The sequence below is a fragment of the Ranitomeya variabilis genome, chromosome 4 (genome assembly GCF_051348905.1).
Source record: "Ranitomeya variabilis isolate aRanVar5 chromosome 4, aRanVar5.hap1, whole genome shotgun sequence".
NCBI lineage: Eukaryota > Metazoa > Chordata > Amphibia > Anura > Dendrobatidae > Ranitomeya > Ranitomeya variabilis.
Genome location: NC_135235.1, coordinates 193,804,564 through 193,866,014, shown reverse-complemented (window position 1 = coordinate 193,866,014; position 61,451 = coordinate 193,804,564). Strand labels below are relative to the sequence as shown.

The following is a 61,451-nucleotide window of genomic DNA, read 5'->3' as shown; positions in this document are numbered from 1 at the left end:
CATCACCCCACCTCTGCCGACACCATGCCTCCTGTGACCCTGCTCTGCCACCGCCAGCCTTCAGGTAAGATACTGTAAATTCGGACAATAATTTTTTCTGCAATTTTCACCCCAAATTTGGGGTGCGCCTTATGGTCCGGTGCGTCTTATAGTCCGCGAAATACGGTAAATCTATTTCCTGAAACACCAATTTTTCTCCATGTTCATGGAAATACCTTGGTATTTTAACAAAATTTACCAGTTTTGTCTATCACAAAAATCGATGCAAAAAATTAAGTGTAACACACCTTAGGGCTCATTCCTACGTCAGTTTTTTGCGTATGAGTGCTACCTGTATATTTCACAAATGGCACTCGTACTTCGATACCTTATGGATCTGTTAAGATGTTTGAGACTTTTTGTGCTTCATGCAAAATTTCTGAGAGATTTCCGATGTTGATCTGAGTGTCAGATCAAAGTTACATTAAAACCAAACACACCATTGTTTTTCTTGTGAAATTCTCAATAACTTTGTGTCACATGACCCTCTTCCCATTGGAAAAATAAAGTTGGGTCCAAAATGGCCGCCATGGTCACCACCCATCTTGAAAAGTTTTCCCCCTCCCATAAACTAATGTGCCACAAATAGCAAGTTGATATCACCAACCATTCCTATTTTATTTAGGTGTATCCATATAAATGGCCCACCCTGCACATATATTATATAGTAACACAATATGCACACTACATACATCCCTGTTACATAGATAACACATAGTAAACGCATACAGACCCAGAAAATCCTGTACACAAAAGCACATACTGTACAAATACACATTGTATTCAGAGACCCTATACAAATACACTGTACACAGACACTATGTACAATCATACACTGTACATACATGCACTGTATATACTGTAGAACACTACACACTATATACAATGATACACTGTACATACAATTATACACTACACAATGATGCACTGTATACAGGCAGACTACACACACTGAATACAAAGTTGCACCATACACAGATACTCTGTACATATTCAGATATATACTCTATACAGACACACTTTAACAGGCACACTGTATACAGACACACTTTATAACAAGTACACTACACAGTGTACACACAGACACACTTTGTGTCATGAATACTGTGCAGACCAGTGTAGGGATGAGGAGCCATGCGTACCAGGATGGGGAGGAGGAGACCATGCAGACCAGGATGGGGATGAGTAGTCATGCATGTCAGGACAGCGATGAGGGGGCCATGCATACAAGGATAGGGATTAGGGGGACATGTAGACCAGGATATGTATAAGGAGCCTTGCAGACCAGCATGGGGATGAGGAGCCATGCATGTCAGGATAGGGATGAGGAGGACATGCATACAAGGATAGGGATGAGGAGCCTTGCAGACCAGGATAGGGATGAGGAGTCATGCATGTCAGGGTAGGGATGAGGGGGCCATGTAGACCAGGATGGGGATGAAGAGCCATGCATACCAGGTTAGGGATAAGGAGGACATGCATACAAGGATAGAGATGAGGAGCCATGTAGACCAGCATGGGGATGAGGAGCCATGCATACCAGGATGGGGATGAGGAGGCCATGCATACCAGGATGGGATGAGGAGTCATTCATACCAGGGTAGGGACGAAGAAGCCATTCAGATGAGGATGAGGAAGCCATGCAGACCAGGATGGGGATGAGGAGCCATGGGGAAAAAGATGAGGAGGCCATGCAGACCTGGATAGGGATGAGGAGGACATGCATACAAGGATAGAGATGAGGAGCCATGTAGACCAGCATGGGGATGAGGAGCTATGCGGACCAAGTAGGGGATGAAGAGGCCATGCATACATGAATGGGGATGAGGAGTCATGCATGTCAGGATACGGATGAGGAGCCTTGCAGACCAGGATAGGAATGAGGAGGACATGCATACAAGAATGGGGATGAGGAGTCATGCATGTCAGGATACGGATGAGGAGCCTTGCAGACCAGGATGGGGATGAGGAGGCCATGCATACCAGGATAGGGATAAAGAGCCATGTAGACCAGGATAGGGATGAGGGGACAATGCAGACCAGGATAGGGATGAGGGGACAATGCATACCCGGCTTATACTGGCATCAATAAGTTTTCCCAGTATTTTGTGGTAACATTAGGTGCCTCGGCTCATACTCAAGTATATACGGTAGTTTCTTTTTTATTTAAGTGAAAAAAATTCAGAAACTTGTTAAAATTTGTTTTTGCTTTGGTTGCCATTTTCCGAGACCTTTTTAGGGTTCAAATTTTTTCAGGATCTGGGGTTGGGTGACGGCTTATTTTTTGCACCACAAGTCGACTTTTATTGATATCATTTTGGGTAGATACAATGTTTCAATAGCCTTTTATTGCATTGTTGCAGCGATAAAAAAAAGCGTAATTCTGGCGTTCTCTTTACGCCATTTACTGATCAGATAAATTTATTTTAAGTATTGATAGATTGGACATTTCCTGCAACAGCGATACCAAATAGGTGTATTATTTTTTTAAAGAATTGTTTTGTTTTTAATGAAGAAAAAGAGGGGAGATTTGAACTACGTATAGCAGAAATCACGATCTCCTATGAACACCGGCAAAGGGTGACCACATGACTGGCGCGTCGATGGACGGGATCAATGATGCGCTTACTGTCTGCGCGTAGTAAATGGCTGATCAAGATGGGTTACACCTGACAGCTGGGGGAGCAAGTGACAGAAGGCAGGCACCGAGTGGCAGGCACTTTGGATTGATTTTCAGGGGGGTAAGGTATCATAATTCATGATTGACTTGATTTGCATATTGCTTATTTATCACATAAATAAAAAAGATGTTGGAAAGCATGGAGTGAGCCTTTCAATGTTTTATATGTTTCTTTACTTTATTATTAGAGGTGTAAAATTTGAGGTACAGTCCACACTGTAGAAGACATTACATCTTTTATTACCAACAGTAAAGCAAGTCACTTAAAATCACACTTGTACTCGCCATAAAAGCGTTGCCCACCCACCTACCAGACACCTCATCTGACGGGATTTTATATGTGTGACTAGATGGTAGCCCGATTCTAATGCATCGGGTATTCTAGAATATGTATGTAGTTTATGAAGATTTTATAATAATACATTGAATACTGTACACAGGATTCGGCCGGCCGCGACCAATTAGTGAAGCGTGGTTCAAATCCTGCGCCAATTCACGGCCGGACTGCGCCTGTCGCTGATTGTTCGCGGCCGGCCACATAGTATATAGCACAGCCACGTAGTATAAACCAGCCCACGTAGTAAATAGCCACGTAGTATATAGCACAGCCCATGGAGTATATAGCACAGCCATGTAGTGTATAACAGCCCACATAGCATATAACAGCCACGTAGTATATAACAGCCCACGCACGCAGTATATAAGACAGGCCACGTAGTGTATAAGACAGGCCACGTAGTGTATAACATAGCTCACGTAGTATATAGCACAGCCATGTAGTATATAGCACAGCCATGTAGTATATTGCACAGCCCACGTAGTATATTGCACAGCCCATGTAGTATATTGCCCAGCCCACGTAGTATATAGCAATGTTGGCATCATATCCCTGATAAAAAAAGAATTAAAATAAAAAATAGTTATATACTCACCTTCCGTTGGCCCCCGGATCCAGGCGAAGCGGTTACCGACGCTCCTCGCGCATTCTGGTCTCAAGAGTGCATTGCGGTCTCGCGAGATGATGACGTAACAATCTCGCGAGACCGCTACGTCATCATCTCGCGAGATCGCAATGCATGGAGCTGTCACCGGAGCGTCACGAGGAGCGGGAAAGGCCTGTTTTGGATGCGGGGGCCGACGGACGGTGAGTATATAACGATTTTTAATTTTTTTTATTATTTTTAACATTAGATTTTTTACTATTGATGCTGCATAGGCAGCATCAATAGTAAAAAGTTGGTCACACAGGGTTAATAGCGTTAACGGAGTGCGAAACACCGCGGCCCGTTACCGCTGCCATTAACCCTGTGTGAGCACTGACTGGAGGGGAGTATGGAGCGGGCGCCGGGCGCTGACTGCGGGGAGTAAGGAGCGGCCATTTTGCCGCCGGACTGTGCCCGTCGCTGATTGGTCGTGGCAAAACAGCCACGACCAATCAGCGACTTGGATTTCCATGACAGACAGAGGCCACGACCAATGAATATCCGTGACAGACAGACAGAAGGACAGAAAGACGGAAGTGACCCTTAGACAATTATATAGTAGATGTCTATAAACTCCAGTCCAAGATTCCATCGGAGCTACAGATGCTTCTCACAAATCATCAAAAAGTTAATTTATTTCAGTTCTTCCTTACAAAAAGTGAAACTCATATATTAGATAGATCACTCTGTTTGTAATTACTCTATTTCACGTGTTTATTTCTGTTAATGTTGATGATTATGGCTTACAGCCAATGAAAAGCCAAAAGTCATTATCTCAGTAAATTAGAATAATTAGCAAAAAACATCGGCAAATGCTTTCTAAGCGTTTAAAAGGTCCCTTAGTCTGTTTCAGTATCTCCACAATCACGGGGAAGACTGCGGACTTGACACACTCCACAAGGAGGGTAAGCCACAAAAGGTTATTGCTAAAGAAGCTGGCTGTTCACAGAGTGCTGCATCCAAGCATATTAATGGATAGTTGAGTGGAAGGGTGTGGTAGAAAAAGGTGCACAAGCAACTGGGATAGCGGCAGCCTTGATAGGATTGTTAAGAAAAGGCCATTCAAAAATTGGGGGGAGATTCACAAGGAGTGGTCTGCTGCTGGAGTCATTGCTTCAAGAGCTATCACACACAGGACATGGGCTACAAGTGTCACATTCCTTGTTTCAAGCCACTCATGACCAAAAGACAACGGCAGAAGCGTCTTACCTGGGCCAAGGAGAAAAAGAACTGGACTGTTGCTCTTTGGTCCAAGGTGTTGTTTTCAGATGAAAGTAAATTTTGCATCAAGGTCCCAGAGTCTGGAGGAAGAGTGGAGAGGCCACAATCCAAGCTGCGGGAGGTCTAGTGTGAAGTTTCCACAATCAGTGATGGTTTGGGGAGTCATGTCATCTGCTGGCGTAGGTCCACTGTGTTTAAACCAAGAAGACCAAAGTCAGTGCAGCCGTCTACCAGGAAATTTTAGAGCCCTTCATGCTTCCCTCTGCCGACAAGCTTTTTGGAGATGGAAATTTCATTCTCCAGCAGGACTTGGCCCTGTCCACACTGCCAAAAGTACCAATACCTGGTTTATAGACAACAGTATCACTGTGCTTGATTGGCCAGCAAACTCGCCTGACCTTAACCCCATAGACAATCTATGGGGTATTGTCAAGAGGAAGATGAGACACCAGACACAACAATGCAGACGAGCTGAAGGCTGCTATCAAAGCAACCTGGGCTTCCATAACACCTCAGCAGTGCCACAGGCTGATCGCCTCCATGCCACGCCGCATTGATGCAGTAATTGATGCAAAAGGAGCCCCGACCAAGTATTGAGAGCATTTACTGAACAGTGAACATACATTTCGGTAGCCAACATTTCGGATTTTAAAATCATTTTTCAAGCTGGTGTTATAAAGTATTCTAATTTACTGAGAAAATGACTTGAGTTTCACTTTTTGTATTGAAGAACTGAAATAAATTAACTTTTTGATGATATTCTAATTTTGTGAGCAGCACCTGTAGCTCTGGTTGTTACTGTGACACAGCTGACATCCGCCTAGTATGGCACGGGCTCAGCTCCTGAGTTTTCCCCATAGAAGGAATACTCAAAGTAGGATGTACAATTACAAGGGGTGCAAGGGGTGTCATGTATACTTCCTTACACACAAAGCTTTGCAGTGATCCATTGAAAGTAACTTCCGTTCTGCTCCCTAATTAGTTTCTAAGCCCCAATCTCTCATTACTTGCTAAATCTTATTCTGTACTACTCCATAAATCCAGGGAATCTTCACTTGCATATTGGAGGAAGAAGCAGGAGGAGAATCTGGGACAGTTCACGGAGGCGGAGATGGCTGGATCCATAACTTCGTATCGTACATAGAGTATATACCACTACAACACCCATTCTGGCTATATTGCACCCTGATTTGTTAGATAAATACCCTAAATGTCATTATTATGCAAAAATTGGTTATTCCCAAAACTTGGCTTTCCAACTATGTTCCTACTTTAACAAACTGGTTAGATTTTGTCTTCTCTTTGCTTCCTTAGTGCCCGGGATGAAGCTGCACCTACTATATAAAGAACACCTCGGCACAGATGATGACAACTCTGGAACAGGCTACAAACATGTTTTCTCCAGCGGTGCTCCAGGTGCACCGAATATTTATGGAGAAAATCCAATCTGGCTGAAGATTTCATCTGTTATAAGTTTATGCTTAAAACGTACAACTGTGATCTTCACCTATCCAAACAAACCTACTTCAACACCCTCAGCACCTCACTATCCAACAATCTTAAACAACTCTTTGACACTTTTAATTCTCTACTGAATCCAAGAGCACAGCCCTCAACCACGGATCTCAGCGCTGACAATCTGGCCACCATATTCACCATATCCGACAGGAAATTTTCTCCCCATCCCCTAATATCATGCATTGTCCTCCCCCTGCACTGCATCTAGCTCCCTTTCTGTGTTCGAACCAGTCACAGAAGAAGTAGTTAACAGGCTCCTTGCATCTTTTCGCCCTACTACCAGTAGAAGTGACCCTATTCCCTCACATCTTCTCCAGTCCCTTTTCCCCGGGTGTCACCGCTTTCCTAACTAAAATATTTAATCTCTCTCTCATCTGGTATCTTTCCCTCCTCATTTAAACATGCCATCATACCTCCATTTCTTAAAAACCATCCCTCAAGCAGAACTGCGCTGATAACTATAGACCTGTCTCTAATCTTCCCTTCATCTCTAAATAACTGTAAAGTTGGTCCACTTCAATCTAATCTGTCTGATCACTCTCTTCTTGACCCTTTAAGATCTCGCTTCTGCTCCTTACACTCTACTGAAACTGCCCTCACTAAAGTCTCTATCTACTAACAGCTAAATCTAATGGTCCTTGCCCGATGCTAATTCTCTTGGATCTCTCTGTAGCATTCAACACTGTGGATCACCAGCTCCTCCTCAGTGTGCTCCCCTCCATCGGCCTCAAAGATACCGTTCTCTCTTGGTTCACTTCCTACCTCTCTGACCGCTCCTTCACTGTGTCTTTTGCACGCTTCTCTCCTCTACCCCTCAGTGTCGGTGTTCCTCAAGGATCAGTCCTAGGCCCTTTCCTCTTCTCCTTATATACTGCCCCACTGGACAAACAAAAAGTAGATTAAGTTTTTGGTAGCATATATATGCTGATGATACCCAACTATACACATCATCTCCTGACATCATGCCTGTATTACTACAAAATACCAGTGATTGTCTTACTGCTGTCTCTAACATCAAGGCCTCCCTCTATCTGAAAATGAATCTGTTAAAAACTGATCTCTTGTGTTTCCTCCTTCCACTAACCTACCTATGCCCGATATTGACACTTCCGTGTGTGGTTCCACCATACCATACCAAGCAACATGCTCTATGTCTTGGGGTCATGCTTGATTCACATCTTTCCTTCACTCCCCACATCTGATCACTGGCTCACTCTTATCATCTACACCTCAAAAACCTCTCTAGAATTCAACCTTTTCTTTCCGTTGACTTTTCAAAGGCACTTATTGTTGCTCTGATTCATTCTCATCTGGACTACTGCAACTTTCTACTCATCGGTCTCCCTCTAACTAAACTCTAAATTAGCTCACCCCTCCCCAATCCATCCTAAATGCAGCAGCCAGGATCATATTCCTTTCCAACCACTACACTGATGCCTCTACCCTGTGCCAGTCATTGCATTGGTTACCCCTCCAATATAGAGTGCAATATAAACTTATCACTCACAAAGCTCTCCTTGTTCAGCACCACCCTAATCTCCTCCCTCCACTCTGTCTACCACCCTATGCATGCCCTCTATTTTGCTAATGACCTAAGACTAAAATCCCCAATAATTCAAACCTCCCACTCACGTCTCCAAGACTTCTTGCATGCTGCACCAATTCTTTGGAATGCACTAACCCAGTCAATTCCATTACCAATAACCACAGTTTTAACCCCTTTATGACATTGGACGTATCGGTACATACAAAGTTGTCTATCTCAGTTTGATGCAGGCTCCGGCGATGACCCCACATCTTTCCCACCACATAAAAGCTGATTTTATTGAAAAAATAAAAAGTTATGTCTCTGGTAAAGAAAGCGAGCAAACAACGAAAACGCAAAAATGGAAAATCGCAAGGTTGTGAAGGGTTTAATCTCCTTGTCCTAAAAATGCATTTTTCTAGACTGGCCTATCCGCTCATCTCACTTATCTAACTATCACTTTTTTGCCAATACAAATTTTCTTCCAAGTCAGGACCCTCGTGCCATCTGTTCACACACCGTCCATGTACTTAATAGCCCTCTGTGTCTGTACTTACACAGATACTGGCTGTTGACCAACATTATTTGACCACCATATTTATTATATTGATGGATGGACCATACAATACAAGCACTTTTCATTCTCTTTCCTCTGCTAGCCCACCTCGGCCTATGTCTTATGATAGCCCCCTTCACGTATGAGTCTAAATTCCCCCGGCATACATATTTCTAGTATCTACTTAACAATTTGGCTCCAGGATCAGTAAGGATAATGGACTTCTAGATTATGCAGACAATCTGTAACCAATACACACAGATGGCACATGGAAACTTTTTGGATTCTAAAATTTGATTTATCACTTCTGTTTTATCCCAGTATATTTGACATGATGGAATCGCTCCAGGATTGTTTTGGATTAGAATGTATTCGCTGTGAAGTATTGCTTAAATGGAAAATACTCATATGTAACAGTTTGTCAATGGAAGCTGAAATGTGGATAATTATTTTCACCAAAACAAATTTATTGTTTTTGTTACTGGCTATGTAGTTGATGAATGTTGAATATTCTTGTGATATCCTCAATAAAACAAATGGTTTGGTAAAATTTTAAAAATTGCAAAGTTCATGAGCTTTTCAATAGCATATTTGGCAGCTCTTAATAGGTCTTCAATGGGCAGACTTTGTATAACCCTCTCCAATTTGCAGATCCCTGAGGTACTCTGGCCTTAAGTCGTTACATCCTTACAACAGGGACCCCGGGGTTGTGTCTGTGGAGTAGCTGCTGGCTAATGGAGTGGGTTTATAGAGGATGGTCAATTAGCCGGGTCAAAAGCAAAGAGGGCAAGTATCAGACCTAAGAGGGCAAGTATCATTCAAAATCAGAAGTAAGAGATACAGTCAGGTAATAGCCAAGGATCATCTGGTGGTCAAGGCTAAATCAATCCAAGGTCCGCAACAGCAATCAAGCAAGTGCAGTGACCCAGAGTCCTGGTCGTTGCAGTAATGTCATTCTTCCACCAGGGGGAGTGATATTACGTCTGATGGCAATAAAGGAGATCTCCTGTTCAGGTATCACAACCACACCACACACTTCACACTCCAGTCCACCAGGGGGAGCTAAGGGTTCTATCTATTAGGCCACTCCTCACAGTTAGGTAAAACTGGTGGGTTGGTTAGGAAGTAGGGAGAAGCTAGCTGGATTTGATCCAGTGAGCACCAGACGAAGTTCCTGGCTGGAGACAGAGAGGAAGGTCTCCAGGCCGAGCTGGCTGGAATGATTTCTAGTCAGATCCAGACTATTGTCTGAGGAGGACGAGGGTCCACGGAGCTGCGCCTGCCCCACGTGCGGCAGCATCCAAAGAAAGAGACATTGAAAGAAAGCGTGTTGTAGTGAGTGAGAAACGAAGGCATAACAACAAGTGGATACCAGAGAGGATAGTAGACGTGAGGAGCTGCATCCTTCTGGTGCGCGTTCCGGTAGCCAGAATACCGAGGGAGTAAAGTGCTCTACGCCGTTGCTTCAGAGACTGGCAGGACAGTCAATTTCAAGTTTGCTGCCCGACCTAAAATACCTAAGAAGACACGGTGGCAACTTGTAGGGGGTCGGGGCGTCTCTAAAGTCCCTATAAATAAGCCTCAGGCCATCAGTCATACGGGTTTTGTTCTATCCGACCACGGGGAACAGAGAGAAGAGTAACAGCAGTGAGGACCTTATTAGAGCTTAAGCAAGTGAGGACCTACTGTGTTACTGTGCTCATAGGAAGGCTATTGCATTCCACCTGAATAAGGAGACTCTGGATTTGCCTTCAGACCGGCCGAACTCTGCCTACCCTGTGATCCGGTGCCCTGGACTGCGGACACTGAAGCCTTCAGTAAAAGGTAAAGAGACTGCAACTTTGTGCCTTCGTTATTTCCTGCGCCTTACAACTTCCACCATCACCATCTACACTTCTGGGAAGCCCTGGGGATACACTTCACCTGTGGGAAGGTATACCATCTAGTTGCCATAACATCACCCCAGCGGACCCCTAAGCAGCATCGGTCACCCTGACCGAATACCACAGGTGGTGTCACGAACTACCCCTTTAAAGACCTTTCCCAAATATAAACTCTGTTACTGGACACCCCTGAGGGCCACGGACCGGGTCAGCCACCGTGACATCCCCACCAAACCGAAGGACCCGGTGCCGAGTACCCCACGGCCCCTTGGGGGCACTCCACAAGCAGGGTTGGATAGCAAAGAAACAGGAGTTTCTAAGCAGGGTCAGTATCCAGTTATAGCTGGAAATGCCCAACAGAGTGTTGGGAGTTTAAATAGTGTTGATGCTGCCCCATAGGTCATAGTAGGGAGCTAGTTACACCTCCTGTACTATTGTTCTCCAGAAACGCACACACTCCCTGTATGGGCAGCACAAGTCCCAACACTTGGCTGGATTGTGGCAGAGTTGCCTAACCATGCTAGTGACACTGCCACCTACTCACTCCCGGTCTCTGATATTGCCCCTTCTCCCAACAGCAATTTTAAGATCTCTCCACAGGTGTTCAATGGGATTTACATCCGGACTCATTGCTGCCACTTCAGAACTCTCCAACGCTTTGTTCCCATTCACTTCTGGGGGCTTCTTGAAATATGTTTGGGGTCATTGTCCTGCTAGAGACCCATGACCTAGGACACAAACCCAGCTTTCTTACACTGGGCTACTACATTGTGACCCAAAATCTGTTGGTAATCTCCAGATTTCATAATGCTATGCACACAACCAAAGCACCCAGTGCGAGCAGCTAAACAAGCCCAAAAACATCTTTGATCATCCACCATATTTGATTGTAGGTACTGTGTTCTTTTATTTGTAGGCTTCATCCTGTTTCCAGTAAACAGTAAAATGATGTACTTTGCCAAAATTCTCTATCTTGGTCTCATCTGTCCACAAGATGCTTTTCCAGAAAGATTTTAGTTTACTCACATAGATTTTGGCAAACTGCAGTCTAGCTTTTTATGTCTCTGTGTCGCATTGAGGTCCTCCTGGGTCTCCTGCCAAAACGTTTCATTTCATTCAAATGTTGATGGATAGTTTGTGCTGACACTGATGCACCCTGGTGGGGATCTCCATGACAACCGGAATGCATTAAGGGGATTGCACAATATCTTGTTTATATTTATTAGTGTGTATAAGTTCACTGTATTTTGATATTTGTATACTGCTATATATACTGGCTGGTGCTGGTTTTTAACCTGTGGATGTCTGATGTCTGTTTTGTATTTTTATGTAATATCTATGATCTGTGGGCGGCTACTGGATGGTGATTGGTGCCCTGCGTGGTATCCACACTATTTAAGGCCGGCCCTGTGTATCCTATGTATGCTTGATAAAGACCTATTTTAGGTCGAAACGTTGCTTCTTTTATGGCATAATAAAGCTACCTTTCGTTTTACCATTACACCTGGATGTAGCGCTGTGATCTTTCTTTGGAGACTGATGCACCCTCAGTCTGCAGGGCAGCTTGAATTTCTTTAGAACTTGATTGGGGCTGCTTATCCACCATTGGGACTATCATCAATTTTTCTCTGCCATCCACGTTCAGTGAGATTAGCTGCAGTGCCATGGGTTGTTGCAATCTTCTTGATTATGTTACGCACCACGGACAAAGGAACATTAAGACCTCTGGAGGTGTAACCTTGAGATTGTTGATATTTTTAAACAATTTTGGTTTTTAAGTCACCGGCAGTTCTCTTTTCCTCTTTCTTTTGTCCCCTTTTCATCTGGTTTTAGGTGTGATCATATTAACCAAACCTGTTACTTGCCACAGGTGATTTTGACCGAGCATCACAGGCTTGAAACAAAGTTGTTTACCCACAATTTTTGAAAGGTTCCAACAATTTTTTCTGACACATTTTGGGGTATTGTGTGAAATTATGTCCAATTTGCCTCTTTTCTTTGTTTTTTTAGTTCTTTCAATACACACAAAGGAAATAAATGTTTGTATAACAAAACGTGTGCAGTTGCAATACATTTCTGGGAGAAGTGTTATGGACTGGTAATTTAGGAGCGACATGCGACTAGCTCTGGGCAGGTGGTAACTATACAGACCGCAGTTCCTGATCTTAACACAACACTAGCAGTAGCCGTGGAATGTTCCTGTCACTCCCTGGACATCTCGTCACAGCCGGAGAACTAGTTACCCCTAAAGGTAGAAAATGGAAAGCTATCTTGCCTCAGAGAAAATCCCCAAAGGATAGGACAGCCCCCCACAAATATTGGCTGTGAGAGGAGAAGGAAATGACATACGTAGTATGAAACAAGATTAAGCAAAGGAGGCCAATTCTAGCTAGATAGACAGTAAGGAAAGAAACACTGTGCGGTCAGTAATAAAAACTAGAAAAAGTCCACCGCAGAGATATGCAAAAATCTCCACACCTGACTAAAGGTGTGGAGGGCAAAATCTGCAGCCCAGAGCTTCCAGCAAGCTAAATAGTGATAAGCTGGACAAATGAACAAAACATAAATGTGCTGAACAATAAGTCCACAACAAGTGGACTGCAAAAGGACAAGCAAGGACTTATCTTTGCTGAACGGGTCAGAGAGTCAGGGAAATCCAAGAGCCGTGCCTCCAAGCAGGACAATTGACAACTGGCATTGATTGAGGGCTAAAGGAGACTAAAATAGCCGAGCAGAAAGAAGATCAGTGGAAACAGCTGCTAATGCTAAATCCAAGAAGCAGCTATACCACTCAAAACCACAGGAGGGAGCCCAAGAGCAGAATTCACAAAAGTGCTACTTACAACCACCGGAGGGAGCCCAAGAGCGGAATTCACAACAGAGAAGTACTTCCTTTTCTGGAACAATTTCAAGGGTATCAACACTTTTGACTATGTAGTAATATGGCCCGTCTGTGCCTTCTTATAGTAATAGTGCTCTCCACTGTGCCTCATATAATAAATGTTCCCCTTAGTGCCCCAATATAGCACTTGTGCTTCCTCTGTGCCTCCATATAGCAAAAGGCCCCCATGTGCTCCATATAGCAAAAGGCCCCCATGTGCTTCCATATAGTACTAGTGTTCCCTCTGTGCCTCATTATAGCACTAGTGCCCCCTCTGTGCTCCATATAGCACAAGGCCCCCCATGTGCTACCATATAGTACTAGTGCTCCCTTTGTACCTCCATATAGTACTAGTTTTCCCTCTGTGCCTCCATATAGCACTAGTGCCCCCTCTGTGCTCCATATAGCACAAGGCCCCCCATGTGCTTCCATATAGTACTAGTGTTCCCTCTGTGCCTCATTATAGCACTAGTGGCCCCTCTGTGCTCCATATAGCACAAGGCCCCCTGTGCTTCCATATAGTACTAGTGCTCCCTTTGTACCTCCATATAGTACTAGTGCGCCCTCTGTACCTCCATATAGCACTAGTGGCCCCTCTGTGCTCCATGTAGCAAAAGGCCCCCCATGTGCTTCCTTATAGTACTAGTGTTCCCTCTGTGCTCAATTAGGTTGAGATCAGGTGACTGGCTTGGCCATTCAAGAATATTCCACTTCTTTGCTTTAATAAACTCCTGGGTTGCTTTGGTTTATGTTTTGGGTCATTGTCCATCTGTAGTATGAATCGACGACCAATCAGTTTGGCTGCATTTGGCTGGATCTGAGTACACAGTATGTCTCTGAAGACCTTAGAATTAATTCGGCTGTTTCTGTCCTGTGTCACATCATCAATAAACACTAGTGACCCAGTGCCACTGGCAGCCATGCATGCCCAAGCCATCACACTGCCTCCGCCGTGTTTTACAGATGATGTGGTATGCTTTGGATCATGAGCTGTACCATGCCTTCCCCATACTTTTCTCTTTTCATCATTTTGGTAGAGGTTGATCTTGGTTTCATTTGTCCAAAGAATGTTCTTCCAGAACTGTGCTGGCTTTTTTAGATGTTTTTTAGCAAAGTCTAGTCTAGCCTTTTTATTCTTGATGCTTATGAGTGGCTTGCACCGTGCAGTGAACCCTCTGTATTTACTTTCATGCAGTCTTCTCTTTATGGTAGATTTGGATATTGATACGCCGACCTCCTGGAGAGTGTTGGTCACTTGGTTGGCTGTTGTGAAGGGGTTTCTCTTCACCATGTAGATTATTCTGCGATCATCCACCACTGTTGTCTTCCGTGGGCGCCCAGGTCTTTTTGCATTGATGAGTTCACCAGTGCTTTCTTTCTTTCTCAGGATGTACCAAACTGTAGATTTTGCCACTCCTAATATTGTAGCAATTTCTTGGACAGGTTTTTTCTGCTTTCGCAGTTTAAGGATGGCTTGTTGCACCTGCATGGAGAGCTCCTTTGACCGCATGTTTACTTCACAGCAAAACCTTCCAAATGCAAGCACCACACCTCAAATCAACTCCAGGCCTTTTATCTGCTTAATTGAGAATGACATAACGAAGGGATTGCCCACACCTGTCCATGAAATAGCCTTGGAGTCAATTGTCCAATTACTTTTGGTCCCTTTAAAAACAGGGTGGCACATGTTAAGGAGCTGAAACTCCTAAACCCTTCATCCAATTTTAATGTGGATACCCTCAAATGAAAGCTGAAAGTCTGAACTTCAACTGCATCTGAACTGTTTTGTTTAAAATTCATTGTGGTAATGTCTAGAACCAAAATTAGAAAAATGTTGTCTCTGTCCAAATATATATGGACCTAACTGTAGTACTAGTGTTCCCTCTGTACCTCCATATAGTACTATTCCCCTCTGTACCTCCACATATTATACTTGTGCCCCCTGTGCTTCCATATAGTACTAGTGGCCACTCTGTGCTTCCATATAGTACTAGTGCCCCCTCTGTACCTCCATATAGTACTAGTGCCCCCTGTGCTTCCATATTATTATTATTATTATTATTTATTTATATAGCACCATTAATTCCATGGTGCTGTACATGAGAAAGGGGTTACATACAGGGTTATAGATATCATTTACAGTAAACAGGTTTACAGTGACACACTGGTACAGAGGGGAGAGGACCCTGTCCTTGCGGACTTACAATCTACAGTCTTCCATATAGTACTAGTGCCCCCTCTGTACCTCCATATAGTACTAGTGCCCCTCTGTGCCTCCATATAGTACTAGTGCCCCCTCTGTACCTCCATATAGTACTAGTGCTTCCATGTAGTAATAGTGCCCCATCTGTACCTCCATATAGTACTAGTGACCCCTCTGTGCCTCATTATAGTACTAATGTCCCCTCTGTGCTCCATATAGCACAAGGCCCCCCTGTGCTTCCATAAAGTATTAGTGCCCCCTCTGGGCCAGTAGGGCCCTAGCTTTGCTTGTAGATAATAATAAGGCCCCCTTGTGACTTTGAATATTATTAGTCCTTGCTCCGTGCCTCCATGTAGTAACACTGTCTTCTCTATACCTGAGGACATGGATATTGTTATGTGTAATGTAGACCCAAGTGTCCGACTGTCATGGTATTGGTCAGAATTGAAAGATGGCTGGTCCGGCCCTGAATATAATATAACAGGCCGATATTCCACACATGGACCAAGAATGTGAGTGGAAACAATCACAGCACACACCACTGTGTCTGGTTCGCTGACCAGACTAACCCATGGAAGTACCATATGGCTCCTCCTATGCGGACGTGCAATCATTGCTGTACACATGGCTGGTTCTACCAGAAACAGCGCCACCTCTGTCCAGTGGTTGTCTGTAGTATTTAAATAAACCGGTGATAGAAAACAGAAAAAAGCCATGGACCGGAGAGGCGCTGATTCTCAGGAAACAAGGAGTCTTTTTGTCATCTTTTTACAACTTCTTTAACCTCTTCACAACCCAGGCAATTTTACATTTTTTCTCCTTTGCTTTTTCACTCTCCTTCTTCGAAGAGTCATAACTTGTTTAATTTTTCTGTCTACATAGCCGTACGAGGGCTTGTTTTATGCAGGAAAAGTTGTATTTTTTAATAAACTGATTTATTTATCACGTGATGCAGTGGAAAGCAAGAAGAAAATTCCAAGTGCGTTGAAATTGATAGAAAAAGAACAATTTCACAATTGTTGTTTAGTTAGTTTTATTTCTCATGACCACTGTATGGTAAAATTGACCTGGCTATATGATTCTTCAGGTCAGTACAAGTATGTGAAGTCATAAGTCATCTGTACCGCAAACCTCCAAATGTGGAAGTGAGTGGCGACATCTTACTTCTTTATGCCCCAACGCCTGATGATGCCAGAGAGCAGGCGAAACATGTTGGGGGATTTATATGGGGGTAATAGGTCCGTACCACTGTGGTGGAATAGACACTTGGGAGAAATGATAAAGAGAAATGGGACATGGAGGAAATATGTGATAAGAAACATAGAAAAACTAATAAAATTACCGACTTTACAATACAAAAATAATGTAAGTTATAAAATGGAACGATGATGAAACACATAGAGAGATTAATATTCTAATAAATAAACCACTGGAAGTCACCATGAAGTTCTGTGCTGTTCCTCTGGACCCTAAACTGTCACCCATGATGCCCACATCACAGTGTATAGGGCAGAGCAGGGCCAGGAGCCGCTGCCTGGCAGGAGCCACCTGAGGGTTCCGTCACCTCTGACCTCTGGTCACCTGCACACGACCAACTGCCGTTTACTTTCAACTGTCGGCTGAAGTGATTGGACCGAGGTCTACAGGCGGGAAGAGATTACTGAGAATGGCGACTACTGGACGAGGAGAAGTGAGTGAGAAGAGGAGCGAGGAGAAGCGGAAAAGAGAAGAGGACAGCGTGACCGGATTAAAGAAGAAAAGGAGACGAGACAACAGCGGTTTGGAGGAGCCAAAACCTGGATGCAGCGGAGACCCTGGATCATCCGGCCCCTATGCCAGGCTTAACATCAGCTGCTTCAACATCCACCAGGTCCTGGGTAGAGGCGCCTTTGGCAAAGTAAGGCCTACATATTTTTGTATTTATTTGAAATCTGAGATTTTTCATATATCCCCATGAATTGTTCTCTGTTATCAGCCATGTCTTGCTTTGTTATTGCTCATTGTAGTGTTTTACTGTGAGATGAGGTATAAAACATCACCATAGTTAGGGCTAGTGCTGCTATAACCTGGTATTCTTCTATACTGGAGGGTAGAACTCAGGGGTCACAGCTGTAGAGGGCAGGGGACATTTTTTTTTCCATGTCATCATCAAGTGTTTTTATTAAATCTAGATAGATAAAGATATTTGGATCACATTAATGGCAATTCAAAGCATGACAGTTGGTGCTGATAGTATTCTATGTAGAGGGGAGGGAGGAGCTAAATGCAGGACTCCCCCCATTCCTCTTACATAGAATATTATCAGCACCAACTGTCATCTCCTCTCAGTAATGTAACAATCTGTCTTCATTGAATGTAGATTTTACCCAGAAATAGAGAATTTTTTAAATTGAAAATCAGTCCTAGCAGAGAAAGAAGCAGATTTATCTAATAAGATTTATTACAAAATTGCTTATTTTCATGTGCATTATTGATTTATCTGATCAAAATGACGAATATTTATTAAGACCTCTCCATAGCCCATCCATGGAGCAGGCAGTGCATTGTTCTGATCTGCTCCTCTACATGGTCCTGGTCACCAGCAGACTGAGAGACCACTCAGTTTTCTCATGCGCCTTGTGGACTATAAAATCAAGATCCATCCACCCCTGCAGACACCATCTAAGTATTCTCCATTTGTGTTTTTCAGGTGGTCCTGGCATCTGTCTCCGGCAGTAACATCAACGTGGCCGTCAAAATAATCAGCAAAAGGGACAACGAGGACACCATCATGAGAGAGCGGCGGATACTCCTGGCGGCCAGACACTGCCCATTCCTGTGCCACCTCTATGCCGCACACCACTCTCAGCACAGGGCATATTTCATCATGGAGTACCTGTCCGGTGGCAGCCTGGAGGATTTGATCAGGATGTGCGGCTGCCTGAACATCGACAATGTGAGGTGAGAAAGCAGAGAATGCACCTAAAAGAGAACTAAGAGAAAGGAAAAAACCTGAGGTCAGGGTGCAGCTAGGGGAGCACTGGCAGAGCATATATTTAGGGTGCTGGAAGCAGTAGGTGGGGTGCCATGGTATTTGGGGATTGCCAGAGAAGGATTTCATGACATTGATTCTACACTCTGTTCTCTCCATCAGATTCTACACAGCAGAGATAGTAAGTGGCCTCCAGTTCCTCCACGGACACAACATCGTCCACCGGTAAGCAGAACTTTCCTCCTTCTCTCTGTCCCCTTTACATGCAGTAGATATGGCCCCCAGCTTCTCTGGTGTCCTGCCGCCTATTCTGCCGTATCTTCTAGTGACCCATTTTCCAACTCTTGTATCACTGGACAGATTTCTTATTTTGTTTTCTTCTTTCATTGCAGTGACATAAAGCCGCATAACATCATGTTGGATGCAGATGGCCACATCCGTATCATCGACCTTGGGCTTGCCCAAGATGGCGTCACCTCCTCCAAAAACATCTCTGGAGTGACGGGCACTTTCCATTACATGGCCCCTGAGGTGCATCGTAGAAAACGATACAGCGCAGCAGTGGACTGGTGGAGCCTGGGGATTGTGGTGTCGAGGATGGCTGCAGGACGATACCCATTTTACAACGGCCCCGTCAAGCAAATGGCTTTCAAATCCATCATCAATGAGAAGCCAAAATTTCCATCTTGGCTTGATGCTGACGTGAAACATCTCATCAAGAAGCTGCTGCGCAAAGACCCTCAAACACGCCTGGGTGTGAGCGGGAACATCAGAGAACATCGATTCTTTACCACCATCGGCTGGGAGGATCTGGAGGAAAGGAGAGTAGATCCACCATTTACACCATTCAGGCCAGTTCTGGAGAACCACCATCTGCAGTGGCCGGAGCACACAGTCCTTCACCCCGTGGCCGGATTTACGTACGCGTCACCAAGCTGGACCCGGTAAGTATCTCCTCCTCTGGGGATAACACTCATCAGGTGCTGTTCTCCCACTATGATAATCATCATCATCCATCTTGTCTTTTTTTCACTTTTTCTAACAATGACTTTGTGTTTCTATTTTTCTTAGGTGGATGAAAAGATCTGGACTGTGAAAGAATCCACGACCATCTGGTGAGTGACCGATGTACACACAAGACACCTATTATATCAGTACATTGTATCTGATGTTATATAGCGGAATGGTTCATTATAAAGACCATTCCCCTAATATAACAGAAGATCCGGTAGACAGAAGATTTACTGTCTTCCTCTTATGTCTTGCAGGATGAGCCCGTGCCAACTGCCCAGAACTTCATGCCTCCTGACCCGTGCCTCACATCTCTGCTGCTGTACGTCACCTCGGCTGCCCTTCAACATCATCTCTCTATACCATCTTCATGCCGGACCACTGCCATTGCTGCCTCAGGCCCTTGACCTCCTGGGCTGGCATCTAACATCCCTCCAGCCCGAAGATCTTCTACCCCAGGAGCGGCCTGTGCTAAGTTTCCATCTGGTGAGTTCAGGAACAATAGTCGCACCTTTCAGTCATGGGGCCACTGAGCAGCAGCATGTAAGGAGTGGCCATTATCACTGAACTCACCTTAGCACAGGCCTGGTAAGTATCGCACCCATCACACATCACCCACACTACATGGTCAGTGCAGGTCCCCACACTACATCATCAGTACAGGCACACACATAGCACAGTACATATCAGCACATAGATGTAGGACATAGATCGGCTTCTGATCCTGGGATTTAATCTGATCGCCATATTTGGGGTCAGGAAGGAATTTTTCCCCCTAATATGAGGACAATTGGCCCATTCCTCATAGGGGGTTTTCGCCTTCCTCTGGATCTACACGGCCTTAAATAGGTTTAGTATAATAGACTAATAAGTAGAATCACACACTAGTAGCATAAAATAAAAGTTATACAAAATAAAATGTTCTTACTTTAAAAGAAAATATAGTTCCTATAAATAATAATTAGTCCAAGTAAAGAAACATATAGATTATTTTACATGACAGGTACATTACACACGTTAGGTACATTACGCAGGTTAGGTACATTACACAGGTTAGGTATCAGCCTTTGATCTTGGGATTCATTCTGATCGCCATATTTGGGGTCAGGAAGGAATTTTCCCCCCTGATATGAGGATAATTGGGCGATTCCTCCCAGGGGGTTTTCGCCTTCCTCTGGATCAACAGGGCCCATAAATACATTTAGTGTGATAAGTTAATAAGTAGGTGTGTACTTTCAGAGCATAAAAAAGGTACAAAAATAAGAAAAATAAACAAAATAATTAATAAAAAATGTATTTTAATTTTTTAGTTAAGCCAAATATAGGCATAAATTAGTCGAAACACGTAGAAATAATTTATTTGTTTGAAATTTTCACTTACATTTTATTACATTGGTGTCACATATTTGCACTGTCTATTGAAAAAAATAATGATAAACTATTTATTTTTTACTTTAATCTCATCGGTTCGGTATCAGCCCTTGATCCTGGGATTCATTCTGATCGCCATATTTGGGGTCAGGAAGGAATTTTCCCCCCTGATATGAGGATAATTGGCCGGTTCCTCACAGGGGGTTTTCGCCTTCCTCTGGATCAACACGGCCCATATATAGGTTTAGTAATATAGAATAAATAAGTAGTTTCTTATGTTTATAATAAAAAATATATAATTTATGTAAAATAATAATATATTTTGGATTTACAATAATATAGTCGACACAAATATAAACGTAAATTAGCTGAAAAATAGAAATTACTTTTATATTTTTATATAATAAACATTTATATAATAATAATATAATAATAATTTTAAATGATATATATTTTTTACATTAAACTTACATATACACATTAGCTATCAGCCCTTGATCCTGGGATTTATTCTGATCGCCATATTTGGGGTCAGGAAGGAATTTTCCCCCTTGATATGAGGATAATTGGCCGATTCCTCACAGGGGGTTTTCGCCTTCCCCTGGATCAACACGGCCCATAGATAGGTTTAGTCTGATAGATGAATAATTTACACATATACATGATATATAATATATAATAAGCTCATCTATAAATAAAATCTTCTTTTTACCCCTATACCTTTGTGTTGTCTTTACTCCATTGCTCGGCCATGTAGTCATTATTATACTGCCCCCTATGTCTGGTGGGCGCATACAGCAGTGTCCCCCACACTCCAGGCCTCACGGCCCCAACACATCATGGTGTCAGGATTTCCTTCGTATTTCTCGGGGGAGAGAACCTGCGGCAGCTTCTGAGGCCTCAATAATAATTCCATCTCCGGTGCAAAATGAAGGAAATCCTGACACCATGATGTGTTGGGGCCGTGAGGACTGGAGTTTGGGGATCACTGTCAGACATGAGACAAAGCTGGATGAGCCCCGATATCGTTATATCCTATGGGGATAAATCAGCTAATTGCTCTGTTTCCAGGGAGTGTCGGGTGCGGAGCAGGAGACCCTGGGACCTTCCTCCATCGGCTAATAAATGAGAACACGGAGCCGCTCCATCCTCTATTACCTCAGAATCTCCTAACTGGACAGGGAAGAATAGCTTTCCTAAACCAGATAATTGTCATATAATAGAGAGGGTTTGTTACAGTGTGTCAGTGCAGCTGGGAACTATTCAGCTCACAGAGCATTGTTTGGACTGGATACAGTGGGGGATGGTGGATCTGCTACAGCACTGCCCCATGCAGTCAGGCCCCACCATAACATGGATGTTCCGTGATCAGATCTTCCAGAGATCATTCATGAAGGAGAATTCCCTGTAGAGCGGCGTCCACAGCGACAGACGTGATAGGAGCAGTGATTGTATCATTTCCTAGTGATCTGTATCTGGAAATGCAGGATGACAACCAATATGGCCGCCATTACCGCTCTTACATGGAGTGTCACTGAACTGAAGAAAAAACACATATTTAAAGGCTGAGTCACACATAACGATATCGTTGCAACGTCACGCTTTTGGTGACGTAGCAACGATCCCGCTAACGACCTCGTTATGTGTGACAGTGACCAACGATCAGGCCCCTGCTGGGAGATCGTTGGTCGATGGGAATGATCAGGACCTTTTTTTGGTCGCTGATCACCCGCTGTCATCGCTGGATCGGCGTGTGTGACGCCGATCCAGCGATGTGTTCACTTGTAACCAGGGTAAATATCGAGTTACTAAGCGCAGGGCCGCGCTTAGTAACCCGATATTTACCCTGGTTACCATTGTAAAAGTTAAAAAAAAAAACCAGTACATACTCACCTTCTGATGTCTGTCACGTCCCCCGGCGTCCACAGGGTTAAAACTGCTTTCGGCAGGAGCGCTGCTAATATGCCATATTGTACTGCAGGTTTTGCCATTATGGTTTGCAGGTGCCATGTCACAATGGCAGAGCCCCTGAGGTGGGAAAACAGCAGAACGCCCCATAATTTACACTATTTTACAAACTATACCTCAATGAATTCATCTAGGGATGCAGTGACCATATTGACATCACGGCTGTGTCACAGAACTTTATACCATTTTTATTACAAAAATTTTGCTTTAGCCCCAGATTTTACATTTTCACATGTTGAAATCGATAAAAAGGGCACCAAAATCTGTTAGTTTCTGCTGAATGTGGAAATTCATGTGTCTGCACAGTACTGCTTAGCTATCTGAAGACTCGGGAGCGATTGAGCGCTATTTGCTTCCTGGTACGCAGATTTTCCAAGAATAGTTTACAGAATCCATATACAGAGCCCCTAAATGCTAGAAGAACAGAATTCCCCATCAAGTGATCCCATTTTGGAAATTACACCCCTCTGGGAATTTATTTACAGATGTAGTGGCGATTTTGACTCCATGGGCATTTTCCAGAAACAAGCAGAGGTGGATGTTGCTGAGTGAAAATCGCAAATCTGATGTTGTACTGGCCTGTACGTTGTAGTGACCAGTGTATTATGCCCAGTTCATGCTTCTAAAGACACGCACTTGTAGATTAAATGGGAGTCTGTCAGGTCATTTTTACATCCATACTAATAGTATTCTGAAATAGGGCTTGGGCAGCCCTTTCAGGATATGTAACTTTTTGCTGTAAGCCCTGGATAATGTATAGTTTCGATCCTCGGGTGAGTAATACGGGAGTCTGACTGATTCACTGACACCGATGCAGAGGGGTGGGAGGGATTATGGGCGAGGGAAGGGGTGAATATTCATTTGACATTTAAACATGCTTGGTGAGATGGTGCACAATACATTTTCTGGGGCTTACAGCAACACAACAGGGCAACGTACAGCAATAAAGGTTACTTATCCTGAAAAGGCTGCCCAAGCTCTATTTCAGGACACTATTTGTATGATATGCAAAAATGACCTGACAGATTCCCTTTAGGCAGGCTCTCATCGCAACAGAAATGCCAAACATGTGGATCCTAAATGTTGCTAAGTACATTGTGGGGCTCAGCACGAATCAGGTGACAAGTGCTCTATAGATTGTTGGTACACCTTAATTTGTTATCCCTAGAACGCATACCCATAGAAATCTACACATTCACGCACCTGGGGCCTTTTAGGCCTGTTTACAATTATCATGGAATAACTCAAATAAAAATACTTCTCAAAATGTATTTTACAATGGCAAGGTAAGGATGCATTCCAACTAGCGCTGGGGTCCGCCAGGAGGGGATCCGTAATGGATCTGACCTCCTGGTGACCCTAGCTAAGGCTGGCGGAATCCTGGAGTTACCAGGAGGTCAGATCCATTATGGATCCCCTTCTGGCGAACCCCAGCGCTACTGGGAACACAGCCTAAGATGTGCATATTTCAAAACATAATTATGTGCATAAAACAAAAAAAAGTAAGTAAACGGGCACGCCAAATATAGGCATTCTATATGCAATTTTTTTATGAAAACATTTTTCGGTTGTAGCAAACTTGGTGCAGGAATATTTATTTGTAACTTTACATATTCCCCCGACAATTCTCGCATATTATTTTTCGGCTGAATGTTCCTTGCATACATTTTGTCCGCAAGTAGAACAGAAATGCTCCGATTTTCTTTCCTTCTTTGCTGGACAAATATAGCAGCGCTTTCTTTTTTTTTCTCTTTGCTCTGGATGTTCCAGAAAGCGTATTCCACATCGGATCATTGCCTCCGTAATTTGCCTTGATAAGCAAATCTGTGTATCACATGTAAACCTAGTACAGGCCTAAAAGGCCCCAGGTGCGTGAATATGGGGTAGTCCCAAAAAAAGGTTGTTATACCGAAATGTCTGTAACATAAAAATATATGAATAACTGGAAATTACTAACAATTATATACCTGAGGATTACCTAGATTTTCAAAATTCTAACTAAAGTACTTTTACAGAAAATAGAAAACAAGTAACCTGGCAGGCCTGCGAGGCCCCAGGTATGCGTTCTAGGGTTAAGGGGGATGATGGACGCAACGCCATTCTTTTTTTTTTCTCACAAAACCAAAAAGTACACTTCAAAAGGTGTTGTTCAGGTTTATCACAAAAGTCTACAGTCACTATGTATGAATTCTCCAGTGTAGGTGGCAAGACAGAGGATTCTCTGGCTCCAATGCATTCTGACTAGACGTTCGTAGCCTCGCTCAATTGATCTGTACTGAACAAGGTGGTGCACGTCTAGTCGGAATGTGGCCAGTAGTTTGCATATCAGAAACTTGATAATGTCTGCAAAGAATTCTGGAATTAATGGCGCTATATCAGCAAGTAAAAAAATAAATAAATAAATAAATAAAAAATACTTGCACATACTCGCTTCTGGCCCAGAAAATCCTTAGTCACACAGCGCAGACTCCTTCAAAGCCTAACTATGGACTCATAATATCACCTATATTTATGTATGGGGTCATTAATGTTTTCAGTGCTTTCTTCTACATAGCATCATGGTCACAAAGAAATCTGCAATCAAGCGTGTCAGACTGATCAAGAATGCTAGTTCATAGAAAAGAGACAAAGCAATATATTTTAAAGGTCATATCTGATCCAAAAGACTTTATGAAAACACACAGTGTTTGTAAGCATCCATCAATGCAAGGCAGAAGACCGAAGGCAGACGCCTTCTTTATAGATGTTGGGCACCTGGCCAAATCCTCAACTAGTTAAGACTTATATAAAGACCACACTTATTGGTGAATTTTCAGTAAACCCACAGATGAGAGATCAGTTGTACCCGGTCGTCGTGTCATTTACACCACTGATTGCTTCACAAGTTGCCAAGTTGTCCATGGTGATGGGTGGTGAACGGCTTCACACGCTGATGGTACGAAACACATTGAAACCAGACAAAGCTGTGCTGATGATGACCCCTGGGCACTGTGGATGCCAGTGTAACTCCTTAATGTCCTTTTCGCCTTGGTGAACAAACAACAGCTGTGGTGGGATGGCTTGTAGAGTAGGGTCTTCTGTGTCACCCTCCTGATCCTGATCTCTCTCCACTGCAAGATCCCACTGAGTTATCTGATCATCAGCACCAGCAGCGGCAAACACCCCGCTGTCTGTAGGATGCCACTCAACAGAGGTGATCGGGGCCGTGTGCTGCTTAAACCGGGCCACACTGACTCCTTTCTGTGGGGAAAAGAGAAAAACAGCAGCTTGAGTCCAAAAAAGTCATATTATAAAAATATTGTAATATTTTTGTTTCATAAATTGAGCCAAAGAGATTAAAAATGGTTGTATCAAGTGTAAAAACAAGCACCTTTGCAATGAACCCTTATGAAAAATCATGTTTTCTTAAGAAAGGTGAGATTTTTAATCTTATAGTGCACAGCTCGTTTCTAAAGTTACAAGCCACCCTGCAGCCTCAGATTAGCCGGTTACTTAGGTAAGATGCATAAGCCACTGTTACTGCTTTGAAGCTATGTAGATCCGGCCACTTTCAGTCCCTTTGTGCTTTCCCCATGCTGCAGAGGTAACGTTACCTCTGCAAGCAGCTTTGCATCAGTGATGCCAAGCGATCTCAAAGAATTGCAGTATATTCGAATGCCTTGCCCATCACATAAGGACAAGGGGGTCACAATAAGACCCAGTACACACTACGACATGTGCTAGTTGAAAATATATTGTATCTTGAAAAACTTAGCATATAGGTTTTTTTTCCCCTTTCAGCAAAGTGGACACAAAACACATGCAGGCATGTAAAACAAAGGAGGATGGTACGCCCCTCTCCGCCACTGTGCCGGTCTCTGTTTTGGCTGCATTGGTGACATCATGCATCACCGCTCTGCCGATGTAGATCGCACGCGGCACTGAGCGCAAGAGACTGGCTACAACATGAAGTCTACGTGACGTCATGGCTGCAGCACAAAGAGTCAGGGACCAGGATGGCGGCGGATGCTCTGGGCTGGAACAGGGAAGGGCAAGTAATCTCTGCCTTTGTTATTGTACATGCCTGCAAGCAGTTTGGGTCCACTTTGCTAAAAGTAGAAAAACCCTATTAACATACTTTATAGGCTCCTATTGACCATACCAAGGACAAAATAATGTGTATGGCAGGTATGAACAGATGCCAAAGCAGCCATCCAGACTATGGCAACTGTTGAAAATTTCTCTCAAGATCATATATGTGCGATCCTGAGTGCAAACACAGCGTCCATTCATCCATAGTCATTTATAATGCAAGCAAAAGAAGTAGTGATTATAGCTCCATAGAAATCCATTGTTCTATGGAGATTTGTCTTGTTACTATCTGTATTATGCTCCCATGCCAACACATGCACAGGAACTATAGAGGCGCAGAGAGGCAGGAAAGAAGGAAAATCGGCCCTTAGAAAAGTGGGGAGTAGGGAGAATTCACATTGCATTTACGCCAGGAAAGCTCCCGGTGTATACGTCCCAAACACTACCATTTCCCCAAGGGATAGTAAATATAAGAAACTGACTGAACAGTAATATAGTCTGAACTGGTGCATAACCAGAAAAGTCATATAGCAAATAGATCAATGGCTGCACTCAAAATATACTGTGCTAAGGCAAGGAAATGTGCAATACATGAAACGTGAATAGCATAATGGCTTGTGAAGTTTATGAAAAAACACATGAGATTCTTAGCACAATATTTGGCAAAAAATTGTGAGCCCATCCACCAAACGTCAAGGTAATCTCAAAACGGATGGGTACCTGAGCTGACTGCCTAGTGTGAACACTTACCTATGGCTAATAACATGGTAAAGCCTGCTTTTATAGGAAGCTCAGAACCAACTGTGTTTGGATGCAATTAAAATCACAGCATGGTGAAGGGCGGGGCGTTCAAGTCAGAACAAATAGCACATAGTAAATATAAGAAAACTGACTGAACAGCAATATAGTCTGAACTTGTGCATAACCAGAAAAGTCATATAGCAAATAGATCAATGGCTGCACTCAAAATTTACTGTGCTAAGGCAAGGAAATGTGCGATACATGAAACGTTAATAGCCCTTCACCATGCTGTGATTTTAATTACATCTAAACAGTTGGTTCTGAGCTTCCTATAAAAGCAGGCTTTACCATGTTATTAGCTATAGGTAAGTGTTCACACTAGGCAGTCAGCTCAGGTACCCATCCGTTTTGAGATTACCTTGACGTTTGGTGGATGGGCTCACAACTTTTGGCCAAATATTGTGCTAAGAATCTCATGTGTTTTTTCATAAATTTCACAAGCCATTATGCTATTCACGTTTCATGTATTGCACATTTCCTTGCCTTAGCACAGTATATTTTGAGTGCAGCCATTGATCTATTTGCTATTTCCCCAAGGGATGTCAGGACTGTCCTGCCAAGACCATATATTTCAGAGGATGTTATTTCTTGCTGTATAGAATAGTGTAGCCAATTACTCTTCTATGCAGAATCATTCAGAAAAAAAAAAAAAAAGTAGAATAGGATATATATGTTTCATTTTTAACATGGAGTCTATGGCTTATGTGTTTCACTGTAGGCCTATACTGTGGGGACCATCAGAGGCACCTATAGGAGATTCTCCTATAAAGTGTGTGAGCACACGCTTACTGAATGTAAGCAATGAGAACACAGCATTCACTTATTATACATGTATGCACGATGTAATAACCAAACGCCTACTGCCAGACACTGACCTGAAACTGGCGCAAGTCCCAAATCTTGAGGACACCATCATCTCCTCCGCTGACGATAAAAGGCTCATGTTGGTTCCAGCTGATCACGTTGACGTCGCTCTCGTGGGCCGCGCTGGCCGTTAGCATGCACGCCTTGTTAGGAGCGGCTCTGATGTCCCAAATACGAACTGAAGCATCGACCGAGCAAGATGCAAAAACCTGTTAAGTACATGATTAGGAAGTGAAAATATTCACCTGTGGTTGCCCATCATATTCAATTTCTTATATGTATCAATTAAGAAAAAGGTTAATTATTCTGGCAGTAAAACAATGAGACTCCCTATTTTAGGCTGATACTTTATCCAAGTAGGTGGCAGCAGGCGCCCCTTTACTAAAGCACAAGACACCACTACACAACTGAGAACACCGGTTTATTATAGGTATTTCAAGGAAGACTAGCTCAACGTTAAAGGAGTTGTCTGCTACTTATAAATACTTCAAAATGTTCTTGTGACGATTCGACAAACACAAGACCTCACCTAACGGACCCCCATCACTCTAACATGGTTTTACCAGTGTGCCCTGGCGGTCACTTGACTTCCTACACTATTGGAGTGTCAGGTGATTGGCTAGGAGACCATGTCTTCAGGCCAAGAAGCTGATTGACCGCAGTGGTCACCTGACTTCACTTCTTCCTTCTATAAGAGAAGGTCAGGAGACTGATAAAGCACACTGGCCGCAGTACAGAGGAGCGGTCAAGGATTGGTACGTATCTTTCTTTTTTTAGTTCAGCAACGGCATGGGTTCATTTTATATTGTTTATAAATTGTGGAGAAGCCCTTTAAATCCAGATAAGCCCCATGAGATGTCTCAATGTGAGGTTAGTCAATAAGCAGAGCTCAGTGTGACGATCTAAAGGATGGAGGAAAGCATTCTTCCCTTCATATCAGAAGTCTCGCAGGCCTGAGACGTTGAGCGATATACGGCATCATCTACTGCTCGTCGTGCTACCACAGTTGAGCGCTCATAAACATTACTTTTTTGTACACATTTTTGAGAAATAAGATGCAATAATCGAAATACAATTTATTACAATATTAAATACCTATAGTTATAAGATCATACTAACAAGTCAGACACAGAGCAGTAAGTATGGATTCCTATTTACCGTGGCTTCGGTTGGTGACCACTGCAGATCCTCCACAGACTTCGTGTGGCCAGTGAAAGGCCTTTGGTCGACATGCCATGACCCTCCTTCTCTAGGATTCCACAAATGAATGTTCTTGTTACAATCACCAGTAATCAATCGGCCTGGAGAAGAAAAGCACAAGAAGTGTGAAAACAGCAAAACTCCCAGAGTCCATGTTTGGTTACTGTAACGGATACTTCAGGTCGGGGCTCATTTCTACATACGTCCATCTCTCACCTGCCATCTTTGGAGACCAGTCCATGGCAAATCCCTCAGTCATATGACCAGAGAAAGAAAAGACGGGTTTAATCTTTGTTTGCTCTTCTTTTAGGAACGCCGCCAACATCTGTGAGTCAGACACTGCCGCCAGTTGCTTTTGGAGATCATAGATTTCTACTTGACCTTTTTCTGACCAAACAGCGGCAACCGGCGTATCCATAAGCGTAGAGACCTGAGAACATATGAAAAGTGCTGGCGTCATAACCAGATCGAAGTTCTGTCCTGTAGTGCGACTTGTCTGACTGATGTCACAGTGTAAACAATGTTATGAGCTCTCCTAAAAATAATCTTTCATGTAACAAACAGGTTAAAAAAAAATAAAAAAAAAAAATCTATAGAATACATTGGATCCATCGCGATCTTACAATTTGGGAAACGTCAAGCAGACTATTCCAGAAATCCAAAACCTGGGATAAAATCGAAGTGAGAAAATACCTTGCGCTAAGCAAATAGTAATAGTTTGTGTAAACATATGGATCTTAGCTCACAGTACTTTTGATCAAAAAGCGTAAACCAATCCCACCGCGACAAGGTGTACCCAGTCAGGGGATGGTCCTATCTCTAGTATTAAACCTCAATAGTCAGGGAAGAGCATACAACACAGGCCTGGCTATATACTGATTTTCTGGGCAGCTGGAAAACAGACTAAATGCACAGCCGAAAAAGGGAGAGCCAAGCCCCTGTATGTATAAAGTACAAAAAACTAAAGCCAAAGAAATGAGCCGGAACACACATTGGTTCAAGTACAATGTGTGGGTGCACATTCACAAAAATAACCTAGGATAAAAAACAAACTAAGATTTCCGTGGGCAGGTGCACAACAGTGAGGCATGGGTTCTGCTCTGCCCCATCTACTGAGCCGGGCTGACACATTGAAAGGTTTGATACCAGAGATAGGGACCATCCTCATTGGGTACACCTTGTAGCAGTGGGATGGCTTTTAAACTTTTTTTTTAGTTCAAAATAGTGTCAAATAAGTCCCCCATCTTAAGCTTCTACTCACCTCCCGCGCTGCGGTGTTCCCACGGTGTCGGCACTCCATTTCCAGAGGCTCCCAGGCTGTTCTGACATGTGACGCCGGTGACCAATCAGCGCTGGCGTCACTGTCCCCACCTCCTGTCGAACTGAGCAGGAAGAGAAAGTCAGATTAGCTGCAGCCCGGACTTCCTCTTCATGCTCGACTTGTCTGAAGGCGGAGACAATGACGCCAGCGCTGATTGGGTGCCAGCATCACAACACCGCACGAGGGCATCGAGGAAAGAGTGCCGAAACTGCACCAGCATGGGAGGAGAGTATAGGCTTTACTATTTTTATCGGGGCCAAACATTTTGATCAAGAAGGGGGTCGTACTAGTAGTGGACAACCTCTAATGGCCAGTGTGAATGTGAGCCTACACAATGCACTTGTATAACATTTGCCCCATCTCATTTCCAGTGGCAATATCACAACTAGTGTAACTCCGTATTAGAGTGCTTTTTGTTTCTTCCTTTTAGCTGCGGTGTTGGTGTCTTTTTTTGTATGTTAAGTTTTAAATAAAACTACGGTACTTTTCCAGACTTCCTGCTTGCTCAGTAACCTAGTACTGACAGTCATATGTAGATTACATGCTTTTTTTTTTTTACTGCAGTTCCTCTACGAAAATGCAATAAAAATTGCACTGAATTTACTGCAAGAAAAAGTGACATGTTGAAATTGGATTTGTAGACGCTCCATACAGTGTGCTGGAGCCGTCATACGCTGCATTTCAGCACAAAAAATATGCAATGGAAAAGCCGCAACAAATCCTCGGTGTAGGAACTTAGCCCGAAGGAGTGAAAATCTAACGAGGCAATAAAAAGGTTAGAGAGATGATCCATTGAAATAAATGAATGAATGAAAAGAATTAAATTTACCCGAATTCTGTTAATCCCTCCATAGTGTGGAACCATCGCCAACTCTAACTGCGGCTTCCTTTCTTCTTCTTCCTCCTCTTCATCTTCACTTTCGCTGCCTTCAGAATCGGACTCGCTCTTCTCTTTGCTGGTCCGGTGCAAGTTGTGCATCTTCATCACTAGCATCCTGAACAACACAGAAGAGCGCAGTAGTAACTTATTACTTTGGAGCAATCCCTCTATTTACACATGTCCAACTGTCTCCAGTACATGTGGTTTTTAGGGGGAATTTTTCATATAGAGGTAATGATTATAAAGGTTATGTTGCAGCCCTGCTTGGTGATGGTCCACTTATGGCCTCACCCACATGGCCGAGCGCTTGCGCCTGCAGAATAGAGAGTTGTCCACACATGTCTCTCTCTATTCAGTTCCATGGGAGAACAGAAGTTTGACACGTTCTTAAAATGGTACTCCGGCCCCACTCATTTCCTCATTAGGTGAGGTCACGTCTACTGATACCTGCCGGAATGAATGAGCAATCGATAGGTATCCGTATACTCGCCGTCAGCAGCCCTGCTCACGGCCCTGTGCAGAGGTGAACAGCACTGGAATCCCCCTTTTAGCAAGGTGGGACCTGCGCGTCAGACATTTCTAGGATATCCTATCCCTGTGCCATAAATGTCTCAAATGAGACAACCCCTTTCAAAAGGTGAATTAAAGGATAAATACCAAGATCAAAAGTTGCCCCTATCACATGGATAATTTCTTGTTCTCTAGGGCAGGGGTGTCAAACTGCATTCCTCGAGGGCTGCAAACAGGTCATGTTTTCAGGATTTCCTTGTGATAATTTAACCACCTGCACAGATAATGATTCCTGCAACTTGTGCAATGCTAAGGAAATCTTGAAAACACGCATGGTTTGAGGCCCTCGAGGAATGCAGTTTGACACCCCTGCTCTAGGGCTCTGATCACTGGCAACTCTCCAATCTCGAGAACGGGGCTCCATTCAGACTGGTCCCTGTTTAGGAATCAGTGCGGGTCTCAGAGATAGGGAAGTTAGAAAGCACCACTCCAGGGCTGCAATGAAAAGAACAATGGAGTGGTGCTTTAACCCCTTTATGACGTACCTATACGTGGTTGTCATTGCCGATTTGCTATGAGCACCACCCCGTGGCCAGCAATTATAGCAAATAATCATTTCTGCTACACATAGCTGGGCTGAAGGCCTGCTATGTGTAGCACAAGCGATCAGAAGATCCCAGCTTCAAGTCTTTTAAGAAGACTACTGAAGTAAAAAAAAACAAAACAAAACTTAAAATTATTTTCAAAAATTTATTAAAGTTCAAATTACCCCCTTTCAAAAGAAAAAACAAAAATACACAGGGAACGCAGCCTCAACAACCAGCGGTAACCTCACCATAATGACGTCACCACTGGTCAATGACGCTGTGCTCGCAGCCGCTCAGTCACCAGTGGTTCTCAGCCTGGACGGTCGCATCTTGGCTCCATCCAGGATGAAAACTGTTTATCCCCCAGTCATGGATTATGGTGTTGGACAGAACGACAGACAGGTGAGGGATATTGTTATTTTTTATTTTATTACAGGTGACATGGGCTTCAGTGGAATTAGGCGAGTATAACTGTTTGTTATTTTTTTTTTTTTTAGAAAAAAAAAAAGTGTCTTTTTATTTGAAATATTTATTCTGGCTGTGTCTTTATTTACCATATAACTATAGGATTAGTAATGAAAAGGTGTCTTATAGACGCCTCTCCATTACTAGGCCGTGGGTTTGATGTCATCTGACAATACAAAGGTGACATCAACAATACAAATATGAACCCCACTTGCCACCGCTACAGGGCAAGTGGGAAGAGCCGGGTAAAGCGCCAGAATTAGTGCATCCAAATAAATGTGCCTTTTCTGGGCAGCTGCTATTTTTAGGCTGGGGGCAAACATCCATGGCCACTTACCAGCCTGAGAATAGCAGCCCCAGCTGTCTGCTTTAGCAAGTCTGGTTGTCAAGAAATGGGGGGACCTCATGCAAGTTTTTTTTCCATTTAAAGCGCAGGTGCCGGCTGATGAATACCCCCATCAGCTCTCACAGTTATTAGCGCAGCAGGCATAGGCTGATGGGAGTAGTCCCATCAGCCGACCCCAGTGACCAGAGGTAAACTTTATACCTCTGGTCCCAGCTGTGGGCCCACTCTGTCATCTGACATCGTGAGAATCGCAGTGCTCTGACCGGTGGTATTCATCTTACTGCCGATCAGAGCCGCCGGAGTTTCTTGCGCGTCATGCACCTGACAGCGCAAGAAACACCCAGTGTTCGGGAGTAACCAAAACAGTAACACGGCTTCCTGGTGAAGTCCATGTTCGGGGTCCGTGCCTGAACAGTAGGTGTTCACAGTACGGACCTTGAACTTTACTGTTCGCCCATCTCTAACAGTCACCAATCACAGCCTAGCTCTCATGCCTGAGAAGCCACGTCCTGATTGGCTCAGCACAGCAGTCCTACCTGTTGGCTTGTGCACTGTCAGCCTGAGTCCCGGCACAGAGGAACAGAGACATCGGGTAATCTGCGCGATCGGCCCCCAGACTGTCCGGGATGACATCGAAGCTCAGACATGGCGACCCTGGAGAACAAGACACAGCATGAAGCACGGGCAGCGTCACCGCCGCATCAGCGACCCAAGCAGGCCGACCCCCCCCCCCGCCGCCTGTCTGCGCCCCCAGCAGGCCGACCCCCCCCCCCGCCGCCTGTCTGCGCCCCCAGCAGGCCGATCCCCCCCCCCGCCTGTCTGCGCCCCCAGCAGGCCGATCCCCCCCCCCGCCTGTCTGCGCCCCCAGCAGGCCGATCCCCCCCCCGCCTGTCTGCGCCCCCAGCAGGCCGATCCCCCCCCCCGCCTGTCTGCGCCCCCAGCAGGCCGATCCCCCCCCCGCCTGTCTGCGCCCCCAGCAGGCCGATCCCCCCCCCCGCCTGTCTGCGCCCCCAGCAGGCCGATCCCCCCCCCGCCTGTCTGCGCCCCCAGCAGGCCGATCCCCCCCCCCGCCTGTCTGCGCCCCCAGCAGGCCGATCCCTTCACCCGCCTGCGCCCCCAGCAGGCCGATCCCTTCACCCGCCTGCGCCCCCAGCAGGCCGATCCCTTCACCCGCCTGCGCCCCCAGCAGGCCGATCCCTTCACCCGCCTGCGCCCCCAGCAGGCCGATCCCTTCACCCGCCTGCGCCCCCAGCAGGCCGATCCCTTCACCCGCCTGCGCCCCCAGCAGGCCGATCCCTTCACCCGCCTGCGCCCCCAGCAGGCCGATCCCTTCACCCGCCTGCGCCCCCAGCAGGCCGATCCCTTCACCCGCCTGCGCCCCCAGCAGGCCGATCCCTTCACCCGCCTGCGCCCCCAGCAGGCCGATCCCTTCACCCGCCTGCGCCCCCAGCAGGCCGATCCCTTCACCCGCCTGCGCCCCCAGCAGGCCGATCCCTTCACCCGCCTGCGCCCCCAGCAGGCCGATCCCTTCACCCGCCTGCGCCCCCAGCAGGCCGATCCCTTCACCCGCCTGCGCCCCCAGCAGGCCGATCCCTTCACCCGCCTGCGCCCCCAGCAGGCCGATCCCTTCACCCGCCTGCGCCCCCAGCAGGCCGATCCCTTCACCCGCCTGCGCCCCCAGCAGGCCGATCCCTTCACCCGCCTGCGCCCCCAGCAGGCCGATCCCTTCACCCGCCTGCGCCCCCAGCAGGCCGATCCCTTCACCCGCCTGCGCCCCCAGCAGGCCGATCCCTTCACCCGCCTGCGCCCCCAGCAGGCCGATCCCTTCACCCGCCTGCGCCCCCAGCAGGCCGATCCCTTCACCCGCCTGCGCCCCCAGCAGGCCGATCCCTTCACCCGCCTGCGCCCCCAGCAGGCCGATCCCTTCACCCGCCTGCGCCCCCAGCAGGCCGATCCCTTCACCCGCCTGCGCCCCCAGCAGGCCGACCCTTCACCCGTCTGCGCCCCCAGCAGGCCGACCCTTCACCCGTCTGCGCCCCCAGCAGGCCGACCCTTCACCCGTCTGCGCCCCCAGCAGGCCACCCCCGTCTGCCTGCGCCCCCAGCAGGCCGACCCTCACCTGTCTGCGCCTGGTGGTACAGCACATAGGCGTCCTGTTCCATCACCAGCTCCTCTCCCTCGTGCAGGGGCTCCACTCCCGGCAGGTACACTCTCTGAGGACTGTCGTCTTTCTTCTCCTCCCCCTCGTTTTCCTCCATTATCTCGTCGTCATCATTATCGTCCTCTTCTTCCTCCTCACTCTCCGTCCCTTCCATGTCTTCATCTTCTTCCTCAGCGACTCTCCACGTGGGTTCTCCCTTGTCGGCCATGTTGGATTAGGTATGCGTCACTTCCGGTGGCTTCAGTTACGTACTTTCTTCAGTCGCTTTTTTTTAAAACAAACTTTATCGACAACAATAATAAAGCACAAACGCACTGTGTGTACGCTTTTCTTTTAGAAAACGGGCACATTAGTAACAGTGACCCTAGTGACTAATGTGACCATTCCTCTGATTACAGCGGTATAACTGTGCCTATTGCCTGACAACAAACCCGAATAAGCTAAATACACGCTATTGTTTTCTGTTATCAGCCACCAAAGGCTCAGGAATGGCTGTCTATAGTGATTTCCTGTGAATTAATGACAAAGTCCTTGCCCCTGATCAGTACGCTCTCATCAGTTATAAAGACCCCTGGACAATGTTAACTCCTATGCCTGGAAGTTTATTCATAATTAATAAATAGTTAATAATTGTTCATTTAAAAAAACTTAGTATAAATAATGATTCTGGTTATGTAGCTGTAGTATTTGGCTTAATCACAAGGGCGGCGCTGTTCGCGCTATATGGTACTTGTCAAAAGGGTGTGCGCACAGAACGCGTTTTATAGGCGAGTCTGCTCCGAAACCGCCTGGTAGTGGATGTGGCTGAGGGAAAATTACGTACCAGACCTCCCAACGTTAGAAGACCAGAAAGAGGGACAGATGTTTTGGCGTGTGTAGCGGCAGATGTTTGCCACACCCCAGTCTATTCTCATTTACCATTTCTCCCCTGACAGGAGGAGTTGTCAGAGGGACGCTGGCAGTGAGGGACATTCAGCAGACGCCTGAGGCCGCCGTCACACTAGCGAGTTTTACGGACGTATGAGCGCATAAACTACGTCCGTAAAATTCGCATTACACACGGCCCAATGAATCTCTATGGGGCTACTTCTATCTGCCGTATATTACGCATCCGTAATATTCGGTCTTGTACGGCCGTAGAAAATCGCAGCATGCTGCGTTTGTCACCGTATTGCGCAAAAAAACGCCAATGAAAGTCTATGGGGGCGAGAAAAATACGGATTCCACACGGACCAGCAGTGTGACTTGCGAGAAATACGCAGCAGTGTTCTACAGAAAAGCCGGTAATTCAATTGCCGGCTTTTTCTTTCCCGACATGATATGAGACATAGGAATAGGAGAAAACTCGGAGTGTGTAGGTAATAAATACTTTATTAGTGCACACATAATTTACATAATAGCTAATCGATACAAAAATTTACACAAAATGCAGTAAAATACCAGGATGGTAAAACAGGTAGGTGGGAGTCCCCCAGTGTGCACCTATGGGGCCAGCATGCATACCATTATTGGAAGAGACCTACTGCTATAGTTGCGTATAAGACTATGAGCCAAACTGGCATAAAGTAACAAGTGATACAGGCTGCTCTTACCGCTGCTAGGCACCAAGGCGGCGCACACCGGGTCGGATCCTCAGGCACAGTCCCCAGTCAGACTGTGCCTGAGGATCCGACCCGGTGTGCGCCGCCTTGGTGCCTAGCAGCGGTAAGAGCAGCCTGTATCACTTGTTACTTTATGCCAGTTTGGCTCATAGTCTTATACGCAACTATAGCAGTAGGTCTCTTCCAATAATGGTATGCATGCTGGCCCCATAGGTGCACACTGGGGGACTCCCACCTACCTGTTTTACCATCCTGGTATTTTACTGCATTTTGTGTAAATTTTTGTATCGATTAGCTATTATGTAAATTATGTGTGCACTAATAAAGTATTTATTACCTACACACTCCGAGTTTTCTCCTATTCCTATGGTTCTTATGGAGTTGGTTTGTTTTGGTGAGGGGTTGTTTGGCACTATTTAGCGCTATTCTTCTCCCCTCAGTATCTAGCATGTTGCCTGGTTTTGGTATTATGATATGAGACATGGTTTACATACAGTAAACCATCTCATATCCCCTTTTTTTTGCATATTCCACACTACTAATGTTAGTAGTGTGTATGTGCAAAATTTGGGTGCTGTAGCTGCTAAAATGAAGGGTTAAATGGCGGAAAAAATTGGCGTGGCCTCCGGCACAATTTTCTCCGCCAGAGTGGTAAAGCCAGTGACTGAGGGCAGATATTAATAGCCTAGAGATGGTCCATGGTTATTGCCCCCCCCCCCTGGCTGCAAACATTTGCTCCCAGCCACCCCAGAAAAGGCACATCTGGAAGATGAACTATTCTGGCACTTGGCCTCTCTCTTCCCACTCTCGTGTAGCGGTGGGATATGGGGTAATGAAGGGTTAATGCCACCTTGCTATTGTAAGGTGACATTAAGCCAGATTAATAATGGAGAGGCGTCAATTATGACACCTATCCATTATTAATCCAATTGTATGAAAGGGTTAAAAAAACACACACATTATTAAAAAGTATTTTAATGAAATAAACACACAGGTTGTTGTAATATTTTATTGCTCTCTCAATCCACCTGAAGACCCTCGCTTGGCAAAATAATAAACCAACAATATACATACCTTCTGATGAACTGTCAGGCTAAAGCACTCGCTCGTACCTGTAAACCCCAGGTGCTGAAAGGAAAGCTGGGTGATCTGTACTTACATTGAGTCGCGGTGAGGCGCCCTCTGCTGGATGTTCTCATGAACTGCAGCCTTGGAAAAGTTCCCACGCTTGAGTTCATGTGAGTTCATCCTGCAGAGGGCGCATCACCGCAACTCAACCCGGGGTTTACAGGTACGAGCGAGTGCTTTAGCACAGCTCCTGCCTGTAAATTGATTTAACCCCTTCAGATGGATTTACTTTGTGGGACGTGACAGTTCATTTTTTTCATTTTTTAACGGACATTTGAGCCCATAAATCCATTAGATGTCGGTTTTCCAAGCCTGCGAGAAAATATCGCAGTACGGATGCCATACGGATTACATACGGAGGATGCCATGCGCAAAATACGCTGACACACCCTGCCTACGGATGACATACGGACCACTATTTTGGGGACTTTTCTGCATATTACGGCCGTAAAAAACGGACCATATTGTCTTACGCCTAGTGTGACGCCGGCCTGAGACTGCAGGGCGTAGACCCAAATCCAGGACTGTCCGCTGTATCCGGGACTGTAGGGACTTGAGCTGAGCGAATGGATTTCGGGTCTCTGGTCAGTGGTACCTGGCGGCTGGACGGGGGCCGTGAATCTCTTACCTTCCGGCGTCCCCGGCGGCTTTTCATTAGTCCGGGCAGCGCGGCGTCATCTGTGCATCCGGCTCCTCTCTAGTTGGGATCTGGGGATTATTGTCTGTCCCTTCATTCACAGTCGGAGCCGCCAGAACGTTCTCATCTTTATGTAGTGTCACTATACGACCTCCGGCTTCTGTATGGCCGTGTTCACACGCGGCAGAAATACTGTGTTTTCTCCAGGATCCGCCCCAAACTGCACAATAACAATCTTCTCCCCTTATTTGATGCGGTTTTGGTGCAGATGTGAAGCCGCGTTTTTAATCTGCGTTTATAGTCCAGAAAAGCTTTGGTTCTGCACTTAATAAAGTATCTGCAGTTTTTACATGAAGACGAGAGGAAAAAAAAAAGCCCCAAAACACAGATCAGCCACGTGTTTAGATTACATGGGGTGCAGTTTTCATATCACATCCACTTTGGACAGTTAAACACAGCAGAAATTTTGAGCAAAAAAGCAGCATTTACGCTACGTGTGAACTCAGTCTAAGGCCGGCGTCACACTCGGCGTAAGACAATACGGTCCGTATTTTACGGCCGTAATACGAAGAAATGTTCCCAAAATAGTGATCCGTAGGCAGGGTGTGTCAGCGTATTTTGCGCATGGCATCCTCCGTATGTAATCCGTATGGCATCCGTACTGCGAGATTTTCGCGCAGGCTTGCAAAACCGACATCTAATGGATTTAATCTAATCTTTGATCTAATGGATTTATGTGCTCAAATGTTCGGGAAAACATATATACAGTATATATATATATATGTCATTGAGACACATATATATATAGACTGTATTTATATTTACTACAGCGCGATATCTGTGAAAAGCCGGTAATTCAATTGCCTTGTTTTCATTTCTCCTTCCCAAACCCGACAGAATATGAGACATGGTTTACCTACAGTAAACCATCTCATATCCCCTTTTTTTTGCATATTCCACACTACTAATGTTAGTAGTGTGTATGTGCAAAATTTGGGCGCTGTAGCTGCTAAAATAAAGGGTTAAATGGCGGAAAAAATTGGCGTGGGCTCCCGCGCAATTTTCTCCGCCAGAGTGGTAAAGCCAGTGACTGACGGCAGATATTAATAGCCAGGAGAGGGTCCATGGTTATTGCCCCCCCGTGGCTAAAAACATCTGCCCCCAGCCACCCCAGAAAAGGCACATCTGGAAGATGCGCCTGTTCTGGCACTTGGCCACTCTCTTCCCATTCCCGTGTAGCGGTGGGATATGGGGTAATGAAGGGTTAATGCCACCTTGCTATTGTAAGGTGACATTAAGCCAGATTAATAATGGAGAGGCGTCAATTATGACACCTATCCATTATTAATCCAATTGTTTGAAAGGGTTAAAAAACACATACACACATGATTTAAAAGTATTTTAATGAAATAAACACAGCGGTTGTTTTAATATTTTATTGCTCTCTCAATCCATTTGCAGACCCTCGCTTGGCAAAACAATAAACCCACAATATACATACCTTCTGCTGACCCGTCACGTCCCACGAGGTAATCCATCTGAAGGGGTTAACTAATATTACAGGCACGAGCCCTGCAAATGCAGCTGTGCTCGTGCTTGTAATTCCCCGGCGAATGAAGGAAATGTAGGTCATTGACCTACATTTCCTTCAGTCGCGGTGATGCGCCCCCTGGTGGATGTCCTCATATGACCTGGAGCATGGGAAAAAGTTCCCAGGCTGCAGTTCATGAGAACATCCAGCAGGGGCGCATCACCGCAACTGAAGGAAATGTAGGTCAATGACCTACATTTCCTTCATTCGCCGGGGAATTACAAGCACGAGCACAGCTGCATTTGCAGGGCTCCTGCTTGTAAATTATTTTAACCCCTTCAGATGGATTACCTCGTGGGACGTGACGGGTCAGCAGAAGGTATGTATATTGTGGGTTTATTGTTTTGCCAAGCGAGGGTTTGCAAATGGATTGAGAGAGCAATAAAATATTAAAACAACCGCTGTGTTTATTTCATTAAAATACTTTTAAATCGTGTGTGTGTGTTTATTAACCCTTTCAAACAATTGGATTAATAATGGATAGGTGTCATAATTGACGCCTCTCCATTATTAACCTGGCTTAATGTCACCTTCCAATAGCAAGGTGGCACTAACCCTTCATTACCCCATATCCCACCGCTACACGGGAATGGGAAGAGAGTGGCCAAGGGCCAGAATAGGCGCATCTTCCAGATGTGCCTTTTCTGGGGTGGCTGGGGGCAGATGTTTTTAGCCACGGGGGGGCCAATAACCATGGACCCTCTCTAGGCTATTAATATCTGTCCTCAGTCACTGGCTTTACCACTCTGGCGGAGAAAATTGCGCGGGAGCCCACGCCAATTTTTCCGCCATTTAACCCTTTATTTTAGCAGCTACAGCTCTGAAATTTTGCACATACACACTACTAACATTAGTAGTGTGGAATATGCCAAAAAAAAGGGGGATATGAGATGGTTTACTGTATGTAAACCATGTCTCATATCCTGTCGGGTTTGTGCAGGAGAAATGAGAAGCCAGCAATTGAATTACCGACTTTTCACTAACACCGCTGCGTATTTCTCGCAAGTCACACTGCAGGTCCGTGTGGAATCCGTATTTTTCTCGCCCCCATAGACTTTCATTGGCGATTTTTTTGCGCAATACGCTGACAAACGCAGCATGCTGCGATTTTGTACGGCCGTAGAAAGCCGTATAATACTGAACCGTAATATACGGCTAATAGGAGCAGCCCCATTGAGAAGCATTGTGCCGTATGTTATGCGAGTTTTACGCACGTAGTTTCTGCGCTCTTACGTCCGTAACACTCGCATGTGTGACGGCGGCCTAAGGCTGCCGTCACACGCTCAGTATTTGGTCAGTATTTTACATCAGTATTTGTAAGCCAAAACCAGGAGTGGGTGATAAATGCAGAAGTGGTGCATATGTTTCTGTTATACTTTTCCTCTAATTGTTCCACTCCTGGTTTTGTCTTACAAATACTGATGTAAAATACTGACCAAATACTGCTAGTGTGACGGCAGCCTTAAATGTGGAAGCAAAGTGGATGTGATTTCATGAAATCTCCGCTGTCGGTGCATCCAAGGACGTTGCTGAACTCTGCATTTTTGGTGCTTTTTTTTCTCCTTAGGCTTCTATGTGGAGCCTGAAAAAAAAAAACTCAAGAAAATAAAAATCGCATTTTTAAGTGCAGAATCAAAACTTTTCTATAGTTTAAAAAAAAATATTAAAAACGCAGATTCACATCTGCACCAAAAACACATCAAATATGGGGGAACACGCATGAAAGAAACGCAGCAAAGAAACAATAATCAAGGAAGATTGTTATTGCATCGAGTGGTGCGGACAAAAAAACATGCAGAAAAAAACAGTAGAAAAAAAATCAGAATTTACCCTATGCGTGAACATACCTTCAGCGTTACATTTTTATTAAATTTTTTGTGGGTTTAATAGAGAAAAACTACCAATCATGCCTTTTTTTATGCCATTTACTAATCCCTGTAATCTGATGGCTGTGTTGTGCGGATCGTTATGATTGCAGGGACACTAAATATGTCCATGTTATTTGTTGATTTGTGATGTTTATCATTTTTTTAAAAAAAAAGCACAGTAAAATTACATTTATCTAATTGTTTTTTATTATTTTTAGTAATTTTATAGGAAGAAAAAAATCTTTCTTTTATTCTCCCTCAAGAATACAGAGACATAAAAATGCATTGTTATATCCAATGTATCTCTATGTCTCAGTACAATCTGCCTGTGGGGTTAGTTGCTGCAATACAGTTCAAGTACACAAAATTCTCACTGAGCATGGAGATGTGGCCCGAACCCCCGAGGAGGAGAAGCCATGGAGTGATGAAGACATCGGAGAGAGGTGAGCATACAAAGCCAGGATTGAGCCCTCAAATCGGGACCGTCTCGCTGAATCCGGGAAAGTTTGGAGCTATGTTCTTGCCAAAAAGGGTGTGTGCACACAACATATTTTTCAGGCAAGTCCGCTCTGAAACTTCCTGAAGAAGTGCTCAAAAAATTCTAAAAAAGTGAACATATGCAATTCTATGTAAAACAACTCGCTGTTCATATGTTCAAGCTCTCAATCTTCATTTATCCTCTTTGAGTTTCCAAAAGAGCCACGTGGTTAAAAGAACTGATCTGTGACGGTACTTCAGGCATCTTCTGCTTTGAAATTTATAATAGATATTAAAGTCTTTCTGGGCATTTTTAGAGCATTTGTGCTACATAAACTGCTAGTGATTTTCTTCATTGTCTTAATTTTCTTCAAAAACTGAGAAATGGCAGTAATAAAAGATAACACGGAACCGCTACCCCCCCAACAAAATGGTAAATGGCAATAATAAAAGACGACACAAAACCACTAAAAAAGCCTCCAAAAACCTGGAAAATGGCAGGAATAAAAGATAACACAAAACCCCTGAAAAAGCCCCCCCAAAAAATGGAAAATGGCACTAATAAAAGACAACACGAAACCACTAAAAAAACACCCAAAAACTGGAAAATGGCAATAATAAAAGATAACACAAAACCGCTAAAAAGGCCTCCAAAAAAATGGAAAATGGCAGTAATAAAAGACAACACAAAACTGCTAAAAAAGCCAAAAAATATAAAATGGTAGTAATAAAAGACAACACAAAACCGCTAAAAAAACTGCCAAAAACTGGAAAATGGCAGTAATAAAAGGGAACACAAAACCGCTAAAAAAAACCACCAAAAAATGTAAAATGGCAGTAATAAAAGACAACACAAAACCGCAAAAAAACCTCCAAAAAAACTGGAAAATGGCAGTAATAAAAGACAACACGAAACCGCTAAAAAACACCCAAAAACTGGAAAATGGCAATAATAAAAGACAACACAAAACCGCTAAAAAGGCCTCCAGAAAACTGGAAAATGGCAGTAATAAAAGACAACACAAAACTGCTAAAAAAAGCCCAAAAAATAAAATGGCAGTAATAAAAAACAACACAAACCCACTAAAAAAAACCTCCAAAAAACTGGAACATGGCAGTAATAAAAGACAACACAAAACCGCTAAAACAACACCCAAAAAATGTAAAATGGCAGTAATCAAAAGACAACACAAAACTGCTAAAAACCCTCCAATAAACTGGAAAATAGCAGTAATAAAAGACAACACAAACCACTAAAAAAAGCCAAAAAATGTAAAATGGCAGTAATAAAAGACAACACAAAACCGTTAAAAAAAAACCTCCAAAAAACTGGAAAATGGCAGTAATAAAAGACAACACAAAACCGCTAAACCTCCCCAAAAAAACTTTCTTCACTGCTCACACTGGAAGATTAGGGTCACATTAGTAGAAGAAACCATTGTAGGAAGGGCTCTAAAACAGAAGACCAAGGAATGGATGATACATTTTATAAGCACAGAATAGTTAGAATGATACATTGTAACAGTGAAGAATTAGTCATCAAGGAGATGAATCACGATGACATGAAGGAAGAAATCACATCCGCACCAATCTCCTTTTTCTCTGGTAATTTTCAGGGATTGGTGCAAAAGCCAATCCTAATTAGCTCATTGTAGACAGACGTATATCCTGTACATTAATCTAAATAACCTCAGCACAGATTTCTGTCACCAGGAAAATGAATGTCGTGGTGACTTCCCTTAATTATTTCTGTACATTAGGCATCGTTGGTATACGGGAAGGATCTCTTCTGTATCTCTGTTCTGGCTCTTATTCTGCAAAACGTTCATACATGTTATAGCAATCTGTCCATAATAACAGATATTGATCAAGGCTGGACGTCATCAAACAAAAACATGTCAGTGCACCTTCCCATCTCCTTATTTTTCCTCTTTCTACATCTCATCCCCTCTTTGATTGACGGTCAGAGATAGATGATCTGTGCAGATCCCTGTGGTCACCCCCAGCAATCACTTATCACCAATCCTGAGGATAGATGACAACTTGTTTTGCCCAGAAAACCTACTGCCGCTCAGCGCTTTCTCTGTGATACAAGTGGTGCCATTATGACATTATTCTACCTCCATAGTGCCGCTGACATCTGTGCAGAAGAGGCCGGGCCATCCTTATCTGTATATTTGTTTGATCTGAAACACCAGAGGATTTCTGAATATAACAGTCTTCTGTAATTAGGGAGTTCGTCTAGATGTCATATTGCCCATGGCTGGCACAGGATGAAGCTCCTGACAAGTTACCACCCTGTAAATAATACAAGATCATTTTGTATATGAAGGACGTTCATTCTTCTCAAGGAGAACACCTTCCTTCCCCCCAACCCCAATATATATTGTTCTTTCCCTCCCTTGATGATTTGAGAAATGAAACGCGTTGGGAGGCTATGGGGGTACGGTCCAACATCTGGGACTCCTAATGGTGGGGATCTCTGATTATCCACCCCCCACCTGTAATAGTATGCAGGTACTGAGTATGTCACCACGGAACAGAAAGACCAACAGTTGAGGGGTTTAATAACAGGAATCAGGTTCTCCTCGCAGGGAGGAAGCAATGGAAAATAACTAGCAATAATATGGGAGTGAAACAATGTAACCAAAGTAAGCAAGATTTCTTGAGAAAAGAACACTTATCGGTCTGATGAGGACTTGCTTGAAGGGTCGTCTTCTCCAACGTAGGCGCCGAGAAACAGCGGCACTTGTCGTCCCTCTGTTGTCCGTGGGCTGAGTAGTCTCTAGGAGCCTGCTGCCTGGGGTTTCGGGAGTTAATGTGGTATGCACAGGCTCTGAGTCTTTAGCTTTTACAGCATAGCCAGGAATCAGGGGCTCTGCACTGTTAAGTCTCTGTACCAGGAATCAGGGGCTCTGCACTGTTAAGTCTCTGTACCGGGAATCAGGGGCTCTACACTGTTAAGTCACTGTACCAGGAATCACAGTCTCTGTACTGATACTGCGGGGACCAGGGGGTCAAAGTCTCTGCACGGGCCAATGTCTCTAGACGGGTCTCAAATCAAACCTCCCCAGTCACAGCAGAGTCTGCTTTCATGTACTCACAAGATGCAGTCTTTCTGGGCAGTCTCCCTGTATTTGTCCTCAGACCGGGAGCTCTCTTTCTCCCGGAGCGCAGCTGCACCCTGCTCTGACCGCTGCTCACGCTGCTCTGTCCCCTGCGTGCGTGCCTTTCCCGCTCTCTGCCCGCTTCCTTCCTGTCCCAGTCTCTAAGTCTGCCCCTTGGGGAACCTGCAGCACAGCTCAATGGTTCCAGGCACAGAGCCGAGAAGGTAACCGCCCCCAGACTCTTCTTGTGTTCTACCTCCTTACACACCCTCGGACTACCAGGATCATCTTTGGAGTCATCTCATAAGACCGGGATGTTATGATGACTTGATGAACATGAACCCGGGTGAGATTGCTCCATTATAATTACAGGCATTTTGTTCACAGATTGTTTGTTTCACGTGTGTGCCCTTATGGGACTTATACAGTGGCAAAAGTTGTTATAGTGACACTATTCAGCGTGCACAATTGTAGTACTAGACAGACTAATGACTAATATACTAATATTGGATTTGATATTCATTGGATTCTGTGTGCCTGCTCTTGACATTTTATATTAGTGTTGGTGTGTTCTTTCTTTGTCAGTATTCCTTTCTTTTTAACGAATTATTAATAAAAGGTATATTTTAAATACTTTAATAATTTCACCACTACCTTGCTACATTTTCAGTACTGGATTGGTAGATATCTTGTATTATAACAGATTCCCTTTAAATACACATTGGCTTCATATTGGCCTAGGGAACAGAATTTATTGTCCCTGGGGGACTGGGGTGGTGGTGATTTGGAGAATGGTCCTAAAAAGATTTATTGGTGGATACAAAAGGGATTTGTTTGTGAGTTGCAATGTGTCCACACGATATGCCTCAACTTGTACCTCCAATTTGAGGATACAAAGACTAGTTTCATGAAACACCATTACCAAAAATATAGTATAATTCTACTCACACTGAGTGACTACTGGTCACGTGAGAAAAACTGACTGAGTTCCTACAGTGATTTCGATCACAGTTTGGCACGAGTTTCATCAGATTTTTTTGCAACGAAAACAAATTTCCATCTAAGGGCGCAGTTAGACGGCCTAATAAATCGGGCCGAGAATGGACCTCATTGCACGGACTGGCCGGCGGCTCTCCTGACCTGAACGTTAAAGCTGCACAGAAATACATGAAGCAGTCACACTCGAGTCGGGAGAGCCGTGGCAGTCCGAGGATTGTGGTCCGATCTCGGTCTGATTTATACTGCCGTCTGACTGTACCGTAACAGTTTGTGAAAATCGGAACGCATTTGAAGTCATCCGAGTGTGGGCCAATTTTTTTTAATTGACGCGTAGACTTGCATTGTTGATTTTGATCCAACACTTGGATCAATATCAGACATGTCTCAGCATTTTAGTGCAGCTCAAAAAATCGTGGGCATGTGAATGACCCCCTTCTCTAGTATAGGTACAGGTGCTTCTGTGAATAACATGGATAGTACTCCTACGAAAAAAGCTGACATGTGAATGAGGCCTTGGTTATAGCATATGCCGTAAGGTGAACAGTGAGGGCACAGAGCCTCAGGGGCAATGCAGTATGTATTATCATGTCCCCTTCAAGCGATCGATGCGCCCCCATTAATTCAGCACTGATGAGGTTGTAGGTGTATTAGGAAGCATGTAAATATTCATAAGGCCTGTATTAATTTATGACTAGATCTGTTAGTACTCTGCACAGTAACAAATGTCACCTTTGTAATAAATAACTTTTTTTGCTGTAAAGATCTAACTTTCTTCTTATCTCTCTATGTTACCATTCATCACTTAGAGTTTTACATAACCTCTGGTGGTTTGGAATATATGTTTTGTTCTGAACCTGATGTCCTTGAAGATTACACTTGCGTTACATTGACTATGTGTCCCTCATTTATGCAGAAGGAAAAAAGGTTATTCTTTTGTTAGAGAGCAATAATCCTTAAAATACAAAATACCTGGATATACAACGCCCTTGAGTTGTCCTTTTGTTTGAAGTTTTCTAATACTCTACTCGAGCATATAAATTAGGCATTAAAGCGGTTGTCCGGTTTCAAAGAAAAAAATATCCCAGGGGCTGTATATGTTGTAGAAGAACACAATTAGCATTACTTACTGAAGCCATTGACACTCCAGCGGCGCCTCGCCGTTACTCCCGTGAGTCCTTATTGAAATGGCTGCAGTGGTCATGTCTCGTGGACCACCAATTACCACTCTTTGCATTGTCATGACCGGTGAGGCCAGTGATTGGTTTTAGTGGTCATGTGCTGTAGACAGCATGTCACCACTTTATCTATGTCAACCAAGACCAACAGCGAGGCGGTGCCGGAGCAGAAGGAATCTCAGTAGACAAGTTTTAAGGAGCTCCAGCCTTTGGGTCATTATTTTTAGGAAAATTCCTTAAACTGGGATTTTTCAATTTTGGAAGTTATCCAAGGGAAATGGGATAACTTCCAGATTACTGGGGGTCTGATCACAGTGAACACCATCGTTCCTAAAGCCCCCGTCTCACTAAGCGAGATCGCTAGCGAGATCGCTGCTGAGTCACAAGTTTTGTGATGCAACAGCGACCTCAGTAGCGATTTCGTTATGTGTGACACGTAGCAGCGACCAGGCCCCTGCTGTGAGATCGCTGGTCGTGTCGGAATGGCCTGGACCTTTTTTTGATCGTTGAGGTCCCGCTGGGTAGCACACATCGCTGTGTTTGACACCTTACCAACGACCTCGTTGACGACTCAGACACTGAATCGTCATAATAACTCCCATGTGACATCGTTGTACAGGTCGCTACAGGTCGCTGGTGAGATGTCAAACAGTGAGATCGCAGCTGCGATCGTTGGTAAGATCTCACTGTTTGACATCTCACCAGCGACCACATAGCGACGCAGCAACGATCCCTGACAGGTCGTATCGTTGTCGGGATCGCTTTAGCGTCGCTAAGTGAGACGGGGCCTTAAGCAGCATGGCTCTGAAGAACCCCATGTGAATGGAGCGTTGGTTAAACATGTTCACCTCCACTCCATTCTTTCTTAATGGGACAGCCGAAGATAAAGGAGCCCTGAGCTTGGCTGGTCTTCAGCAGCACTGAAGAATGAGTGGTAGAGGTAGAGAACCTTCCTCTTTGTTTTTTCTTGTGTGAGAAAAACGAATGAAACTTGGATCAAACTTTGATTTTCTGATTTAACTCTGAACAAAATCACTGATGAAACTAGGACCATTTTCTCATACATAAAAAAAAAACGGGCGTCAGAATGAGCTCAAAGAAAGTAGTCACGTGGTTCCCCTTAAATGAAACAGTGGCTGACTGTATTGGTTAAAAAAGAACAACTTAATTTTTTTTTTTTACACAACAGTAGCACAACATGCTTGATGGTTACAGTTTTCTGTAGAGCACAAGAACTTGGTGGTTGCAGTTCACTCTAAGTGGCACCATTGGTTGTAGCATAAATATAAGACCATTTTTTATTAAATAAAATAGTACTTTTTATAGATCTAGGCACACCTGTAGGTTACAATATAATTAGATGAGAGAATCTCCTGCTAATTAGGGGGTAGTTTACTGATCAAATTGACAGCAACATTATTGAATAAGACTTAAAAAATGCATGCACATAAATGACCTGCAAAATAAAACTGGTTACATGGCTGTCAATTCTCTCATGCATGTGGAGCGCCCCCAAGGGCAGTGGGGTTCTCGGTACCGGGTCCTTCGGTTCTCAAGGGGGATGTCACGGTGGCTGACCCGGTCCGTGGCCCTCGGGAGGTCCGTTTAAATAAGGGGGAAGGTCTTTAAAGGGATAATGTTCATGACGCCACCTGTGTTATTCGGTCAGGGTGACCAACGCTGCTTAGGGGTCCGCTGGGGTGATGTTATGGCAGCTAGATGGTATACCTTCCCACAGGTGAAGTATGGCCCCAGGGCTTCCCGGTGTGTAGATGGTGGATGGTGTGAGGCGCAGTGAAGAACGAGGACACAAAGTTGCAGTCTCTTTACCTTTTTACTGAAGGCTTGAGCATCCACAGTCCAGAGCAGAGACCACAGGGTAGGCAGAGTCCGGCCGGTTTGGAGGCAAATCCGGAGTCCCCTTATCCAGGTGGAAATCAGTAGCCTTCCTCTAGCACCTGGGTGTTGTAGTACCTTACTGCTGAGCCTCTCATAAGGTCCTCACAACTGTTGTAGATGTTCTAGATGTTATGTCTCTTTCTCTGTCCCCCAGATGGATAGGACAAACCCGTATGACTGGTGGCCTGAGGCTTTTTACCGGGACTCTAGCACGCCCCGGCCTATACAAGTTGCCACCGTGCCTCCTGGGTATAGGGCAGATCAGTAACTTGCAATTAGCTGTCCTGCCGGTCTCTGGAGCAAGGCATAAAGGACTGTTGCTCCCTCGGTGTTCCGGCTACCAGACCCTGCGCCTCAGAAGGAGGCAGCCTGTGCAGGGCAGAACTCCTTCTGGTTTCCTCTCCTTTTGCTATGACTTCTCCTCACGCTTTACAGTAAAATTTGCTGTTCTTGTCTCTTTCTGGAAGCTGCCGCACGTGGGGCAGGCGCAGCTCCGTGGCCTCCTGTCTAGGCCTCTGACAGGATCCCACCCCTGTCAGGGGCCAACTACCTGAGCGGAGCTCAGATAGCCACTGCCTGAGCAAAGCTCAGTCAGCGTCTGACTAACTTCCTATCCAGACCACCAGTTTTACCTAATTGTGAAGAGTGCCCTAATAAATAGGAGCATAGCTCCCCCTGGTGGACTGGAGTATGAAGTGTGTTGTGTGTTGGTGTTACCTGGTAAAGAGATCTCCTTTATTGCCTTCAAACGTAACATCACTCCCCCCTAGAGGAGAATGACATTACTGCAACGACCAGGACCCTGGGGCGCTGCACATGCCAGATCGACATGAGAAAAAAAGGGCTGTTCAGCACTGCCCCATAGTATAGCATTGGCTGAGTGCTATTCGATAATACATCAGCCCTAGGCAGTGTTATACGGTCGTGTGAGTGAGTCCTAAAGCATACACTCAACATACAACTTTTATAAGCAACAAAAAAAAGTCAGCGTCAAAAGAGGTCGATAACACCAGCTACAAGAACACAATACCCCTACTCAGGGGAACTTCTGTGAAATGTGTCTTGGAAATGAACCGTGGTGGGCATCATGTTTGGAGGCAGTCCCATAGAGAATGAATGGAGTGAAGGTAAAGCATGTGAACTGTGGTGCATTTCAGATAATAGTGCCCCGTTAGGGCAATAAATTACATAGTTACATAGTAACATAGTTATTAAGGTTGAAGGAAGACTGTAAGTCCATCTAGTTCAACCCATAGCCTAACCTAACATGCCCTAACATGTTGATCAAGAGAAAGGCAAAAAAAAACCATGTGGCAAAGAGTAAGCTCCACATTGGGGAAAAAAATTCCTTCCCGACTCCACATACGGCAAGCAGACTAGTTCCCTGGATCAATGCCCTATCAAGGAATCTAGTGTATATACCCTGTAACATTATACTTTTCCAGAAAGGCATCCAGTCCCCTCTTAAATTTAAGTAACAAATCACTCATTACAACATCATACGGCAGAGAGTTTCATAGTCTCACTGCTCTTACAGTAAAGAATCCGCGTCTGTTATTATGCTTAAACCTTCTTGCCTCCAGACGTAGAGGATGCCCCCTTGTCCCTGTCTCAGGTCTATGATTAAAAAGATCATCAGAAAGGTCTTTGTACTGTCCCCTCATATATTTATACATTAAAATAAGATCACCCCATAGCCTTCGCTTTTCCAAACTAAATAGCCCCAAGTGTAATAACCTATCTTGGTATTGTAGGCCCCCAGTCCTCTAATAACCTTGGTCGCTCTTCTCTGCACCCGCTCTAGTTCAGCTATGTCTTTCTTATACACCGGAGACCAGAACTGTGCACAGTATTCTAAGTGTGGTCGCACTAGTGACTTGTATAGAGGTAAAATTATGTTCTCCTCATGAGCATCTATGCCTCTTTTAATACATCCCAATATTTTATTTGCCTTTGTAGCAGCTGCCTGACACTGGCCACTGAATATGAGTTTGTCATCCACCCATACTCCCAGGTCTTTTTCATTGATGGTTTTGCCCAGAGTTATAGAATTAAGCACATATTTATACATCTTATTACTTCTACCCAAGTGCATGACCTTACATTTATCCCCATTAAAGCTCATTTGCCATTTATCAGCCCAAGCTTCTAGTTTACATAAATCATCCTGTAATATAAAATTATCCTCCCCTGTATTGATTACCCTGCAGAGTTTAGTGTCATCTGCAAATATTGAAATTCTACTCTGAATGCCCCCTACAAGGTCATTAATAAATATGTTAAAAAGAAGAGGGCCCAATACTGACCCCTGTGGTACCCCACTGCTAACCGCGACCCAGTCCGTGTGTGCTCCATTAATAACCACCCTTTGTTTCCTATCCCTGAGCCAGCTCTCAACCCACTTACACATATTTTCCCCTATCCCCATTATTCTCATTTTATGTATCAACCTTTTGTGTGGCTCCGTATCAAAAGCTTTTGAAAAGTCCATATACACTACATCTACTGGGTTCCCTTGGTCCAGTCCGGAACTTACCTCTTCATAGAAGCTGATCAAATTAGTCTGACATGAACGGTCCCTAGTAAACCCGTGCTGATACTGGGTCATGAGGTTATTCCTCTTCAGATACTCCAGTATAGCATCCCTTAGAATACCCTCCAGGATTTTACCCACAGTAGAGGTTAAGCTTACTGGCCTATAATAGGTTAATAATTAGGTTTCAGCGGTAGGATCCTTCTTGTAACCAGAATACCACTTTAAGGTGAATATATTTAGGGGAGAACCTCAGAGCACCTCCTTTTCTTGTCCATGCTCATTTTAAAAATTGATATGGCTTTACTTAAGGAATCCTTTGTTTTTTGTGAAAAATCTGTGTACATGGAATTGGCTACAGATACCTCCAAAGTCAAAGGAAAAGAAAGAGGTGCTATATACTAAAAGAGAAAGGTGACGCCTGATCAATTTGAATATTTCAGCCAGATGCACCATCATTTGTTCTTCTGGGAAAAAACAAGATTACGAATATCTGATTATGCCTTCAACCTGACCAATGAGCTGTTGTATTCTGAAGGAAATTACGCCTGACCACTAGTAACTTACATATCGATTTCCAGAATCTGGAGCTAAATGGAACTCCTCTGTCCGACACAATGTTCTTAAGATGGCCATTTGGGAAGAAAATGTGCTTTACTAACAGGAAGCCAGACAAGTTGCAGAAGAAAGGTCAGTCAGTGGAATAAAGTGTGCCATTTTGAAGAATCAATAGGGAGTAGTAAGCCAGCAGTGCTTTTCTTTAGGCACAAAAGTGACAAGTAGCTAAAAAGCTGTTGGCTTTACAAGTTAGAGAAGACCACCCGCAATGTTGAGAGATCCAGTCCAACGTTAGACCACTTGGAGGTGGCCAGACTGGCCCAAGTGTGTGTCTGTTCTCTCCAGGAACAATATTTTTACGGGGGAGGGGGGGGGGAATATATTTGAGTATGGCTAGATCTGTAGGTAGAATACAAATAGATTTTAAAATGTATTACAGCTCAGTAGGTTGATGTCCTGGGAGTAAGAAAAATGGGAAGGGGCAACTACCTTTGAAATTTTTGTCAAACAGCTGACAGTGTAAGAAAGCGTCAAACTGGATGAAAAACAATGACCATGTGTTTGGTGATGATTCAAACAATGTGAGGTTCTGCGATAAAAAAAAAAATATGATCAGTGTAGATCGACACTGAATGTTAGGAGCCCTTTGGTCGATTCTGCCACTGAAGAACAAGTAGGAGTGATGGCAGGCAAAATGCCCTCACAACGGTAAACGTGCAGAATGTCAGAGTGCACGTCCGATGCACTGATGTGATCAGTACAGACCGGTCAATGCGATACAGAACAGGAACCTACTAGAACTTATTCCTTATCTTGTTGGAAACATCAGCAAAATGCCTTCCTTAAATTTGTGGCTGCACGTTTAAATAATCTCTCCTACAGGTAGGTGAGTGTAGACAATAAATAAAAGTAGGAAAAGCTAGCTCTCAGGTATTGATGCTCTTTGTAAAATTTATTTAGGTTACAACCAGCAGGGTGATATAGGGTCTGTCTACTATATACACAAAACATTGCATATGTATGTGATGCACATATTCACTTGCTGGCTGCCCAGTTCTTGCTATATTTTCTCCATATTCTGTGAGCTTTCTGTCTGGATCACCCTCTAGCTGCCGCAGCATGTTCCTCTCTTATGCTCCGGACGGGTGACAGCCGTGCTCCCTCTTCCTATTTGGGGTAATTATTTGGCCGTATTTGCTTGTGCCCTACCCATTACATACCAGGAGGACTATTTGCTGGGGGTAAGCTGCAGCCTGACAGAGTTTTGCTATCGACAGATATATCTTTTGCTGATCAGGACAGGGCGGCTTTTGCCAGTAATTATTTATATGTGTATACTATTTGATTATCTGCCATATTTGATGTATGAATATTGTGTATTGGGCAGTGTTGGGCACACGTATATGGAGGGAGTTTTGTATGTACGGTTTTAATTGTTTTTATATGTTACCAATAAAGCTTGTTTGATTCATTATAACTTCTGGTGGGGTGCATACAGTATAGTGGCTCTCTTTTTCTTGTTTATTATCTGATGCACATATTCTTGGCAGGATAATCAAATTAAATATCACAAAATGCATCAATATCAGAGTGCCATCTCTTTTTTTACATTATTGTGACTTATTGATATATTAAAGCAATTGGGGGAGGATTCCTCATAAAACCAAGAACAAGAGATAATTGGAGGGTGAAAAGGGTTTTTGGTACTACTGGTCCTTTTAGAAGAGAAATGCAAGTGTCAAGAGAGATGCGAATAGAAGCACGTGGGGCAGCTCTAAAGAGAATGCCACCCTTTGGTGGATGGAAGGTGAATGCAACATTGCATTCTCAAAGGTCAAACGTTAGTGGCCTCAGACCTCTACTTCTGTGAATAGACCATCCCAGTCCATTTCTGCAGTTAGATTATCACTGTCCACTTCTGCAGGTAGAATATCACTGTCCACTTCTGTGGATAGAATATCACTGTCTACTTCTACTGTTAGGGTGCCTTCATATTGCATGTAGGCACCTGTTCAGCGGCTCATGTCAGGGCTTACATCTGAACCACCCGCAAAATGTGATTTAGACATATGCACCGACTGGACCATAGACTATAATTGTTGCTGACAGAGCGAACATGCGCTCTGTCATATATAAGTTTCAGGTACTGTATGTAGGCCTACTGGAGGCGGATACTCAGATGTAGTAGACTGTGTCTTGGTGTCTCCTCAAGTAGGCTTTTACGCCTGAAAATTATGCCCACAGAGTACATGATCGCTTTGTCTGCACCATTAGAGTCTATGGCCCTGTCAGCGCATACACCGAAATCCATTTGAGGAATGATGGTACACCTAGAGAAGATTAAAAATAATTTGAACATAGGGGCAAGTGAAACTAAGATCTGACCTGTAATTGGCATCACAGGTGTCTACAAACTTGTAATCAATCAGTCTACCTATTTAGAGGATGAAGAGAAGTCACTGTGCTGTTTGGTATCTTGGTGTGTGTGCCAAACTGAACAAAGACAAAAAATGAGGACAGAGTTGTTTTAGAAGATAAGAAATAAAATTATAGACAAACATGTTAAAGATAAAGGCTATAAGACCATTTCAAAACAGCTTGATGTTTTGATGCTACAGTTACCCAATTTATTCAGAGGTTTTGGGTCTATGGGTCTGTAGCCGAACTCTCCGGTCGAGGCCGTAAGAAGAAAATTCATGACTAAAGCTTCTCATCTCAGCATGCTTAGCATGTCAACCTCTGCAAGGAGAAACAATACTTCTTGGATAAATTCAAGAGATGGATACAAATATTAAGCATTGAGTCCAAAATAACTTCCAAAGATAGTAGGACAATGTACATCAGTGTCAGATTGCATCATCCATCACTGTTCTGACAAAAGTGGACTTCATGGAAGATGACCAAGGAGGAAACCATTGTTGAAAGCTAATCATAAAAAAGAGACATGATTTTGCCATTGCCATATTATGTTAAGGGTAGAGTTGAGCGACTTTTACTTTTTTCGGGTCGAGTCGGGTTTCGCGAAACCCGACTTTGTCAAAAGTTGGGTCGGGTGAAATTGGCCGATTATTGCGAAAAGTCGGGGGCCGACCGAAACACGAAACCCAATGCAAGTCAATGGGGAATCAAAGTCGGCAGTGAGTGGAGGACAGGAAAACACCTACAGTGCCCATTTTAATGCCAAAAACATCAATTCTTATTACGTAAGCTTGTCAATCTTAATTTACTTTATAATAGTAGTTAGGCATTGAAAACTGGGGGTCATTTGGCTAAAGTTGTGGGGGGGTAGGGCTGGCTCAAGATTTTCATGGGCCCAGCAAACACGGAATACGTCACGGCGGTGGAGAAGGGAGAGGTAAGTATTTCAACTTTGCAAGTGCTGTGATCCTGAGCAAGCAGGGGGGCCCACTCGTTGGCACTGGCACAGGGCCCCTCATAGTACGGCGGTGTGTTTGACGGCAGGTGGCGCCTCCCACTGGCAGAGACACTTTTGCATACTATGAGGGGCCCTGTGCCAGTGACGTCGCCAATGAGTATGCCCCCCCAGCTGATGAAGGAACCTGCACTTTCATCTGCACCCTCCTCTTTGTCCCCGTGTAAGGTGGTATAGTATGCGGGAAGGGGAACCTGACTTTCAGCAGGGTCAGATTCTGGCTGTGTAGAGTGCAAGGGGAATGTAGTAGTCTGGGTCAATGTACCAGCAGACTCATCTAGCAGTGGCTGGCCAATGGGCAGGATCAGGAGGAAACACAGATATAGGCCCAAATAATAAAGTAGGCTAAATGCAGTTCAAATGTGGTAACAGGACTAAACAGGCGGCATTGCTTTGTTCAGTGGAGGAATACTGTAATGAGTGGCAGACACAATGAGTAGGCCCAAATAATAAAGTGGGCTAAATGTCTGCCAAAAAATTGTTCCTAAATAAACAGGTGGCATAGCTAGGTACAGGGGTGGGCTCCTCTGCTGAGTAGCAGACAGTGGTAGTAGGCGCAAAATATTAACTGGTCTAAATGGAGGCCAGGGCCCCTGTATATTTTAACTATCATCTATCATTTCAACAAATTTGTATTGGCAGTGCCATTGAAGGATTTAACAGCACAGAAAACACAGTGGTGGAGCAGGGAGAGGTAAGTATTGCAAGTGGTAGAGCACTGTACGAGCTGGGGTGGAACACTCTCTCGTGGGCGGCGGTACTGGCACAGGGCCACCATCAGAGACACTTCATTGTACTATGAGGGACCCTGTGCCAGTGCCGTCGCCCAAGAGTGGGCACACCCACCTGTCCAGGCAAACGGCACTCGCACGGGTGCTTGCGCCAGGTGGTGACCATGGCCCTGTGGGGGGAGTCAGCCCATTTAGGGGGGTAAAAAAATGGCCTATGGGCCTATGGTGGACATTCAGCAGCTGCAAATGGAGGAATTGGAGCAGTCAGTAAGAGGAGGCCAAAAGCAAGACATTTTTCAGGCAAGCTACGTGTCAGCAGGGGAAGGTGGGGCAAAATAATTTGAAATCCATGATTGGTTCATTTTAATAAAGGTTAGATCATCAACATTTTGGGTAGCCAGACTATGCATAAAACAACACAATGTAAGTGGCAGAAAGTGGCTGGCTGATATACGACAAACTAACAGGACTGAAGTATATCCACATTGTGAGAATTTGAATCTCACTTTTTTTGGGGGGAGACTGAACCAAAACACAGGCCCAGTGTATAAAACAACACAATGTAAGTGGCAGAAAGTGGCTGGAAGATATATGAAAAATACAAGGACTGTGGTGTACTTTCAAACTCCCTACAATGATCTCAGGACAAGTATGGCAGCAATAAAAAGGACTGCTGCACACAAAAGTGTGGACAAATAAACAAGATAACTGTGCAGAAAGGAGCAACAGGATTTTTGCTTTTAAAAAAGCAGTTGGTTTGCACAGCAGCGTGCAAACAGCAATGCAGCTATCAGGGAGCCTTATAAGGCTGCTTTCACATTAGCGCCGACGTACCGACGCATACTGTGAAAAAAATGCCCGAAGTGGGCAGCGGAAGCAGTCTTACGACGCTTCCGCTGCCCCATTGTAAGGTCCGGGGAGGAGGGGGCAGAGTTTCGGCCGCGCATGCGCGGTTGAAAATGGCGGACACGACATGCAAAAAAGTTACATGTAACTTTTTTTGTGCCGACGTTCCGCCATAATACGACGCAACTGTCGCATGACGGTTGCGACGTGTGGCACTGCGTTGCTAATAAAAGTCTATGGAGAAAAAACGCATCCTGCGGGCAACTTTGCAGGATGCGTTTTTTCTCCACAACGACGCATTGCGACGTGCAGTGCCCGACGCTAGTGTGAATGTAGTCTTAGGCAGCCTAATAAGCTACAGAGCTGATGCACAAAAATATAGCCTCCACTGTCCCTGCAAAAATAAGGTGGTGTTGGACAGTGGAAATCGCTACAGCACAAGCAGTTTGGGGGTTAATCTTCCCTCCCTAACTATGTCCCTTCTTCTGATGAAGCTGCAGCAACCACTCCCTATGCTAAGATGGGCAGAAGTAAGATGGCCGTTGGTGTGCACGCCCCTTTATACCACCTGTGACCCTGCAGAAAGCAAGCCAATCACTGTCATGCCCTTCTCTAAGATGGTGGGGACCGAGACCTATGTCATCACGCTACCCACACTCTGCATCCACCTTCATTGGCTGAAAAATAGTGCTGAAAGGGTCATACGAAACGCGACTTTTGCGCGCAGATCGGCGACCTCATGGCCGATCCCACACTAGGATCGGGTCGGGTTTCATGAAACCAGACTTTGCCGAAAGTCGGCGATTTTTGAATTTGTCCGATCCGTTTCGCTCAACCCTAGTTAAGGGTACTATCACATTTGTCCAGGCCATTTTCGTTAGATATTTTTTTTAATGTTTCTGTTGAACCACAGTTCAAAAGTAATGTCTGATTTTCTTTAGTGTATATTCAGTAAATTTAAATTGAAAATTACATTTGTCAATTTCAAGGCATTTCAGTGATCATTGAGGGTTTTTCTTACTTTACCAGGAGGGTATCAACAAGGGCAGGCCGCATGATGCCGGTGACTTCGGCTGGCCAGGACCAGATGTTGAGGACTTTAATAAGGAAGACCACCAGTCAAAAATAAACTTTTTTATGGAGCAATAACTTTGTGCAGGTAATATAGCTGGTACATAGCTTAATAAACATTTCCTTCAACACATGGAGCATTTTCACAAACAGTCTCAGTTCCTTTCCTTATCTTTATCATGCTTGGTTTCTGTCTCCATTCGTTCACCTGTCTTCACCACAACCTAATACAGTACTACAGTCCAGTAAGTGAGAGTCTTATTCTCAACCCGCGGTACCCCGTCCTTTCGGTCTGAAGGGAACTACTTTGCCAATATAGTTAGTACTTAGCTTCTGAACTTTCTGATGCCTTGTAACTCTTTCAGCTCCCGATTACTTTTAGAATTATTCTCATCTGGTCTTTCTCAGATCCAGGACCTTCTAGGCAATCCTTAGGCTGGAAACCAGGCAGAAGTAAGGGGCTCTGCTTCCATCTCTGTCCGTGAGCCAAGTGGCCTTCTCCGCCAGATCACCTGGCAGCACTCCACCATCAGGCCTTGGGTCATTCCAGGACCATGACAGTTCAGGACATGGGATGACACTGTCTGACACTGTACCAATATGCCCCTAGCTATGTGCAAGATCAGTCCCTCTATTGTGTTGCGTTTAACTTCTTGCCCACCTACTCCATCAACTAACGCAGACGTTCGCATTCTTCTCTGACACTGGATGGGGGACTTACCTCCGTCCTCTCCTAAGAGTAGTTCAGACTTCGTACACTAGCAGCGCATACTGGCTCAACCCGAGTCGCTTTCTGTTGCCACGTTAAAATCAAAGTCTTCCTGCCTGCTTTCCTTCATCATATCCAATCTGCTCTTAGAGACAGGATGGCACAATTCACTTTCCATTCTCCAAATAGCAAAAGGCACCTGCTTTCTCACTGCTGGATATCCCACGTAGCTGCTTTGCCTTTTCCTGGGTGGGGTTTCATCCAGCACACCACACTATTTTACCAACACCTCCTCCCATTTTCCTTCATCATACTTTACTAGGCGGGCCTTCTGTCTCCACTTCACCCTACTGGGGCGTACATCTCACACTGCGGGCTGGCACCTCAAGACATGTTACTCCCCTCAGTAGGCAAAATCTCTAGAGGGCTGGACAGTTCTTTGTGCCCTTTTCATGTCTTCTATGCTCATCATGGGCAGATTCTTCTTGTACTATGCCACTAACTGGCATTTTTAAGTTTGTGCTTGGTGCCATTTTTGACATTGCAATGCTCGCCATCCTCCATTGCAGTTTGAGTCTTCCCCGCATCCCTTGGTTCTTTCTTGTGCAAGATTCAATCCTGCTGATTACACCAAGAATAACGTGGCATGACACATTAGCTGCAGGAAAGGTAGTCGTCTCTTACGCCCCGGCACGTTACTTGAAGGTTGGGGTCCTGGATGGGTGTGTGGACTTTGTCTAACGGGGTGTTGCGCCATATGCTTCCGGTGACTTTGGCTGGCCAGGACTAGATGTTGAGGATTTCAATGAGGTTGATCACCAGTCAAAAATAAACTTTTCATTGAACGATAACTTGGTGCGGATTATGTACTAGAAATAGCAGGTACTTCATTTAATGAACATTTTCTGTAATACACTGAGCATTTATAATAATAATAATAATAATAATAATAATAATAATATTATACAGAGGAAAACAGAGCAGCACAACAGACAAAAAAGAAAGTCCGTGTGCAAAAAAGCTCCCAAAGGCAAAGACCAAACCTTATATGCAGAAATCCAAAAAACAGGAG

At 44.5% G+C, this 61,451-nt stretch overlaps 2 protein-coding genes across 2 annotated transcripts; one reads left to right on the top strand and one right to left on the bottom strand.

Annotated features, from left to right (window-relative positions):
- The first annotated feature begins 17,029 nt into the window (after positions 1–17,029).
- LOC143770169 (protein kinase C delta type-like) lies at positions 17,030–22,179 on the top strand. The gene is made up of 6 exons (XM_077259509.1): positions 17,030–17,386; positions 18,179–18,429; positions 18,623–18,685; positions 18,853–19,404; positions 19,532–19,575; positions 19,729–22,179. The coding sequence occupies exons 1-5, from the start codon at positions 17,156–17,158 to the stop codon at positions 19,554–19,556; spliced, it is 1,122 nt and encodes a 373-aa protein (XP_077115624.1). The 5' UTR covers positions 17,030–17,155; the 3' UTR covers positions 19,557–19,575; positions 19,729–22,179.
- A 2,769-nt stretch (positions 22,180–24,948) lies between these two features.
- GRWD1 (glutamate rich WD repeat containing 1) lies at positions 24,949–36,256 on the bottom strand. Its single transcript, XM_077259508.1, has 7 exons — positions 35,975–36,256; positions 34,392–34,509; positions 31,897–32,062; positions 29,963–30,176; positions 29,705–29,847; positions 28,558–28,755; positions 24,949–26,050 (listed from the first exon to the last, which is right to left on the bottom strand). Exons 1-7 carry the CDS (start codon positions 36,222–36,224, stop codon positions 25,733–25,735), a joined length of 1,407 nt encoding a protein of 468 aa, XP_077115623.1. The 5' UTR covers positions 36,225–36,256; the 3' UTR covers positions 24,949–25,732.
- Between the last annotated feature and the right edge of the window lie 25,195 nt (positions 36,257–61,451).

Bases quoted from the DNA above. Each gene is read 5' to 3' on its own strand.
- LOC143770169 (XM_077259509.1), top strand. From the start codon at position 17,156: ATGGCGACTACTGGACGAGGAGAAGTGAGTGAGAAGAGGAGCGAGGAG. The intron at 17,387-18,178 runs GTAAGGCCTACA...TGTGTTTTTCAG, and splicing joins GTAGAGGCGCCTTTGGCAAA to GTGGTCCTGGCATCTGTCTC. The intron at 19,405-19,531 runs GTAAGTATCTCC...TATTTTTCTTAG, and splicing joins GCGTCACCAAGCTGGACCCG to GTGGATGAAAAGATCTGGAC.
- GRWD1 (XM_077259508.1), bottom strand. From the start codon at position 36,224: ATGGCCGACAAGGGAGAACCCACGTGGAGAGTCGCTGAGGAAGAAGAT. The intron at 30,177-31,896 runs GTAAATTTAATT...ATATGTTCTCAG, and splicing joins GAGGGATTAACAGAATTCGG to GTCTCTACGCTTATGGATAC. The intron at 26,051-28,557 runs GTCAGTGTCTGG...TTTTCCCCACAG, and splicing joins GGGACTTGCGCCAGTTTCAG to AAAGGAGTCAGTGTGGCCCG.